Below are 64,875 nucleotides of genomic sequence, written 5' to 3' on the forward strand. Positions count from 1 at the left end.
CGAAATCCATCTTCGTGAACCTAATAAAGCAGAAAAAGCAGGAAAAGCTAGTGTTGACTGGGCAGCGACTACGCAGTGACTTTTTGCTTTCAAAACTGACACGTGGTTGGTTGTTGAAGAGTTAAGTTTTTTGCCACACCTGCTCCACATTCCCATCTTCAAATTTCAACAAGTGGCTTCCTGCCAACATACGTGCAAATGTACAGGCAAGGTCTGTGCAGCAGCTACGCAACGAATGCATAGCGCCTATATAGCAGGCCATATCTCCCAAAAAGTAATACCTGTGTAAAAAATTAAGGATGTTATTGTAGATGATATATTTTTGAAGATAAACCTTTCTTAGTTTCTCTAAATTCTTCTCCAGCTTCCCATAAATTCTCTGCAAAATAATGACTTAAAACACGAAATTTACGAATTGTGAAAAATGATCTTTGAATATGCATTTTAAACTCTCGATATGTTACACCTATGCAGAAACTAGAAGATGCTATTGTGCCTTGTTCTATTTTGGATAAAAACCTCTTTTAGTTTCCCAAAATTCTCCTCTGTGTGGTCGGAAACCATTCTACAAAATGGTGACTAAAATAGAGCTTGCGCAGCAGATTCCCACAATGAGTGTGACCTCAATTTCTCATCAACTGCCAGTTGGGAATCGATCTGTGGTATCCTGTAGGGATGTTATGTGCTTGGATTAGGCAGAGTTTTCATGATTGTATAGTGGCATGAGAATAAGGCGGCATAAAAATTTGAATCACCCCTTGTCTTTTGTCTTGTAGTGCAATGATGATTTGAACTAATGAGTTAGAGTGCTCCACTTGATTTGGCATGAGCATAAAGCATGGGAAATCATTAAAATGATGGGAGTATAATGTCTCTTAGGTAATGGGCGATGAGAATTTAAAACATATTTAATGACCACACCTCATGACCATCAGAACTTTAGACTGACACAACTTCATTTCGGATGGTTTTGATTGATGGACGATTGACACATAACCCCTTTTGACTTGACTGTATAAACATGTGTGGCCTCATGAATCCCACCGCCTTAACACTCTTTCGTGCTTTGGATGAACTCTCTATGGAATAAATTCAAGGATGTCAGGCAGTGATCTAGAGAATATGACAGCAGCAATAGTCATAGGCTCAACTGCTTCAAAAACTAAAAATCAATGGACAAGGAAAATACATTTGATGTCAAAAACGTAAGACCCTAACATTGGATCCAATGGGGATGGCAGCCTCCTAGCGAGGTGCCAAGAACAAAAACTGTAGACTAGTAGCCTATTAAGACCATTGGGCAATGGAGTCAAACATAAAACGACTAAAACTCAACTGACTAACTGATTACAAAGCTGAAAACTTTAAAATAAATCAGAAATTTGACAACACATCACCAAAGTCTTAGGGCCTTCTCCTCGGGCTTCAAACATTGATGATTGTTGTCCATGCCTGTTGAAAACTGAAATAAAAACACACCCAACACACTGCTTCCTACTCTTAACTTGTTGAAGTTATATACACTAGGTGATCTCTTCTCTCCAATGCAGCCAATCAAGCAAATGGATACTTGACTGAGTTATGCTCATACTTCTCATGAGCCGGCAGAAGAAAAAAGAGAGTGGCAACTCAAAATTCCACCAATCCTTTATTTGATGATCAACAAGAAGAAGGAAGTGGTCTTTCAAAAATTCAGGATTATCTTCAAAAGAAATGGCAACAATATGTTCATCAATTTTTCCATATACATTAGGGTCAAATTCTACACATCCTTGTGACATTTCCAATACAACTTCCACCTTATTTAACATTGGAGTTTCCAAAAACAACCCTTCACATAATTCAGTGAGAATATCATTTTGATTTTTAAGAAGAGAAATAACTCCTTGCTTATTATCTTCTTGTAACTGTGACTCTATGATGCAGCTGTCATTAATTGGCTCATTACTTTGATGAATAATACCTTCATCTTCTTGAGAATTTAATACCATAATTTGATTTTCAAAGTTTTTCCCAAACTCAATCTCATAATTGTCACGTGTAAGCATTGACTCTTCATTATAAATAAGCTGATTATTTTTTGCTTCCTATTCTTCTGAAATGACTAAAGGTTGTTGGACTTTGTCATCAAACTCAGGAGAAAAAACATTAATTTCATTTTCAGCTTGCTGAGAAACTAGTGTTTGCTGAGAATTATCCTAAATATCTTGATCAGTATCCTCTAACCTTTCTTCTTGATAATAGAAAGGTTTCTCATTTAGGGCCTCTATAATTTCATAGTCCATGAACTGATCATCTTCATAACAGCTCTCCAAATATTCAATGAAACTCACAAAATGTTCACAACAGTTTTGAATCAGCAATAAAGATGGATAAGATTCTTTAAAATTTTCAAAGAATACTGCATGAAAATATTTTAAACAGTATAAACTAGCAGCTGGAAATTTTTCATACCATAACCTTGTTTTTCCTTCCAAAGTGGCCATGAACATCTTCATGAGACAATCTTCAGGAAATTGAACCCTCAGCTTGCGTACATGCATGTGAAATTTAACCATATGTAGAGCAGCATCATCTCCATCTTCATCTTTGAATCTTGGCAAATAAGTTTGCCAATCTACACAAGGCATGCGTTTGGAAAGCCTGGAATATAAGAATGATTCATAGGCGCATACCTCACAGCTGAATTCATCTTGAAACTACTGAAACTATTGACCTTTTAATACTAGAGTCGTTAGGTGAATGGTTCAGCCTTCCTGTGTTTGATTGTTGTTCACCATCAACAGCCAAATCTGAAACTTTGAAAAAAAAAATCTCGGGGAAGATGAAACCATTTGGTCCCCGGCAACTGTGCCACTATATTAGCACTCCATGATTTCTATTAGGATGAAGGAAATGGACCACAAAGGTAACCACAAAACTCTTTGGGTTGAGACATTGGTCTTCTCCAATCGGAGGGGGCTCTCCCTCAACTTATAAAACTAAGGGTTTCAACTATATGGCATACAGAGACCAAATGTGAAAGAAAATTTGAAAAGTTTGGTTGAAGTACAAATGGTAGAAAGGGTGATAACATGTGATCAATTGACCTTTTATTCAATTTAAACATAGTTACCGATCAAACGAGAAAATTACCTAATACCCGTTTTTTTGAGGTAACAAAAAATCACTCGATTTTGAAAAATGGTGATTCAGAATACAACTATTTTTTTAGCATATTTTTGGCACTTCAAATTTTTTTATGTAATAAGTATGAACAATTTTTTTTAAATGTTAGTGATTTTCATGCTTTGAGAAGTGTTGATGCAACATCAACACATTTTTTAGAGAGCTTATTTTTTACACTTTAAATTTTTTTTAAGTATCAAGTGTGAACATTTTTTTTGTTAGTGATTTTCATCTTAATTTTGAAAAGTGTTGATGAGCATTAACCATTTTTGTTTAGAGGGTTTATTTTTTACACTTTAAATTTTCTAATTAATTAAGTGTGGATAATTTTTTTTAAATGTTGGTGATTTCCATGTTGGTAATAAAACATAAAAATAAAAATAAAAATAAAAATAAAAATAAAATAAAAAAACATGACAAAAAAAAATCAAATACAAAAAATATATTTTAAAAAAAAACCCCAAAATTAACTTATAAAGATAAAAAAGTTGAATAAAAAATTAACTGAAAAAAAAAATAAATAAATAAATAAATAAATTTTTTCAATATATATATATATATAGAATTTAAAGGAAAACAAATTAAACCCAAAAAAAAAAAAAAAAAAAAAAAAAAAAAATATCTAAAACCAAATTTTTAAGTTAACAAAAAAAAAGATGGGGTGGGGCAAAGGGAGGAAGGCGGGGGAGGGAGCAAAGCGGGGCGTGATTTTTTTTTTTTTGTATAATTTAGTTTTTTTATTTTTTTTATTCAAATATTTTTAATTTGTTTTTTTTTTTATTTTTTTTTATAGTTTAAATTTTATAATATTAATTTTTTTTAAAATTTTTTTATTTATTTATTTGTATAATTATTCAGCCCTTTTTTTAAATGATGTTTTTATTTTTTATTTTTAACTTTTAAAAAAATGGCTTCTTCTTTTTTTAATATATATGATGATGATGATGCTGATGATGGTTAACATCCACTAAGACCAAACTTTGGTTTATCAGACTTTAAAAAACAAATTATTTAGTTTGATTTAAGATTGTATTCCTATGCTCAAAAAGCTTGGAGAGAAGCCTCCCGAGCTCACTATAATTTTGACATCGTAAAAGGCTAGGAAGGTCAGTATTGCGACAAAGATTATAAAAATGAGATCTAATGTGGTTGTACGCGGGGCACTCTAAGAGGAAGTGGTTTTCATCCTCGATGTTCCTATTCTCACAGAGATGGCAGATCCTTTCCATCCATGGTGTTTTAGGAACTGCCCAACAACCTGTTTCACTATGGAGCTCATGAGAGTTCGTTCTAATCTTTGCTATATTAATTTTCTTCTTTGAGCTAGTTAAAACAGAGAGATACTTTTGATCTTCTAGGGTGGGGTTGATAGCCTTCTTATAATAACTTAATTTTCTTTTAGCTGCTAAATCTTTCTCACGCCACATTTTTTCTTTGAACTTAGAAGTAACAATATTTTTAATGTTATTAATGTTTTGCAATGCATCATTCTCGTTGATCTCCCAATGGTTTAACCAAGCCCTCGTGTCTTTATACCACCCCCGCTTGAGCCTTAGCTGGTTTTGGCTGGAATTTAAAGCTAGCTTAGGAAGTCTATGATCTCCTATGTCATTGAGTTTGTGCTTGTACAACAGAAGCCTAGTCATAGCTAGGCTATCGATGGGAAAAAGACCTACTTCTATAAGGAGAATAGGATAGGGTGTATTGCTTTTAATTTTCAAGTTATACATTATAAAACACTTTTGGATTTGCTCAATCTTTCCCCAGGATTCTTTAGAGATGCTGCAACCCCAGACCTCAAATCCATATAAGATAACAAGAGTGACTAAAGTTTCAAAGAGGAACTTCTTTTTATCCCACATTACGAGGTTTGTCGTTTTACAATTATTTTCAAGACCAAAATAAGCTTTCCACCCCCCATTAATCCTTTTCTCAATGCTATAGTTCTAGTTGAGCTTGTGATGAATGTCAATTCCTAGGTACTTGTAAGAACTTCCTCCAAGTTATTATTGTCATACATAAAATTAGCATAAGTGTCCTTCTTGGATTTGATAATCATAACTTTTGTTTTGTCAGTGTTAACAGTCATACCCATGGTAGAGTAGAAATCCTTAAGAAGCCTAAGTTGCTTATCAAGATCAGATGGGCACCTTGCGAGAAGAACAATATTGTCAGCATAGAGAAGAAGGATGATGACTATCCCAGCTAAGATCGTGCCAGCACATCCTGCTTCCTCTAAATAACCTTAAAACTTGTTGATGTAAATGCCAAATAGGGTAGGGGAGAGGGGGCAACCTTGTTTAACTCCGATATTAAATTAATATCTTTTGACCACCGCTCATTGCTTTTTAGCTTGGCAATTACATTCTTGTATAACCTTATAGCGGCAGCTCTCAACTCGAAAGGAACCTTTAGCTCTTCTAATCTATTTCAAAGGTTGTTTCTAGGAACCGTATCGAAAGCCTTTCTAAAGTCCACAAAGCAACAAAAGAGATTGGATTTATCATTACAACATTCCTCCACAATGATCCTAAGCGTGACGAGGTGGTCTATTGTTGAGTGATGCCTTCTAAAACCCACTTGGCCTTTAGCCCGCTTACCTTCACTTTCAAGCCATATGCTCAACTTCTTTTCCAAAATAATACCATATAACTTGGCTAAGAGAGCGCTGATCATAATTGTCCGATAATTAGAGGGGTTATTTGTATCCCCACTTTTAAAAATAGGGATAATGAGGCTCTCAGTCCAAGGTTTAGGGAACCCTTGCTTGGCTGCTTGATTGAAAAGCTTGTGGATGTGGGGGATGAGGACATGACCTTCAATTTTTAAAAATTATGCCTGGTAACCTTCAATGTCCTTAACTTTCCCATTTTCTAAGCATTTAACCCCAAAATCAATGTCTTCTAATGAAAAAACTTCTTTCGTTGTGAGCAGGGTTTCAAAGTTATCCATGACATTTGGAGATTCATAAAGCTTTTTAAGATAGGAATTCCAATCGTGTAAAGCAATTTTATTATTATCTTTAGTTTTCCTAGTCGGAATCTGCCTCCAAAATTTCTTAGGAGCTACTTTAGAGAGGTGTAAGAGATTCTCTTGTCTTTTACAAGTTAATTTTGATTTTATTTTTACATTTTTATGGGTTTTTTTGCTTTTTTAATTTTTTTATATATATATTTTTATATATGATTTATTTTTTGTAATGAATTGTCCCCTTGTCACCCCTCGCCGGTTGGGCCTCGGAGTGGCAGGGGAAATTTAATTTTTTTTCAAGCTTTTAATTTTTTTCAATGTTGTATTTTATTTTTGTAACTTTTTTTATTTTTTATTTGGCTTTTATTTTATTTTACTCTTTTTTTCTTTTCTTTCTTTTTATTTTACATGGTATAGTTAAAAAAAATTTACATTTTATAGTTTTTTTTATGTCATTTCTATATATTTTTTATATTTGATTTTTTTATCATATTTTTTTAATGTCATTTCTATATATTTTTTATATTTGAATTTTTTTGTCATGTTTTTTTTATGTCTTATTACTTGTTATTATTTTTTATTTTATATTTTTTGAATATTTGAATTTTTGTTTTGTTTTGTTTTGTATTTTTGTGTTTTTTAATTTATTTTTTTCAATATTTGAATTTTTGCATTTCTATATATTTTTTATATTTGATTTTTTTGGTCATGGTTTTTTATGTTTTATTACTTGTTATTATTTCTTAATTATTTTTTTTCAATATTTGAATTTTTGTTTTCTTTTGTATTTTTGTGTTTTTATTTATTTATTTTTTTCAATATTTGAATTTTTGTTTTCTTATGTATCTTTTATTTATATAAATTAATTTTTTTGTAGGGTCTGTGTCGATGCTTGTCTAGCAGCCCAGTCCCATTATGTGTAATTTGATAATTGATTTTAAATTTTTCGTTATTAATGAATCGAGTTTGCCCCACAATGTGTTAATTTCATGGTTGACCTTTAAGTTTTCATTACAATGGGTTGAACTCACCTACACTGCATGTTAATTTGATAGTTGATTAAAAAAAAAATGCAATATATCTAGTTGTCTTAGGCTAAGATTTTAAAATCGCTATGCATCTATCGTTTAAAAAAAATTACTCTTGGTATAATAACTCTTTCATTCACGTGTTCATTTTTAAAGCTTTTTTAGTCATAAAACTTTTCCATAATGTCATGTTTGAAATATTTTGAAAACTTAAAACTGTTTTGTAGTCATAATCTTTGGTTTTAATTCCATGGTTGAAAAATTGTCAAGATTTTAATGTTTTTATGAGTCGTGATAATTTATCTTTAATGTTATGGTTGAAAACAATGATAATTATTTTTTCTTAACACCATGCTTGAAAATTGTTGGAATTTTAAGGTTTTTCAAATAAGTGATATTTTAAATTTAATGTCATGCTTAAAAATCATTGGAATTTTAATGTTTTTCAAAGACTTGATATTTTATCTTTAATGTCATGCTTGAAAATCGTTGGAAATTTAAATTTTTTCAGAATCATGATATTTTATTTTTAACGTCAATATTAAAAAATGTTGAAAATATACCCTAAAAAAAACGTTATTCTGGCATCAACACTTTTCGATTTCAAGGTGTTTTTTGCAATAAACAAAATGGGTTTATTATCTTTTACTGTTATTTTTAAAATATATTGAAAATTTACTCTGAAAACAAAAATGGTGATGCAGAATCAACACTTTTTTTATTTTTGGGTTGTTGTTTCATGTTTTTTTGGAATTTTTGGGTCCGAGTACCCGTTTTGAGGTAATAGTTCTCGTTTGATCAGTAACTATGTTTTTACTTATGAAAGTAAAATCAACATCCTCCACGAGGGCTTGTTAAGCATGACTTTGGACAATAGTAATAGGTTGTAGTATAGAGGAGAAAAATAGAAGAAACAAATCCTTCCTATGCATATAAAAATGTTCTTCATTCATAAGAAAGAAAACTAGATAGAAGAAATAACATTCATGAGTATAGAACATTCAATTCGCAACTGAAATATGAAAAAAGTTGTCTAGAGCAGCTTATTTGAATTCCAAATCAACCGAGATCATTATACTCATAAAACAAGAAGAGACAATAGAATAACTAAGAAATAAATAAACATAACTCCAAATATCATACCATAAGAATCCTTGCAGACAATAATCGATAACTCTCAAGTCATAAGCATTCTATCCATGAATTGATCACAATTACTCACATAAATTCTGAAAACTAATGCAAACAATGTTGAACCATCAACAACCCTTTCATATGTATTTTTGAGTTTAAATAGACATAGACAAAACATAATAAGAGTCTAAATTTGCTGCACCATTGATCCAACAGAGGATCGAATCAAAAATAAAAAGAGGAAATCTTTTTCACTGTTATGAGTATTTTTCCTCTTACAATGAAAAACAAACAAAAGCCATAAAAGCTTCATAGATTTATCTAAGAAAAACTAAATATCTTAATAAAACAAGCATATCTTCGAAATCCATCTTCGTGAACCCAATAAAGCAGAAAAAATAAGAAAATCTAGTGTTGACTGGGCAGCGACTTTTTGCTTTCAAAACTGACATGTGGTTGGTTGTTGAAGAGGTGAGTTGGATGCCACACCTTCTCCATGTTCCTATCTTCAAATTCCGACAAGTGGCTTCCTATCAACATGCGTGCAAATGTACAGGCAAGGTCTGCACAGCGACTACGTGCCTGTACAACAAGCCATATCTCCCAAACAATAATACCTGTGTAAAAACTGAAGGAGGTTATTGTAGATGATAGTTTTTTGAAGATAAGCCTCTCTCAGTTTCTCTAAATTATCCTCTGTTTGGTCAGAAACCATTTCGCAATATGGTGACTAAAACAGAGCTTGCGCAGCAGATTCTCACAGTGAGTGTGACCTCAATTTCTCATCAACTACCAGCTGGGAATCAACCTGTGGTATCATGTAGGGATGATCTTTGCTCAGATTAGGCAGGATTTTCGTGACTATACGGTGGCATGAGAATAAGGTGGCATAAAATTTGAATCACCCCTTGTCTTTTGCCTTGTAATGCAATGATGATTTGAACTGATGAGTTAGAGTGCTCCACTTGATTTGGCATGAGCATAAAGCATGGGAAATCATTAAAATGTTGGGAGTATAATGTCTCTTAGGTAATGGGGGGGTTGCATGTTATACATGAGGATTGTACATGTGATGAGTATAGGGAAGTGGTAGTGGTGTCATGGGGAAATAGGGTAGGAAATAGGGAAACATGGGGTAGATAGGAATAGGGGATAAGAATTTAAAACATATTTAATGACCAAACCTCATGACCATCAGAACTTTAGACTGACACAACTTCATTTCGGATGGTTCTGATCGATGAACGACTGACACATAACCCCTTTTGACTTGACTGTATAAACATGTGTGACCTCATGAATCCCACCGACTTGACACTCTTTCGTGCTTTGGATGAACTCTCTATGGAATAAATTCAAGGATGTCGGACAATGATCTAGAGACTATGACAACAACAGTAGTCATAGGCTCAACTGCTTCAAAAACTGAAAATCAATGGACAAGGAAAATACATTTGACGTCAAAAACCTAAGACCCTAATAGATACCTTTGAGAACAGTCATGTATATATTCAAAGGTGAATTTGATCAACGTTTGTAATGATAGTAGATTGGTTCTGTGTTATTTGTTGATGACTGTCAAGTATGTCTGATATCTGACAGTGTGGTTATTAGTTTGATTAATCAATGATTGGTTGGTTTGATCAGTGATTGGTTGATTTCCATGTTGGTAATAAATCATAAAAATAAAAATAAAAATAAACATGACAAAAAAATTCAAATATAAAAAAATATATTAACAAAAAAAAAAAACCAAAATTAACTTGTAAAAATATAAAAGTTGAATAAAAAATTAAAAAAATAAATAAATAAATGATTTTTTTCTTTAAAACAAATATATATATATATATATATATATATATATATATATATATATAATTTAAAGAAAAACAAATTAAACCAAAAAAAAAAATCTAAAACGAATTTTTTAAGTTAAAAAAAAAAAAAAAAAAAAAAACAAAACAAAAAACAAATAAAAAATAATAATAATTACCCAAAATAAAGAAGAAGATGGGGTGGGACGAAGGGAGGAAGGCAAGGAAAGGCAGTGGGAATTTTTTTTTTTGTATAATTTAAATTTTTTAATTTTTTTAATTTAAGTATTTTTTAATTTGTTTTTTTTTTAATTTTTATTTTTTATAATTTAAATTTTATAATATAATTTTTTATTTATTTATTTTTATAATTATTCAACTTTTTTTTTAAATGATGTTTTTATTTTTTATTTTTAACTCTAAAAAAAATGGTTTTTTTTTATTTTTTTATTTTATCTTAAATAATATATATATATATATATATATATATTTCATTTTTACAAGTTAATTTTGATTTTTTTTGCTTTTTTAATTTTTTTTATATATTGATTTATTTTTGTAATGAATTGTCCCTTGCCAACCCTCACTGGTTGGGCCTCGAAGTGGCAGGAGAAATTTAAATTTATTTTTTTTTTTTTTTAAATTTATTTTAATGTTGTATTTTATTTTTGTAACTTTTTTTTTATTTTTCTTATTTTTTATTTTTTGTGTTTTTATTGGTTTTTATTTTATTTTACTCCTTTTTTTTTCTTTTCTTGTCTTTATTTTAGATGGTATGGTTAATTTTTTTTACATTTTATAGTGCTTTTTATGTCATTTCTATATATTTTTTATATTCGAATTTTTGTTTTGTTTTGTTTTGTATTTTTGTGTTTTTTTATCGTTTTTTTTTCAATATTTGAATTTTTGCATTTCTATATATTTTTTATATTTGATTTTTTTTTGTCATGTTTTTTATTTTTTATTACTTATTATTATTTTTAATTATTTTTTTCAATATTTGAATTTTTTTTTTCAGTATTTGAATATGTGTTTTCTTATGCATCTTTTATTTATACATATATTATTTTTTTTGTAGGGTTTGTGTCGATACTTGTTTAGCAACCCAATCCCATTATGTGTGATTTGATAGTTGATTTTAAATTTTTCGTTACAATGAATCGAGTCTGCCCCACAATGTGTTAATTTCATGGTTGGCCTTTAAGTTTTCATTACAATGGGTTGAACTCACTTATACTGCATGTCAATTTGATAGTTAATTTTAAAAAAAAAATGCAATATATCAAATTATCTTAGGCTAAAATTTTAAAATCGCTATACTGTTAGGATATTCCGACACATAGGAAATAGTTAAGTACAACTTGGTCTAGTATAGAGTTAGGTAAAGTGTGTTTCTTTACCGTTGTACATTTTGTAACTTACAATCCGACAGTCACGATATGTAGTGATCCGACGGTTCATTCTCTCCTCGGTATTACCGACACTTGATCTGTGGCTTGACACCCGATTGGTCCATGAATTATATTTAAAGCGCATGGAGGGTCATTTGTAGTGTAATCCGTGCATGAGAGAAACATTCTTTTATTAATAAATTGCCTGAAGTGGCCGCGTTGGCTCAGGCCGTGGACTGTTTCCCTCTTTGAGGGTTTTAACCACGTCAAAAATACTGGTGTATTGATCTGCGATCTGGTTGTGAGCGGTGTCCTTTGGTGTTCTGTCTGAGGAACTTACCCTGTAAATTCCTACATGGTATCAGAGCTATTTGAGGGCCGCGTCCGTTGGTGATCCAAATCTGAAGCCGGTAGAACTGCATCCGACTACCGTTTCCTAGATCTGTTGTTTCTGACTACTTTCGGGCCGAGAAGACTGCTCTGTTGTGTTGGGAGCATCTGTTCCAGTGAGGAACCCCTTTCTTTTCACGCGAAAAGGTTTCCGGTAGCCCTAGCTGCGTCATTTTTAAGATCTGGAGGTATACAGTGTTTATTTGCAGTTTACTGTTATTTTCTCTCTGTTCATTTCGGTTTCGGTTTATTTAGCTTTTTTTTATTACCGGATCTATACCTTTCATTTCTGCATATGCTCTTTGCCCTGCGACTCTGTGCGATCTGGGCAAATCAGAAACAGAAAGGAAGGATTTTTCTCATGCGTATGCTCTTTTCCCTGCGCCTTAGGGTGATCTTGGAAAATCAGAAACATTGAGGAAAATATTTAGTTTCCGGCTAAAGCTAACTTTGAGCCGCAAGGTTCATTTTTGAAAATATCTAGTTTTTCGGCTAAAGCTAACTTCGAGCCATAAGGTTCGTTTTCTTTGCATGTCCGTGTTGGGTTTTGTGTTTTTTTGTTTTGTAGGGAAAAAGAGCTTTCTCAAAGCAAGCACGCAACCCAAAGCACCTTCCCCCCCCCCCCCCCCCCCCCCCTCTCTCTCTCTCTCTCAAATTTTTTGTATAGATCAATTGGTTCAAAGCTATTTTAAGAGAGTAGAGGTCTTGGGTTCAAGTCTCCATTTTGTGGGGGCGGACTTTTTCATTTCCGCACATTCCCGCACTTCGTCGGCAACTTCAACAAGGTTTTTTCAAAAAGCCATAACTTCTTCATCCGGAAGCCGTTTTCAGAGCCGTTTTTTTTAAACCAACCTAATTTTTCGAGATCTATCCATTGGAACACTTATTTTCAGCATCTTTAGCTTCAGTTTCCATTGAAATGGAAAGTCAATACCAAGTTACCCTTGACAGCACCAACTACTTCCAATGGTTGGCTTACATTGAGGATTTACTTAGAAGTAAAGGTCTCTACATAATAGCCTCAGGCCAAGAAAAGAAACCGAAGGATGAAGATAAGGCTGCTAAATGGGAAAATAGGCAAGATCAAGCACGTGGATTGATAGGGATGTCTATTTCTCCCGATCTTAGATTCCATATTGCAGAAATTGATTCTCCTGATGAAGCAATGAAACAAATCAATAAAGTTTTTGGGATTAAAAATGAAATTAGAGCCCATCAACTTGAAAATGAATTGCTTACATTGGACCCTAATAATTTTTCTTGCATTGAAGATTTCTTGTCCAAGTTCAAGACCCTTAGATATCTTTTGGAAGGTGTTAAAGTTAAGAAAGAAGATAGTAACCTTATCTATTCCATTCTTACAAAGTTGGGACCAGCCTACTCTGTGTTTGTTTCCACCTTCCATTCTACAAGAGATGTTGAAAAGTGTGCAACAAGAAATGCTTGTTGAGAATACAACAAGATGATGGAGCTTAGTGAAAAGAGTCGCCTTCACTAAGTGGGCCCGCAGGCTATTTTTGGCGCAAGTCTATTTTTAGACTATGTCTATTTTTAGACATATGGATCATGTCTATGGATTGCAGGTTGCTGTTTATGGATGATTGGTCAAGTTGGGAAAAATAGATGGACTTCTATTTTTGATCAAAATGTGAATGATCACAGTGTGAGTGATCAAAGTCTATTTTTAGACTGGCTGTCAAAAATAGAAAAGTCAAATATTATTGTCTCATAATAATATTTGGACTATAAACTTGATCTTATTCTCTTGGAGCACTTCAGAATGAGCTACGGATGTGGTACATGCAGATCCCACAAGGAAATACGTGGTTACCTATGAGATGATTAATATTTGCATGCAGGACTTCAGTGAGAACTCAAGTGAGTTGAGTTTAGTGGACTGGAGGTACAGTTGATGGAGTTGTGTTCAGTTTGACTTAGTTAAACTAGTTGTAGTTAGTCTAACTGCAGATAGACTAATGATGAGTTGTTAAACTAATTATTAACTCCTAATACAACTAAAGAATACATCAGTTAACTCAGTTGCATGTCATTGCATGTTCAGTTCAACAGGGACAAGTGGTAGAGAATCAGATTGCTATCAGTTGTGACTATAGTTGTGCATCAGATCTTGCACAATCAAGGGATTGAGTATGCCAATGAGTTTGCTCACGTATTTGGCCCACATTTTAGCCTTTGCTCACGTCCACAAAGAGTGAGTGACTAATTTGCAGGTGAAAAACGAGTTTGGGAAGCTATTCTCATCAGTTCTTGAGCAGGTATTGAGCAGTGGAGGCAGGCAAGCAGCGGGGGAGATTTGGAGATCAAATCTGAGCTGTATTGTGTGTAACAGGTGGAGATACTTGTGAGAAGTATTATGCTTTGTATTGTTACATGATTCAATCAATATAATATACAGATAGTGTGGGGTTTTTAGCGAGATGCTTTCCCCGGGATACATACTGTGTTAATGAGTTTGATTGATGCTTCTATGTGTGCCTGTGAATGTTTCTGCTTCTGTAAATTGATGATCAACGTAGAGGAGATTATGTATTATACATGTTCCGCTTATAATTGTATGATCAGGATAATCTCTGTGAATATGTGTTAAATTATTCAAAATTTCTACAAGAGAAGCCTTCATTTCTCAAGGAACAGACTACAAGTCCCCTTCCTTTGACTCTTTTTGTGATTCTTTAATAAGAGAACAAGAAAAACTCTTACACCTTGGTCTTCTTAATCTTGGAAACTCTTCCAAGAAAACGTTAGCCGCCCAGCAGCAACCAAATTCAAAGAATCCTAAGAAGTCATATCCTAAAAAGAATGGTCCTAAACCAAACAAGGGTCCTAAGCAATTTCAGCCCCAAAATGAAAAATCATTTCAACAAAATGATAAGACAAATAAAAACAAAGGGAAGAAGACTGATAGACATTGCAATTTTTGTAATCGAGATGGCCACTTAGAATCAAAATGCTTTAAGAAGATGGAAGCCTTGGAAGCAGCAATGAAGAAGCATAACATCCATTTGGGGCAATCTTCAACTTCAACTTCATCTTCAGGAATGGCACTTTCTGCATGTGGTTGTCAAGCATCTCGGTCTGGCTATGCATTAAATGTATCTTCTTCTTCTCATTCTCATGAGTGGCTCATTGATTCTGGAGCTTCTTATCACATGGCCAAAAACAAAGCCATGTTTTCTTCTTTAAATGATTGTAACACCAAAAATATATATGTTGGTGATGATAGATCTCTTAATGTTGTAGGGATTGGAACTATTCATCTAGACAATGGTCAGTTTAATGATGTATTATGTGTTCCAACCTTATCCTGCAACCTTCTATCTGTATATCAGATAACTCATTCAGGTGAAGGTAAAATCGTTGAATTTTCACCTCATGATGTTGTAATCAAGGACTTAAGAGATCCTAAACAAATTTTGGCTACTGGCATTGCTGATGATTCTACAAGGTTGTATAAGTTTCACAACTTTGGGTCATCAAATCTTCCCTCAGTATTTGTTGCTCATAACGATGAAGTGAGCAAACTTTGGCATGAGCGATTTGGTCACTTAAACTATCGCTCCCTTCAGCATCTATGTAAAGAAAATATGGTGACAGGTCTTCCTATGGTATCTTGCAGAGATGGTGTTTGTTCCGGATGTGTACTCGGAAAACATCATCGGGACAGTTTTGAAAAACGTGCCTCTTGGCACGCCTCAGCCCCTTTACAGCTTGTGCATAGTGATTTATGTGGTCCACTTCCAGTTGTGTCATTCTCTGGCTGCAAGTATTTCTTAACTTTCATTGATGATTTCTCCAGACGCACTTGGGTATACTTCTTAAAACTCAAGAGTGAAGTATTTAACACTTTTTTGGCCTTCAAGGCCTTTGTTGAAAAACAATCTGGACATCAAATTCTTAAGTTAAGATCTGATAATGGCGGAGAATATGTTAAAAACACATTCATCAACTATTGCACTGAGAATGGAATTCAAATGCAACACACTGTTCCATATACTCCACAACAAAATGGTGTAGCTGAAAGGAAGAATCGCACCTTAAAGGAAATGGCTAATTGTATGCTACAATCTAAAGGACTTGGTCTTAGTTTTTGGGCAGAAGCAATTAACTGTGCAAATTACATAATAAATCGCACTCCTACTAAGGCTTTAAAGAATATCACTCCAGAAGAAGCATGGAGCTCAATCAAACCAGATGTAAGTCACTTTCGTGTTTTTGGAAGTGAAGCGTGGGCCCATATTCCAGATGAAAAGCATAAAGCTTTAGAACCTAAGAGTGAAAAATGTACTTTTGTTGGATATTCTGAAGATGTTAAAGGCTATAGACTTATTCCATTTAAGTCCAAAAATGTTATCATTAGAAGAGATGTAAAATTTGATGAAAATATATCGGCCTGCGAGCCTAGTCCGGCGGATGTGCCACCTCTCCCTATCTCTTCTACCTTTGAAAACATTTCTTCTTCAGATGATGAAAGTGAGGATGACAATCCTCCCCCACCATCTCAGGATCCTCCTTCAGCTCCTGAGCTTCCAAAATGGGTTCGTGCTACTCGAGATGCAGCAGGTGATCTTGCCGGTGATCCTACAGATCAGCGACGAACACGTTCTCAGTTCGAGAGAGCCTCTTCTTTACTGGCTCAAGCTCCAGTAAATTATGATCCTGACACATTTGCAGAAGCTTCAGGCCATCCAGATTGGGAAGCAACTATGAATGAAGAATATCATTCATTATTGGCAAATGATACATGGGATCTTGTTCCTCTACCAAAGGGACGAAAACTTGTTAGATGCAAATGGGTTTACAGAACCAAGTATGGACCAGATGGGAAAGTTGATAAACATAAAGCTCGTCTTGTTGCTAAAGGTTTTTCACAGGTTGAAGGCATTGACTACACTGAAACCTTCTCCCCTGTTGCCAAAATGAACTCTATCCGCCTTGTTCTTTCCCTTGCTGCCTCTTTCAAATGGGAAGTCCATCAGATGGATGTTAAATCTGCCTTCTTGCATGGAGACTTGCATGAAAAAATCTATATGGAACAACCCATTGGCTTCATACAAACAGACTCCAGCCTTGTATGTCGACTTAAGAAATCCCTTTATGGTCTCAAGCAAGCTCCTCGGGCTTGGTATGCCAAAATGGATAGCTTTCTTTTAGAATCTGGCTTTTCTAGGTGTCATTCTGACAATACTGTCTACACCAAGAAAGTGGGCAACTCTCTTATCATCCTTGTTCTTTATGTTGATGATCTTATCCTTACTGGTAGTGATCCCAACCTTATAAACCATGTGAAGTCTAGCCTTAAAAGGAAATTTGAAATGACAGACTTAGGACACTTACACTATTTTCTCGGTCTTCAAGTCTTGCAATCCAAGGAGGGTATTTCCCTTTCCCAATCCAAGTATGCTTGTGATATTCTACGTCATTTTCACATGGAAGACTGTAAGCCAGCCCCTTCTCCCTTTCAGTCTGGAGTCAAACTCTCAGTCACTTGTACTTCTCCTGAAGTTGATGCTACCTTATACCGTCAACTTGTAGGAAAACTTTTGTATCTAACCCATACTCGTCCTGACCTTTCCTTTGTTGTTGGCCTTGTTGCTCGGTTCATGCAAAACCCCCATGAAAGTCATTGGAAAGCAGCTAAAAGAATACTTCGTTATGTTCGAGGTACAGTTCAGTTTGGGATTCATTACAGTGCCGAAGCATCTCCTCTATTGGTTGGTTTCACTGATTCCGATTGGGCTGGTGACCCTGACGATCGGAAGTCTACTGCCGGTTATGTGTTCACTCTTGGTTCAGGACCTATTACATGGGCTTGTAAGAAACAAGCTGCCATTTCTCTTTCATCAGCAGAAGCAGAGTATCGTGGTGCCGTAGAAGCTAGTAAGGAAGCCTTGTGGCTTCGTCAGATCCTGTCAGAGTTTGGCTTTCAGCAGCAGCATCCGACTACACTTTGGTGTGATAATCAAAGTGCCATTCAGCTATGCAAAGATCCAGTCCAACATCAGCGCAGCAAACACATTGAACTGCACATGCACTTCATCAGAAAGCGCATTCACGACCATGTTCTTGAAGTGCAATATTGTTCAACAGATGATCAAGTTGCAGACATCTTCACAAAGGCTCTCACAGAGGCGAAGTTCACTAAACTTCGATTTATGGTTGGAGTTCAGGAAGTTGTCACTAAGGGGGGATAGGCTCTAGTGCCTCCTTCCTTCTCCTATTGTGTCATATTTGTAAATCCTTCAATCCTATCCCAAGTTGTTCTTAAGGGGGGATGTTAGGATATTCCGACACATAGGAAATAGTTAAGTACAACTTGGTCTAGTATAGAGTTAGGTATAGAGTTAGGTAAAAGTGTGTTACATCTAGCGTTTAAAAAAAAAAATTACTCTTGGTATAATAACTCTTTCATTCACGTGCTCATTTTTAAAACCTTTTTAGTCATAAAACTTTTCCATAATGTCATGTTTGAAATATTTTGAAAACTTAAGATTGTTTTGTAGTCATAATCTTTGATTTTAATTCCATGGTCGAAAAATTGTCAAGATTTTAATGTTTTTCTAAGTCGTGGTAATTTATCTTTAATGCTATGGTTGAAAACAGTGATAATTATTTTTTCTTAACACCATGCTTGAAAACTGTTGGAATTTTAATGTTTTTCAAATAAGTGATATTTTAAATTTAATGTCATGCTTCAAAATCATTGGAATTTTAGGGCTTTTCAAAGACGTGATATTTTATCATTAATATCATGCTTGAAAATCGTTGAAAATTTAAAAATTTTCAAAGTCGTGATATTTTATTTTTAACGTCATTATTAAAAAATGTTGAAATTGTACCTTAAAAAAAAGGGTTATTCCGGCGTCAACACTGTTTGATTTCAAGGTGTTTTTTGGATCAAACAAAATGGGTTTTATTATTTTTTACTGTTATTTTTAATTGAAAATTTGCTCTGAAAACAAAAATGTTGATGCATAATCAACACTTTTTTATTTTGGGGTTGTTGTTTCATGTTTTTTTTAGATTTTTAGGCTCAAGTACTCGTTTTGAGGTAATATTTCCCGTTTGATCGGCAACTATGTTTTTACTTATGCAAGTAAAATCGACATCCTCCACGAGGGCTTGTTAAGCATGACTTTGAACAATAGTAATAGGTTGTAGTATAGAGGAGAAAAATAGAATAAACAAATCCTTTCTATGCATATAACAATGTTGTTCATACATAAGAAAGAAAACTAGACAAAAGAAATAACATTCATGAGTATAGAACATTCAATTCGCAACTGAAATATGATAACAGTTGTCTAGAGCAGCTTAATTGAATTCTAAATCAACCGAGATCATTATACTCATAAAACAAGAAGAGACAATAGAATAACTGAGAAATAGACAAACATAACTCCAAATATCATACCATAAGAATCCTTGCAGACAATAATCGATAACTCTCGAGTCATAAGCATTCTATCCATGAATTGATCACAACTACTCACATAAATTCAGAAAAATTGATGCAAACAATGTTGAACCATCAACCACCCTTTCATATGTATTTCTGAGTTTAAATAGAGATTGACAAAACACAATAAGAGTCTAAATGCGATGCACCATTGATCTAAGAGAGGATCGAATCAAAAATAAAAAAGAGGAAATCTTTTTCACTGTTATGAGTATTTTTCCTCTTACAATGAAAAGCAAACAAAAGCCATAAAAGCCTCATAGCTTTCTTTAAGAATAATTAAATATCTTAATAAAACCAGCATATCTTTGAAATCCATCTTCGTGAACCCAATAAAGCAGAAAAAACAAGAAAAGCTAGTGTTGACTGGGCAGTGACTTTTTGCTTTCAAAACTGACACGTGGTTGGTTGTTGAAGAGGTGAGTTGGATGCCACACCTTCTCCACGTTCCTATCTTCAAATTCCGACAAGTGGCTTCCTATCAACATGCGTGCAAATGTATAGGCAAGGTCTGCACAACGACTGTGTAGCGCCTGTACAACGGGCCATATCTCCCAAACAGTAATACTTGTATAAAAACTGAAAGAGGTTATTGTAGATGATAGTTTTTTGAAGATAAGCCTCTCTCAATTTCTCTAAATTATTCCCCAGCTTCCCAAATAATTCTCTACAAAACAATGACTTAAAACAAGAAATTTACAAATCACGAAAAATGAGCTTTGAATATGCATTTGAAACTCTCAATCTGTTACATTTGTGCAGAAACTGGAAGAGGTTATTGTGCCTTGGTCTGTGTTAGATAAAAACCTCTTTCAGTTTCCCAAAATTATCCTCTATGTGGTCGGAAACCGTTTTTCAATATGGTGGCTAAAACAGAGCTTGTGCAGTAGATTCCCACAGTGAGTGTGACCTCAATTTCTCATCAACTACCAGCTGAGAATCAATCTGTGGTATCATGTAGGGATGCTCTGTGCTCATATTAGACAGGGTCTTCATGACTGTACAGTGGCATGAGAATAAGGCGGCATAAAATTTGAATCACCCCTTGTCTTTTGTCTTGTAGTGCAATGATGATTTGAACTAATGAGTTACAGCACTCCACTTGATTTGGCATGAGTATAAAGCATGGTAAATCATTAAAATGTTGGGAGTATAATGTCTCTTAGGTAATGGGGGGTGGGTTGCATGTTATACATGAGGATTGTACATGTGATGAGTATAGGGAAGTGGTAGTGGTGTCATGGGAAAATAGGGTAGGAAATAAGGAAACATGGGGTAGATAGAAATAGGGAATAAGAATTTAAAACATATTTAATGAACAAACCTCATGACCATCAGAAATTTAGACTAACACAACTTCCTTTCGGATGGCTCTGATTGATGAACAACCGACACATAACCCCTTTTGACTTGACAGTATAAACATGTGTGACCTCATGAATCCCACCGACTTGACACCCTTTCGTGCTTTGGATGAACCCTCTATGGAATAAATTCAAGGATGTCGGACAATGATCTAGAGACTATGATAGCAGCAATAGTCATAGGCTCAACTGCTTCAAAAACTGAAAATCAATAGACAAGGAAAACACATTTGACGTAAAAAACCTAAGGCCCTAATAGATACCTTTGAGAACAGTCATGTATATATTCAAAGGTGAATTTGATCAAAATTTGTAATGACAGTGGATTGGTTATGTGTTATTTGTTGATGACTGTCAAGTATGTTTGATATCTGACAGTGTGGTTATTAGTTTGATTAATCAATGATTGGTTGGTTTGATCAGTGATTGATTACAGAGAGTTAATTAGTGTTCAGTTTTAAAGTGGTTATTGGTATTGAGTATAATGTTGGATGTAGGTCCAATTTGAAAATATGATGAAAGTTGGTCTGCATGTTTTGATGAAACATTATGAAACCTATTCCAAGTTGGTGCTAAGGGTTGGAGCCTTCAATGAGGGAGTCAGAGCTTCCTTCTGGTAAGAGCCGGTAAACTTGATTAAGAGATTGTACCTCCCTTCCAGTGTGTGGTAAAAAATGAATAGAGGTTGTAGCCTCCTACAAGTAGGAACCTGCGTGTTAGCAAGATTTTGTGCCAGTACAATATTGTAAGAAGCATTTCTTTATAATAATAGAAAGAAAACGGAGATGACAGCGATGGTGGTTTTCTCCCACATTAGGTTTCCACCTAAAAGTCCTCGTGTCTTTATGTGTTGATGTGTTGTTTACGTGCCATGATCTATCTAGTATTTATTGCATATTGAATGGCTAATGAATTAATGATGCAGTGGTTAAACATCTAATGGAAATTATGAAAAATTACTAATCTGCATACACACAATTTTAATTCATTGAAGGCGTATACAAACACGAGTTCTCTAAATAAGAGTAGCATTCAGTATTTTTCTTAAGAAGATTGATATATTAATTTTGGGAGACTTCATGTTTTGTGTATGATAATTGAGTTAATTTTAGTGTTTGAAGTGCGAAGGAAGCACAATTAAATCTTTCTTTGTATTGCACAGAATCAGGGTTCATTGTGTGGAATGTGGAAATACAACGTTCTCAAATAACAACACACTCTGCATAATCAAAGTTTAGTTTTCATTGTGTGAAATGTAGAGGTGCGGAGAAAGCTTTCATTGTGCGCACTACATAAATTATGCAAAGTGCATACATGCAAACGAAGCTATGTGAAGATGGTTTCCATTGTGCGGAGTACGAAGGTGCAAAAGAAATCTATGCGAAGGTGGCTTTCATTGTGTGGGGTATAAAGATGTGGTGACAAAAATAACAACAAATTGTAGAAATGTGAGATAATCGAATAACCACAAAATGTGAGGCCCACACAAAGATATTCCCCAACAAATATTTGTTTAGGATGGACTCCTATATGTAAAAATAAAAAGGAATGGACTGTTATATACAAAAATAGAAATGTTTTTCCATGTTATCATCAATGTTTCAAATACATGTAAAATATTCATTCATACGGTATGATTTGAAAGGAACATAGTTAGGAAATTTATATGTATATTAAATTTCAAACAGTAAATAGTTTGATTTTTATTTTTATCTTTAAATATATAAATGTTGTGAAAGTGAAAACTATTATCTCCATATTTATAATAAATAAATAAATAATCCTAACTGTTATTTTCATTTAATAATTTCATTTACTAAATTCTGATATGATTTAAGTGTTGAATTATAATAGATTTTAAATTAATTACCCCAAATCTGGTGCATGGAATGGATTTGTCATTATCACCCCACTCAATGGAGGGGAAGGCATGGGCATTCCACCCTCCGCTTGATTATCTCTTCAATCTCATGATCTGCCATGCCATGACATACATAACATTGCATTCATTGTTGCGAGTTGGCAAGTGGGAGAAGTTTCTCAAAGGAAATATGTAGATGTACAAGGCAAGTGCGAACAAGGTCATTCCAATTGTGATTATTTTCATCCTCCTATTTTGCACTCGTTTCAGTCCTGTAACTAATTTCAAATGTCAAATTGTTGTTTATGTAATCCACAGGACGGTCGGACTAGGTCCTCCTGACCTAGCCTCCCTTGATGAGCCCATCCTTTGGTTCTTTGCCATTATCCTGGTCAAATACTAGGCCTGCATGCACAGGGTGACAAAGATGATCTCTAAGAGTTTTCAAGTTGAGTGGTGGCCTATGCATGAAGGGAGTTGCATGTGCACCGACTAGAGTAGGGGAGACGAGTGGAGTCCATGCTCCATAGAGGTCTATCCCTCCAAAGCATTTTTAAGTAGGTATTATAGTTACTCATCCTCAATTGTACTACTTTATACAATCATTTTAAATGTTGATTTGTTGTTAAGGTTTGGTGGCCACAGTGTGGTCTTATACGTATAGTCTTCTCTCTATGGTCTTGCCTGCGTAACTCACACTCTATATGTTGATTCCCTATTTCTACTAAAGTGAGTTTATTTCTCTTGCCACTTCCCTCCCCCCCCGTGACTCACTCCCCTCTACGCCGCAACCCGCCCCTTTGCATCCTTGTTGATGTTTCCCTTCACCTTCACCTAAGCTATTAACTCTCCCTATCTCCATTGCTACTTGTGGCCTGCTCTTTATTTCCCCCTTGAAGCTCTACCCAATCCACTCAATAGCTCCTAGGACTCTTCATGCCTCGCTCACCACACCAGCATACCTCGACATCAACCTCAAAGTTGGCAAGGCTCCTCCAATAGGGTAGAAGAGAGCGCTTGAGCTCACCATCACACCCACAATGTAACTAAGCACTATCACCCAAGCTCCTATTGAATATAACATGAAATTGAAAAAGCAGCTACAAAAGTCCATGCACGCATAGATGAATTCTTGGATGTGTATGTACAAGCTTCAGTGGCAGAAGGGATCCCAAATCAAAGGCACACTTGGGGACACCAAAACCAATACCTTTGCACTATTGAACTATTCTGGAATATTAAGTCCCTACTTGGCAAAGTGCTCTTAGAGTGTAATGGATCCAAAAGAGAGATTTTAATGCAGTTGGACAAGCTATAGTTGGAGCATCAAGGCCTAGGACTCGAGCATCGAAATATGGCCTTAATACTTGCTCGGATAGAGCTTATGTTGAAACGTTTCAAGGGTCCCATCTCACCAAACACCCTTGCAGAGCCCATTGAAGTGTCTACCTCGTCCTAAGTTGCTTTCATGGCTTGTAGTCTCACTAGTTTGATCTCCCATTCTCGACATAATATGCTTTCTATGTTTAGTTTTTTTTTTTATCTTTACTTTACTATTTATATACAACAAACATATGTTTATGTCATCAATTTTAAAGATGCTAGCATACTCAGAGATAGCTTTTATAGCCAATGTTATTTTTTAATCAAAATTTGGTCCAAATATTTACACGTTTGCGTTGATCTAGGTTCCCCAGTAGACATATTATTAAACCAAAAAAAACAATAAATCGATAATACCTAGTCTAAAAAGAGGAGAAAATTATTGTTTAAAAGTTCAAAAAATACATTTTACTAATATAGAGGAAATCAAAAACAAAATAATAAAGATTCTTTAAATGAAAAAAATATATAATTTTTCTACAAAGCAACATCAATCAACCAAACTGAATCAATGATTTCTCTTAGGCAATGAGACACAAATTGTGAATATAAAAACCTTAATGATTTCAAAATCAATGGTCTACAAAAGGGATACAAGGTCATGATGAAGATACAAAGTTTTAACTAAATCAAGAAAAACTAAACTTCAAATTAGCGAGAAACTCAACAATGAGTTATTAAAGAAAGATGAAAATAGTTATCACCTACGGAATCAAAAATTGCTTGTACAAAACAAAGATAAAAGGGTGAGAAGAAAACACTACAAAAATATGTGTTAACAAATCAACATTAATTAATAGATAAACAATAATTGTTCCAGTGGACTCACAAAAGTCAACAAAGGTAACATCCAAACCATAGATATTAGAATCGATACAAATCTAATTAACAACCAAAATCAAAACAACTTTTATATTGGACTATTATTAACCATTAAACTACTAGAAGTGACAGACAATGAATGTTTTAAAACCAATAGGAAAAATGCAATGATGCATTATTGTCATCATAATCATAAGAATCATTGCACTATTGAATGAATGAATGTTTTAAAACCAATAGGCAAAATGCAATGATGCATTATTGTCATCATAATCATAAGACTCATTGCACTATTGAATGAACCAATGACAAAAAACAAAATGAATATAATGACAACCTTCATACATCCAAAAGAATACAATTTTGAGGCAAAGTGGAGAAGAAATCAACCATTAACAAGAAAAGATGACCAAAAGTTTCTTTTAAAAAACCATCAACAAAAATCTCATTAAAAATTGATGTAAGATTTATTAATCCATATGTGATGCAAAAATATTGTTTAAACTTATAAAGATATTATTCTTGGTTGTCTTCATGAACATAGCATCAAGTGAAAGCAATACAAGGAAAAAAAAAAGTTGTAAACTTCTCTAAAGTATTCTTTAAAGATATAAGCATTTTTTAAAAGTGAGACTATGTAACAAACATAAAGTGCATATGAAATTGCACAATAATAATAACAAATCATTAACGAACTAATAAAAACGTAAAGTATCTTTAAAAGTGACAACAACAAAATTAATATATAAAACAAATAATAATAATAAATCACAAACAATCCATCAATGTGTAATATACACCAACATAGATGGTTGTGAATTTTATATATTACACATTGATGGACCATGCAATGAAAGGTTATGACTTTTTGTGATTTATTATTATTATTAAGCATGTGTGTGTGTGTGTTATCTTCGTCATTTTTATGTTGGATATCTTCCAGTGAATGAAAAAGTTTATTATATCAAATGACTCAAACATCAAGGAGATATATGACAAACTTGCAAATTTGAAAGCCATTCTCCATCAACATTGAGACCACTCCCAAAATTCATCTCACGTGCAACTTTTTCTTTACATTATTAGGAACTTCAATAGAAAACCTAAATCAATCTTCTCGAAGGAGTGAGTTGCCTGCATCCACCTAAGCTAGCAATCCAAGCTATCAAAGATCTATTTATCTTCTAGACTTGACCTTGTCATTTGCTTAATGATCTTGCATTCAAATATCATATGCCAATGATCTATTTGTCTTCTAGGTTTGATCTTTTCATTTATTTAATGATCTTGCATTCAAATACAATATGTCAATGATTTGTTTCTCTTCTGGACTTAATCTTCTATTTGTCTAATGATTTTGCATTCAAATATCATATGCCAACCAAGAGGTTAGTTCATCTCGTTGTTGCCATTGTTAATGGACATTTGGCTAGTTCTATGCCAACGAGTCGTAGTTCCAACCTCCATGAGCAAGGCATATATCGATAAGTTCAACCAAAATTACCAGGCAGCATCCCTTGGATTTCCTTGTAAACAAAAGCATGTCCATTTGTAACACTAGTAATAAATTTTAAATTTATACACTCATGAACAAGTTGACATCCATGTCATGTAGTTTAATTGATAATTTAGTTTAATTGATAATTGGTAATAAGCTTTAGTTTAATTGATAATTTAGTTTAATTGATAATTGGTAATAAGCTTTGGTAGCGAATTGAGAGTAAGCTGAGGTTTGACATCCTCGATTTGTGTTAATGTGTTATTCATCACTGCCATTATTTTATTTATAGTGGAGTGTCAAGTTACTCACATCCAATAGAAGATAGATTTTATAGCTCAAAAGCACATGAGATAGTTTAAATGAGGCATGAAGCACATCAAAATACTCGCAATAAATAGATCAATTATATATACCACTACCAATGCTTATCAAAATAAGCACAATAAATAGGTCAATTACATATACCAATACCAATGCTTCATGTGAGTATTTTAATATGCAAAAAGATTAAACATCATATTTTTAAAGTGGTGATTAAAAATAAAGCATGATATGAATAAGATGTACTTTGATTCTTTAGAGCTTGTGATGGGATATCGTTATACAAAAAGCAGAGTCTTAGGTTTCATTGTTTACTGTTTCATATTTTCTTTGAAATACGAGTTTTTGGCTCTTTTTTTTAGAACATTCCCAAGTCTCTTGTCTTGGATATTCATTCTTTCTCACAAACAAGCGAAGTATCACTTTGTATTTTCTTGTTACGATAATGATATTCATTCTTTCTCACAAACAAGCGAAGTATCACTTTGTATTTTCTTGTTACGATAATGTATTAACAAGGCATTAACATTTGGGAAATAAAACTAGGCAAATTTTTTATTACACTCGTTCAGAAGCAAAACATTAACATCATGAACCAGCAATTTTAATAACCTCTAACTCAATTGTAGCAAATGCATTTTACATGGACAAGAATGAGATAACGATGATGTGACTGTCAACTTTTAAAATTGATTGGGGTTACGGATGACATTGTCTATATAACATAGACCCCTTATTAAGAATCATTGGAAATATTTACCTACTGTACATCTTAATCTGCAAGCTGATTAAAACACACAAAACAAACCTGCAAGAGTGAGGTAATAATGACTGATGTGAGTGTCAACTTTTAAACTTGATTGGCGTTACGGACAAACCTGCAAGAGTGATGTAATAATGACTGATGTGAGTGTCAACTTTTAAACTTGATTGGCGTTACGGACGACATTGTCTAACACAGATCATCGGAAATATAAGCTTTATTGTACATCTTAATCTGCAAACTGGTAACAACACACAAAAAACAAACCACTAAGAGTTTACAAAAGTAGAATCCAGTGTATCGTGTTTTTCTATTATCAAATGTTTATTAGTGAAAATATATATATACTAAGTTTGACAGGGGGGTGATTCTGTCGCGGAACATCAGAGTCCATAACTGTTAACAGTTCAAGACCCAGTGATGGATCCAAGGTATGTTGGTGTATCAACATCTGAATGAAAGTATTAATGAACGGGAATGGATCATATCAGATTGTATCGAAAATGAGACAGTTGACAGTGTCAATCATAAAAGATGGCACTAATCATAACAGAGGATGGTTCTTCTATTGACCAGTATTTTAACTCGACAAGAATGTGATGACGTTAGAACAAACATGCCTGCACGGAGTACAAATGCATTTTTACTTAATGTGTAAGATAGAACATCAGAATTTAGGCCAAACATGGCTCCACAAATAATTTGATCCTCACGGTAAATCTTCTAACAAAGCTGTTTACTAGCAATCAAAGCTTTATTTGCTGAGATTTTTTCCATCCAGGATAGGTAAATGTTTACAAAGGAAACATCCACTTGAAGCAGTTTCAAATGGGATGTGAAAGAATCGTTGCTTCTTCAAACACTAAATGTCTTGTTATCCAAAGATGGTGAACCCTTAAAATTTGATCCAAGCTGCAGAAGTTCCTTCAAATAACATAGATCATATCTCACTAGTGAAGTACAATGAAAAATGACAAACATGACAAACAATGTTACTGCAATAACCTTTTGAGCACACTTTGGCAGATTTATTTTGTAGTTCTGCTTCGTGATGTGCGAGGGCTGCAACTAAAGCTTGAAATTATGAGATGAACCAGCAGAAGTATAATCCTTGTTCGCTATAAGTATCAACAATTAAAGATACTTCAAATTTGCAATCACATAACTGTAGATATCAACAGTAAAGTTAAAACTGTGGTAGCATGCTAGAGAAATAGAAAACATAATATTTATTTGAACTGCACTACCCATGAAGCGAATGAACTTGGTGACAAAATTCTGACTGTACTGATTCCTTAGTTGACTAAAAGATACTCGAATCAAATCAAATTATTGTAATATGCAAGGTAAACTACTTTTACATAGAAAATCCTTTCACACAGGAACAAAAACAATTCTTAAATTATTTGAAATTCGTACACTTTTTAAAACATTCAATCTTGGCAACTCTACAGCAGCCATTAGTTTTACTAACATTTGATGTAACAACAGTTGCCGCACCTCACAGACAGGAACGACTTCAGAGAAGATGCACTAATACAACGCTTTCACTGTACAGAGATACAATGTTTGCATATTAGATAGAAATTTTTTAGTTCTTCAGAAAGGGTGCAATTTAAGAGCCCACTTTATTTCAATATACATTGGAAAACTAAACAAAAAATATGCAATCTTTCATATATATCTGTGTCATAGCTAGACAAAGTGAACATTTTCTAGGAAACCGAACTACAACGTACTTTCATAAACAACTCTACCTCAACAATCTTTGGTGGTACAAGGCTCAAGCAATTGAAAAACTATATATTAATAAATAAGAAAAAACTTACAGCTTTGGCAATTAAATACACGATCAAAATTCTCTGCTAGTAGATATACATATATGACCAATGTTAAAAAGGTAGCGCATTGTTAAAGCTAGGATGCAAACCTATAGAAAAAACTGCAGCCATAGTGACGTCCGGAGTTGAATCTAACGAATGGTTTGATTTTCCCTGTCAACAACCATCGAGAAACATGTACTTTTAACATAAACAACATCAAAATCATTTCAGAACCTTCTAAAGAAAATCTTTTTCTCTCTTCAACATCTGCCATGCCTCTTTTAGAAGAGGAGAAAGATTTTCCCATGCTTCAAAGCCTGCTCATTACCATCATCGATAAAGTCAAAATCCATTATACAATTTGTGTCAACATCCTTCACAAGCTTGTCGACTAGATCTTTCAGCAAACCCATCAAGAGACCTGTACTGCTTACATACACAACATCAAAATCATTTCAGAGCCTTCTCAATAAAAGATTTCTCTCTTCATATCTGGAATGTCTCTTTTAGGAGCTTACAAATCTCTTTCTCCGCTTCGATGTCTGCTCATTACCATCATTGATCAAGTCAAAATCCATCATACAATTGTCATTAACATCCTTTACAAGCTTGTCAACAAGATTTTTCAGCAATAATGACTTTGACAAATTTTGTGGAGGTTTAGACATTATCATTTGCAATTTTCTGTTGCATTCCTCAAAAATTTTGACACACTTCCTACGATCGCAATCATCATCTTCAATTTCAGCACTGTTTTGCTTTGTATTTTTATCATTGGCATTTACAACACTATCTTCTTCAACGCCATTGTTATATACCACGAGATTAGACACATTGCTTAGCCAATCAAAGTTAATATCTTGTCTAGTTAAATTAATCATTTCCTTTGGGTCCTGCATATCCCCCCACAACGTGCTAACTTTGATAACATGCTTACAAAAGTTGCCTCTCAATGCCCATGGGCAATTACATGAACTGAAAGTCTGCCCTAAAAACAACACAAGATATCTATTTGACGATGACTGACTCTGAACCCAGTATGCATTTTCAATGTGCTCATCCCGAACACAATGATCTTCAGGAATTCTTTTTGCTTTGTCTACAGACGTTTCATACATGTGCTCCAACCTATAGTTATTTACAAGACTAGAATTTTTCAGACAACCCATGTTCCAGTAACATAATTCCACCCTTTTTAGTAATGTGAAGATCAACCAATCCATTCTCTGTAGAGACTTCTTTCTACGATCACAAAGATATTTTCTTTTCAGAAAACAATGATAGGATTCAATGGAACAGTTTGTTTCTTGGTTGACATGACAAAAATTTATGTAACACTTTGCCCACATATCTGCAACAATTACCAAATTTATCAAAATTTACCTCAGACAACAAATGATTGATAAAGCAATGCACTACAAATCCCAGCTGGATGCTTACGGAATTTTTCGCCCACCATCCAATTTGTTGAAAAGTACTCCAAGAAACGCTCCTCTGCTGCAAAGTCAATGTAGAATGCATTCATAGCTCGGGATATCGCATCTGGGTCAGGACAAGAATTCATGATTTCACCTAACATTATAAACATCTTTCGGGCATTCTTCCCACAAGTGGCCAACTTGTACACATTCTTCAACCATGCTCTCCGAAAGTGCCATACGCAGAGCAAAACTCGAGATCCAGTTATAGCACTGCAACAAACAAGACAAGTTTTATGAAGTATAAACAACAATGAATTAGGACATCAATTATAATGAATACCTTAATGCCTCAATGTCAACCAGTGCATCATCTGTCATGAAGGCATTTATTGTCCATGTAGGTTGAACTTGTCGACCTCTCTCCATGAGTGCTGGCAAACACCGTGAGATGTCCGACAATCTATTCTGTGATGAGATAACCCATGCAACAGGAAGAGCATTCTGTTGTGTGTCAAACACGAGCAAGGTGTACAATTGATACTGCATTAACAAGATTTCCATGTGAATAGTTAAGACAAAAATAAAATTTGCTAACACCACTGATTATACATATGCACCTTATTCAATTTCCTAGTACGTTGCCATGAATACTCACCCCGTATTTGTTTGTCCTGAATGTTGAGTCCATGGCAATATAACCATTGTGTGAGAATTCAACCATCTTGAGCAACATGCACTCTGTCTGAATGCCAATAATAAATGGCATGTCTTCGGCATCTGGCCTTTGGAAGAAAAAGAATGACTTGTGCTCATGTTGGTACCATAAGTTAACACTCATTGAGTCATTTTTGTGTAGTTGAAACTTAGCTTTGGCCAAACGATTACAAATGTTGATGATGTCCATCTGCAACAAATGACCATCCTGATTAAATTTTAGCTCAACATCATATCTGCCCTCTGCCACCTCCAAAATATGTTGCTCATAAATCACGTTGATTGGCAATCCCAAATTATACATCGCCTCCACTGATAACACCATTTCTCTTGGAAGTCGAGGTTCATTCCTAGCCCTCAGATCACCAGAGTTATCCAATTTCCCATGACATGGCCAGCCATTCTTATCCTCATGGACATACGCGTTGTATGTAATTATGGCAACCCCTGGTCTGGCAACCATTTCTTTCACAATGAAATGGCACCCACATCCTCTCTTCTGAATATTTTGCCGCCGCTTTCTTATAGGAGGATCTGGTTTAGTCCTGTTATCTTCCGGTCCATAAGAACAATGATATCTGAACAGTTCCAATTGTCTACACATCAGATTTTCATTTCACCAATTCATATAAATCAACACGGTTTCAACAAATCTTATACAATGTTACTTACTCAGAATAAACATTTGCTCTTGAACACCTCACACTGGAATAATCAGGGACCTCAATTGATCTTGCCTGATGCCGAATAAACTTACAAGGTGCATCAGGGTTCATTTCTTCTCCCTTGATGAAGTCTGGTAATCTGGAATATGGAATAAGCGCAACACGGTCAAGAGAATTATCCGTTCTAAGAATTTCACTCCACATCAAATCAGCCTGAGAAAACACTTTCTTCCCACAGTTTTGTACTTGTTGATCCAAAATAAAACACCACTTTGACCTCCGCCCCATAGTGCTTGGTATTCTACATAAGAAGCCAACGAACACTTAATCACCTAAGTAACAATCAGATATGGACATACGTAAATGAATATGTGCCATACAAATATAACAAAATCGATATTTGTCTAAGACATCTCGGTAACGAACCTAGAAATATTATAAACAAACTATCGTTACAATAATAATATAATTGTGATAATTAAACATATAAAAATAAAAAATAATTTTAAAAAATGGCACAATTAGTTATAACCATTGTGCTTTTGGACTTAGAACAGCATTGTTTATTTTGTTTTTCCAACGTTTCGAACAGTATCTCCCAAGGAAAGAAAGAATCGTACATTGGTAAACCCAACATATTTTTCTTACAATAAACCAACAGAAAACATGGATAAAGCTTATGGTGGTTTTTGCGAGACACGATATTGATTAATACATTGAATACAGGGATAAGGAGAGAAATATTAGCATAAAAATAAAATCAATGATGTACAGTTGAAAGCATAGTTTTAAAATTCGGCCGATTCGAAATGGAAACGGCCGAGTTGATCCGTTTCATTGCCCAGAAATGTGACTCGGTGGAGGAAACGGTTCAGTAGGCCGAGTCATGGCTGACTCGGCCAACTCGGCCGTTTCCGTATTGACTCGGCCGAGTCATAACCAGTGGCCTGTAACCCCATCAAAACAACGATTTGACATTTTTTTAATGAAATTTTGAAGTGTTTGCTGATTGGTTTGGACTCCAATGTGTTTTATGAATTAGTTAAATGTTATTTGGGGTCCATTTCCCCCTCCCAAACCCTATTTAACACACTCAAATGCTCTCTACTATTGATATGCTATTCAAATTTCATGGTAATGTTAAATTCTTAAAGTAAAAGTGACATTCTCCTTAATCTTCATTTTCATCCTTTTACTTAAATTTTTAACATTACCATGAAATGACTCAGGATGTTTGAGAGTGGTTTCGGCCTCATTGGATTTCATACGGAGAAAGTAGAATTTTAGATTTCATTCAAAATCCAGCAGACTTATCAGTTTTTCAGAATTTCAGGATTGGAGGATTGCAATGTTTCCATTGAATTTTGTCATGTATTAGGGTATGGAACTCGTATTTAATCAAGAGCACCAATCCCTCTATGTACCTTGATGTTAGTGACATTGGTTGTCGAACTCCTCTGGGATTCGTTCCCAAACCAGGAGCTTCTAAAAATGTCGTTCCCGCTCCCGTTTTCGCTCTCGCTCCCCACTTTCGCTCCTGCTCCCAACTTCCAAGTAACACTGAGCCAGATGATGTTGGCAACTCTAACAGTAGCCAGTAGTACTGGTCACAGACTTTTGTTGTAGAGGCCATTTATAGCCTCCTTGGTTATGTGTTTTTGTTTTGATCTCTATATCATCATCGTGTATGTATTGGACAATGCCTTGGGTGCCATTTTGATATAATGGATATATTCATGAGCCTACTTTGATCATATGTTGTCTTCTATCTATATTCTAATGCTGTGTGTTTGGAAACATGAATGAAAATCTTTAAAATTATCTGTTTTTATAAAAAATAAATATTTAATGTATTTTTTACAATGACCGAGTCATTGAAATCGAGCTGGCCGAGTCGATACCGAGTCGGAGTCGGAGTCGGAGTTGACCCTCGGCCGAGTCGGAGTCGGAGTCGGAGTTTTAAAACATTGGTTGAAAGACAGCAGAAATTGATAATGACAGTGATGTAATATAAATGGCAACAACTAACAATCAATTCTAATTTTTGTGCAGTAATCTCATATACCAGTCCTCAATGAACTCTCTCGTACTCTTATTCTTAAACAACAACAGGACTTTGCCCTCTGCCTCTATTGCATCATTTGACTTGAACAGCATAATAGAATACATAATCAACATATAGTAAGTCGCAGAAGTCATGCCTGATTAACCAACTGAGCAGCAGATGATACTAGAGGGAAAAGATGTTATGAATTAAACTAGTAACAATCTCGTAAGGATGGACCCAAATTAAAAAGCATAGTGTCTCTAAAGCTCTTGGCAGCATCAACAAGTTCATTGATTCTTCAAGGCAAACAGCATGCTTCTCTATTGCCCCTGACCCATCATAGTTCACACAGGATAAGAACAACAAAAAGGGTTTGGTTAGAGCTGGCCTTGAGTTTTCTTTAACAAAGCTGCTCAGTATTACCCACTTTTCAAAATATAGTGTTATCCCTTCCAATAACCCTTTGAAATTAGATAAGGAACCGTTCTGTAGTGTATAAAGAATGACAGTCAAATCAACAAATTAAATCTCACCTCATGGAAAGAGGAATTACTCCTGTCCACAACTAGAAAGAGTGATTGATTAGTTGGAAGAAGTTTTCTGATGTACAAAGACATACATGCAAAAATAAAGATATTAGCTTCAAAGAATTTCCTGTTTGCTTAATTCGTCGGCCACCAGCGACTATGATATCCTTCCCTGATGTCAACTTCAGTTGGCTACTACATATTATCCTTCTCTACATTTAGTGTTCTAACTCTAAGTGTTTCTTAGAATTTCCATGTTCATATCCTTATACATAAGTTTTGAGATCAAACAAAAAATGGCAAATTATTTTGCTTCAGAATGAATAAATTAAAGATGTATTGCACAGGAGCTCATCCTTTTCTTTCCTAAGATGAATGGGTTTTCCTTATCACAATCTGCATCTGCACATCCCTTTTATCTTAAAATTAAATATCTGAAGAATAGAGAGACTGCTACATCTGCAGGTACCTTGACAGATTTCCCAAACAGAAGTATGAGCTCAGCTCATCTGCAATGAATCCTGGAAATTGTAGTGTACATTTCGTACTAGCTTCTCACCATACACCCATCCCTTGTTTGCTACCAGCATGTGTAACGTTTCAAAGGCACTTCCATATACCTAACACACGTGGATGAGAATGAGACCTCCCACTTTCTGTGACAGATTACATGTGCTGGTTAGCCTTCCTTGTGTTGACCGTTGCCTAGGTCTAGAGATATGAGTGTGGTTTTCCTTTTTTGTTGTCTAGCACCTGAAGGAGGTCCTTGACCCCTTGGTCTAGATCATCATTTGTCTTTGGTAGGTTTTCTTGGGTTTTGCCCTTTGACATTTTCTTCCTAGCTGGATCAACCTTCGAATGCATGCTTAGATGTGAATCATTGATCCGTTAGTTAGTTAGAGATGCCTTCAAGAGGTCTCCAAAGCTCTGAAATCTGTTTGAAGGCAGGCACAATGGCTTGTTCAAATCTGATCTCCCACTTACTTGGCAGAGATGACTTGCTCCCACATATCAGCCTAGCCCATGGAAGCAAACCCTTAAACTGGTGAAAAACCTATGGTTTCCCTAATCAAATGCATTTCTCCAATCAAACCTGCAAAATAGTTCCCATGATGCAAGGATTTTTCCCAATGGTCAGCTTGTCGTTTCCTTGACAACCCTATGTCATTCCCTTTTCTATAAGCACCCTTCATTTGCGTTGTTGTTGTTGACAACTTCTCAATCTCTCTCAAGTGTTGAATCTAGGTTGAGATTTGTGCCATAATCTCCCTAATCTCCTTCTCAAGCTCTTGGGTTGCTTAGGCCCACTGTCCCTTCCATGTTCCAACCCTCTACCATCTAGAAGTTTCCCTCACCAGCCTGCTCTCTCTAGAGTCTACGTGTTTGGTTTCTATGTTTTGTTGAATTAATTGCTTTGTATCTAGGATTTCCTGGCTCCATACCTAGTGTTCCCTTGGGTTTTATTCAATCACACGTAAAGGGAGGTTACCAACACAATCTCATGACTCAGAGCACACTTGATCTTCCATTCTTGGTATTACCACTTTTGGCTAATTGCATGGTTGAACTTATAGTGTATAAAATTTTTCATTTCATAATGCAATTTCCAAGAGTTACCTAAGAAGAGCTACATTTTGGAGCATTGTGGGAGGCTCAACTTTTATGGCTCCTCATACAAGTGATTTGAATCTTCTTAGCATATGTGGCATCTTTCATTTCTTTCTCCTTCTCTTTTCATTTTCTTAACTTAAACACATAGTCTAATTATGAGTTAAACCCAATTTACCATTTACTTTATAGTTCTATTTCTCATTCTAGTTCTTACAAAACCTTCGGAAACCTAAATGAAATAACTTTATAATCAACCACATCCCCAAGTTAACATTAACTTAGATTTAATCAAATAATCATGGCTTCTTATCAACAAATAGTTCCACAAGGAATCCACCTAGGATGGATTAATCCTTTTACAATGCAGCAATATTGTTCAAGGATTCAAAAATCATATTGCTTTATGTCCTCAACCTTACCAAACAGGCAAGCAAGAAGATGGTTCATTCTATCTAAAGAGATGTTTTTCCCCATGTTTTGAGGATAAAGCTTTTAAAGGGTGGGGGGTGACTTGTAGCATAACTAGAGTATATTATAATTATTGTCATAGTGTTATAAACAGCTATTATGCAATAATAGCCATAAGTTAAAATGTACATTTATGTTGCAATGAATGATAAATTATCTCTTTTTCCAGTTAGTATGACTTATCAACCCGACATGTATTTAAATGCATGCCATTGAATCTCAATTCATCAATCCGCAATAAGGGATTCCTATTAATCAATATCTATATATTTTAACATCGATAGTATGGGTTCTATCTTCATGGACAATGATTGATGAAGTAAACCATCGAATTTCCCTCATTGAAACCTTCCCCCCACCTGCATTGAGCTTATTCAATGCAACAATATGGCAATAAAACATTTTACCAAGTCCCTCCATTAGAGATTCCCTCCATTAGTTTCATCAATTTCCTAAGGGCTCCATTTACAACATTCAACTCCGTGTTCAATTTGTCACACATGTAAACATTGCTGAAGTTGATGAACATGGCCTAGTAACCATTTTAAACACAAAACAACATAACAAAGAGATCAATTCAACTTTCATTCGCAGAGCATGCATTGCACTCGATAACACAGTGACCACCCTTCTTGATGATGGGCTTACATGCTTTTTTCCAATGCTGCACATCATGATAAAATAGTATGTCTATACATTCAATAACACCACCACACTCCACGCTCAAACTTCGAAGCAAACATTAACTAGCTCATTATATTAGAAACTGCTCATGCTAAGACTTTTGTGGGGGGCGGAAAGCAAGCCTAAAGCTTATAGACTTCATGTTTCAAACAAGAATGCGATCAGCAATGAGGCTATCAGCATACCCCCACCAAATACTAAAAACTAAAAAACCATTCGCCTTACTGAAGGTAAACCTAATACTTTAACCTAGAAGATTTCGTTATGGTACTACGACCACCAAAAGACACTCATAACCAGGAACAATATCATGTCCTCTAAGATAAAAGAGAAAAAAAAAAGGCCAAACCAACCCAGAAATTGAGAAAACAGAGAAACCAAAGACCATCATCATAAAAGTGTAAGCCATGCTCAAAATTCATCAAGATTCCTTTTTTAATCGGACTCTTCTTGGATTAAATGTCTTCTAAGAAAAAGAAGAAGCAGTGCAACATGCATTGGGCAAATGGTTCAATCTGTTGAACTAACACTTATGACATTGGTATATTTTTTCCTTCCTTTAGAAAAGTACGTGTGTGCACGCACACGAATACGATAACATATGTTTATTTGGTTAAAGCGGACATTCAAGAGAAAGAAAAAAATCGTTACTCTACAATATATTGTATTCAATTCCAGCCATAGAGAGAATTGCTCTGCAATTTCTGAGTAAATTCAACCTGTTACATGTGTGCATTATATATATATATATATATATATATATATTGGTTAAAGCGGATATTCAAGAGTGAAAAATAAAAATCGTTTCTCTACCATATATTTTATTCAATTTTGGCTATAGAGAAAATTCCTCTGCAATTTCTGAGTAAATTCAGTCGTGACATGCATGCATTAACGCCAATTAAAACACACTCACGATGTACACCTCAAGAAGGCAATGTAACGAAAATCTATAGCAGCAAAAATTAAAATTAAGAAAAAAAATTGCAAACTTTAAACTCGAATTTCTATATTGGGGTTAAACATCCACTGTCCCCTACCCTGTTTGAGATCTATATTGATGAGTTGGGGGCATTTCTACACAAGCATATCCAAGACACCAATGGTTGCCTTCTTCACCAAGTTCTGATATCTATTCTCCTCTTTGTTGACGACGTGGTCCTCCTCTCCTCATCCCCACAAGGATTAGAGACACAATTGAATGCCTTAGCTCTATTTTGTGATCTTCGACAGTTGATGGTCAACCCGGGTAAAACCAAGGTTATGATCTTCAATGGGGTGAAGAAAACTTCAGACCTTCACTTCCTATTCAAAGGGGAGGAGGTTGAGATCACCAACACGTATCCTTACTTGGGGATGCAATTCTCAGGTCCCTACTTCAGTTTGCGACCAACGCCTCAGCCTCGGATCAACAAAGGATATGGATCCTTAGCCCTTCTCAAGAGACAGTGCTTTCAACATCACTTCCAAGACATCTCGTCCAAAATGAGCCTCATGGACACCTTGATCCGTCCCATTGTTCTATATGGCTCAGAGATTTTGGAACTGTCTTTACTTGAGTCAGATTGGGCTTCAGCTGAGAGAGTCCAGATTCTTCTTCTCCGCCACATCATTAGATGCAAACAGACAATACCTCAGCACATCATCCTTGTAGAGTTTGGAGCTCAGCCCTTTTGGCTTGAGACGGTCTTCAAATTGGTTTCATTCTTGCATCATGCCTGGGGCTTTGCAAACTCGATAAAGAGTAGGGACCGATATCCTTATTTAGAAGAGACTATTGCCCGTTCTACTCCCTCTGGACGGGCCAAATGTTGGTTTACAAGAGTTTCAAATCTCTTAGAGTCAGTAGGCATTCAATTCGATTGTCTCCCCCTTTTCCAATATTCTTTAAATGCTCCTGGTCACCTTTTACCTACTAGACAGGAGTTGAACAAGATCATCAGGGAAGACATCTACAGGCAGTTCGTCCAAGTCACCTGGGTCAATCCTTCGAGGGGTTGTGCCCAAAGATGGCTTTCTACACTAAGCACTTCTTGGAGTTGAGAGACGGGCTCATTGTTCGAGCCTAGTATATGTTTCGCCACTGGATGCATGCTCTTCGCATTCCTCTAGGCCAGTTTAGAGTAGGTTCTCATAGACTTCAGGTAGAGACAGACAACCAGATTGATAGACCAGACAAAATCTGCCAGGTATGTCATTTACAAGAAGTGGAGACCGAGGTGCACTTCATTTTTGGATGCCCTGTCTATTACAAGATTAGAGGAAAGTTCCATTGCTTGTTCAAAGATTCTCAGACCCTCGCCGACTTTTTCAGGTATCTCAATCAGAGATGTTTGGCCCTATATATGCAGGAGGTTATCAGGTTCCGAGCGCATATTCTTCAACCTCCCATCAGACCAGACCCCACACAAAGGATCACAGCGTTTTTCAGGGTACTACCTTCAGACAGGAGCACCAAGAGACCGGTTTGATACTGGTACATATCCAAACACTAGATTAGTGAGGATCTGTGGGACCTCAACCCGCCACACAAAATCTCAGCAACAAATCCGTCTCAGATCTGTTCTTGGGAGATAGACTAGGTCCTCCAGACCTCAGCAGTGAGCGAACTCCCCTAGGCAATGATTTAATGGACAGTCTGCACTTTTCACCATCTCTTCATCAGGCCAACAGACTTTGTTGAGTTTCATTTAGTGTTCTTCATTCAGGCTCGGATGTTAGGAGGAGAGATGGGTTTGATCCTCAAACCCATTAGCTCTTGGCAGCATTAGCTCTTGGATCTTCTCTGCCCGGGCATTTCATGCATTGTATCTTTTATGTTCATGCATTGTATCTTTTATACTTCATGCATTGTATCTTCTATAGGATACCGTTTGGTTCGCACGCATAGTATGGACATCATTGTACTCAACAGTCTCTTTGACCTACTTTGACCTACTTTGTTGTCAATAGTTAGACATAAATAAAATTATCTTATCTTATATTTCCTAAGACGTCTAACAACTAAGGCAAGAGCTAACCAGCCTGCTATCGGGCCTTTAATGCACCCGATAGCGGCCTCACCATACATACATGCCCATGCCATCCATCGTTTCTCCGAGAGCTCGACGGCAACTTTTTCCGGGAACGGGTGACCCACCACCTCCGAGCTGGCACCCGCTGTGCTGGCGCATTTTCAAACCAACGCTCACGCATTTTCAAACGATCCCTCGCGCCAAACATTCATTTGCTCCATTCGCGCTCCCGGAACAGGTCCTCTGCAACCCTCTCAAGCATTCGTTTCTCCTGCTCACGGCGTTGGCTCACCTCGCAAGTCCACTCACGGTGTTGAATCCTTCTCTTTTCTCTACAATCCCAAGTTTCAATCTCTGAGATAAAATTGTTTAAAGAAAATGTGAATACCAAAGCCACGTTAGGCGCTTGCGCAGAGCATGCCAGCTCTGGCACCGGAATCAGTGAAAAAACATCACCCATGATATAAAAGCAGAGGCAATTTTCAATAAGATCAGGAAGAAATCCACGAGAGGCAATTCTCGATAAGATTGGGAAGAAATCCAAGAATATCCATGAACAGCAGCATCGAATTTCTCAAAACAGAACACTGATATCAAATTCCTAATGTTTTTTGCTGCTTCGAGGTGATAATTCTTGAATGTTTTTGTTACACAAACTTTGTGCACTGCCTGTAAAATAAACTTAAATGGTTATTAAAATTTTACAGAATGAGCCCCAAGAGTTAGCTCAATCGGTCAAATCAAGTGCCTCGCCAATGGGAGGTCACAGGGTCGAATCCCGAAAGCTCTTGGGGTTAGGTCAGTAAATAGGCCGAGGGGTGTTGATGCCTTCGGGTGCGTCCACTCAGTGTTGAACAACCCTGGATGTAGCGGCTACCCATTGACCCGGTTATCCGTGAACCAGAAGTGAAAAAAAAAAAAAAAATTACAGAATGCTAGAGTCTAATTAGACTGTTTTTTTGCTTTGAAAGTCTGGAAATTCTGGTCGGGATTTTTGTGAATCTAATTTATAAGTGCCTGTTAGGTGTCCAGATGTTTTTGATGGTATCTGTTAGGTGGTGAGGCCGCCTTGAAATTTTTTTATATCAACTGTTATGATTTTCCTATATCAAGCTCTTATCATGTCTTGCCCAAAGGACTGCTTGCTGTTTATGTATGTTTTCTTTTTCAGCGAGGATGATATGACATGAAAGGTTCTGACTAAGAAACCAAAAAACATATAGATACTATATATTCCGTGCAATCTTTGTTGATATTTTCATAAAATAAAAATATTTTTTTTGTATTTGTTAAAAACCTCATTGATGGAAACTACAAGAAAATGAAACCAACATGCAGAACAATAATTAACTGATATAATGTGACAAAAGGTAATGTTTCTCACGCCTTCCCATATTTGTTTCTAAATAGAATCTTATGTTCTCATTTCTAAGGTAATTGTGGCCTTTCCTATGTAAGATTCCCTTTGAAAACACCTTAATTTTTCCCTTAAATCTCTGAGATTTTATTGAAGTTCTCGGTGAGAGTTTTCGTCAAACAATTTAATGTCTTATGGCTGTAGGTGGTTGTTTCTTCTTTTTTATTTCTGATTAGAAAACATAATGTTGTATTCATGCCCAAACAATTTTCAAATAGCGGGACAACCTTAATATTAGACTTCAGCCAAAGATACAATTCTGATATACACCATACAATTGCAAGAAGCACCTTTCACCAATGCAAATTACCCAGAACTAAATAAAATTGCATTTCTAATTTATGAGCTGATATGCCAACCAGTCTTCAACCAGCAACTAATATACCATGCAATACTCTGAAATAACACCATTCACTGACTTAACAATCTTAACAAATTTCAATGACTTGTATGCAAGCATCTCACACAATTTTGAGGGAGATAATATGGAACATCTCACCCCTTACACAATAACTTCAAAATATTCACAAAAGGAACTCTAAATATGAGCATCTCATCCTTCCTTTTCTCATGCACATTCCTTCCACACATATTCAATCTCAGACCAATATAAAGGTAGCTAGAACAAGCATGGCACCCTCAAACCACAGTCAAACATCCTTCTTAACAGTCCCACAAATTAGAGGGAACTATCAGGGATTTTCTTAACCCTCTGATGCAACAGCATTTCAACTTCAAAATATCAACATACACAGAATCTCTACTTGATTATTTACAACAATCAACATAATTGTCCTCGGGCTGTATGCCTGGACAGTTCTGTTAGCAATTTCGGCCCACAAGCTTCCATAAAATGAACATCATTTTGATAACAATTGACACGGTGCTATGCCGTAGGCCCAAAATTATCAATTTCCCATAGCATTTATCATACCAGCAACAGTCAGAATATAAAGTCTAACAATTACTCTAATTAAAATCAACTTTGTAATAAACCAAATAAAAGTAGAGGAGTTATTCCCTTACAACCAACAACTCTGGCACATCCAAATCTCCCAAGTTAATTCCTACTAGAAATCAGCTACTTGTCACTACTGGTAAGACTTTCCCCAACTTCGAATCTTCTAAGTTTATACTCTAGTTGTTCTCTTTACAACATTCAATTCTAACCTACTTGAGGGTCATTTTCATCCTGATCTCTGTTTCACTACAAATATAATGATAGCCATCTCTGTTTCATCATGCAACCAGTTATCTACAGTTTATTAAGCGTGCTCATGCAAACTTGAAAAGTGTGCGCTTGCAGTTTATTTTGACTACTAAATTTGCCCCTGCATCAGACATTGAATCATTTGTAGCCAATAAAAATATTTCAGTCTCTCTAAGTATCTAATTTAAGAACTGCTTTTTGTCTCACACACAAGCTCTGTTCCATCCCTTTTTCCTGGTCCCTAGTTCTTCCTGCATGATCATTTAAAATATGAGGAAGGCGTGATAAATATGATAAAACACGCAGAACAACAATTAACTGATATAATGTGACAGAAGGTAATGTTTCTCACGCCTTCCCATATTTGTTTCTAAATAGATTCTTATGTTCTCATTTCTAAGGTAATTATGGCCTTTCCTATGTATGATTCCCTTTGGAAACACCTTAATTTTTCCCTTATATCTCTGAGTTTTTATTGAAGTTCTCGGTTGGAGTTTTCGTCAAACAATTTAATGTCTTATGGCTGTAGGTGGTTGTTTCTTATTTTTTATTTCAGATTAGAAAACATAATGCTGTATTCATGCCCAAACATTTTTCAAATAGCGGGACAACCTTAATATTAGACTTCAGCCAAAGATACAATTCTCATATACACCATACGATAACAAGAAGCACCTTTATCAAAGAGATTTAGAACAGTCGGTGAAGGAGCGCGCTGTTAAGGCACTCTGTAAGCAAAGGTCACCGGTTCTAGTCTCGCCGATACCAAAAAATCCAGCATGGTTTCCGCTGCTGCGGCTCAGGCCAGGTGCAATCCCGGGTGAATTTGACAGCTTAGACACCCCTGAGTCGTGGCCTCTCAGCCACAAGGTAAGAGTGATTTTCAGGATTCACCCACTTATCAACCAAAAAAAGACAAGAAGCACCTTTCACCAATGCAAATTACCCAGAACTAAATAATATTGCATTTCTAATTTATGAGCTGATATGCCAACCAGTCTTCAACCAGCAACTAATATACCATGCAATACTCTGAAATAACACCATTCACTGATAAATATGAGCATCATTAACAAGCTGGAAATTGTAGGGCCATTATACAAACTCAATAAAGAAAATACATGGCATTAAGTATAACAGAGGAACCTGATATCATACACAGCAATGAACCTTCATTTCAATATTCAGCCCCTTGAGGAATATCAGCAGGGATGACTACAGAAATTCGAGCTCTTCATTCCTCAATCTTTAGCCTCTGCCACAGTCCTGAATACGCTACAGGAGTTTACTTGGTGACTGATATACACGCACAGCAACTAGATGTATCTCGGCCTCTTTTTAATCTTAAGCTTCAGCCACTGAGGATAGTTAATGCAGCCAGCATATAAAGAGATAATTCGGCCCAGTAATGAAGGTGATACGACCCTCTCAAGCAGCAGAGGAACACGGCCAACAAGGTAAGGAACTCAGCTACTGGAAAATGGAGAAACTCGGCCCAGGTGTCCCCAGAATATGTTCCCCTGAGATGCCAAACTCGATCCAACTAGGAGCAGCCAACTCGTCTCTCTAGATTGATGTGCACAACATCTTTCTCCCAAGAACTTCAACCCAATGAGAGAGAAACTCAGCCAGCAAGTAAAGTGAAGGAATCTTGTCCCTCTCAACAAAGGAAATCGACCCACAAAGAGTTCAGATTTGAAGGTCACGAACAGCCATGAAATGGATACCTTGACCCTCGGAAATATAGCTCATCTAATGGGTAATGTGCATCTTTCTTAGGTTAAATGAGACAGAGCAATGGGGCTAACGCTTTAAAAAAACTCCAAGAAAAATATCCTATGAAACTAAAATGAGTCCTCACTATTCCTGAATATGCAGAGCTAGGATAACTGTTGCTTCTCCATGGATCAAAAAGCAATGTTTGTAAGTAAGAGAAACAATCCACGCACAAACAGAGAAAAAATATAGGTTACATCATCTGTAAGAAATGGTGAAGACAATGTGGTAAAACAGGGGTGTTACTTGGTACTTTTTACTGCAAACTGCAGACTGGGGGAGCTTTGTCAAACAAACACCTTAAGGATATGGATAGTCTCTCTTGAGATGGGCTACAATTTCAAATCTCTTCTTACTCATTTGACATGAGCCCTAATGTCAAAAGGGCAGTGAAACATTCAAACTTTTAGGAACATAAGATTGCATTAATTCTCACAGGCTGTGGAGAATACAAACACCGTACCTGGCATTCTGGCTGTCCAACTCTTTCAGGAAATTTGCCTTTGCTTGAGGGTTCTGTTGAAAATTGAGTTACATAGACAGAGGTTTCAGTAATAGGGTTGGGTCTTCGGAATATAAACCCATGTCATGATCCATATTTGTCAAGGAGTTGTTGGATTTTCTTTGCAGCAGATTTTGCATGTTGTTATGTTTCTTTCAGCAATGTATTGATTATACCAAGATGAAGCATTTGAAAGTCTATAATACTGTTTTGTGTATGGGTAGAAAAAGATGAAGGGGAGATAGTGAATTATGCTCTAAATGTGGTTATATCTAGTGGGGTGTTGAGTGTAAATTGTACACACTACAGAAAATTGCACTTCAAGTGGTGTTCAATATTTATAACATGAACTATCGCTCATACGTTTAGTCAATATTCGTGTTCGCTCATTTGTACAAGGATTTGAAGAATGAAAAAGTGGGACTTCATCAATGAGTTGGAGGTTGAGGACCCAGAAGAAATGACAGAGTTTTCAGCGGAAGATTTGACATGGACAGAAGTAATAAGAGACCAAGTCGCGATTATTCCATATTGTCGACTTCAGGATTTTATAAATGGAGAGCAATTGAGGGAAAGTTCATCTACTCAATTTGTTGCTAAAACTCGACGAATTAAAGATGTGAAGGAAATGCTTCAACATATCTAGAATATGATGTGTGAGTCTCTCTCTCTCTCTCTCTCTGTGTGTGTATATATATATATATATATATTATTTTGATTTTAAGTTCACTATGTCAAACATGCATAAATATTTTATTTAATTTTTTGTAAATTCTTGATCACCAGATATTGGTGTGCCTATGGTCCAAATCATGTACAAGCCAGCAATGTAGTTGAACCTGGATCTACAACTAAAAAACGTCTTCCACGTCACAACATTAAAGTTGGTTGTCAGTGTCACTTTATTATGCGACGACTTGCTCTTAGACCAAATGATGTTGTTCTAATATATACAGCATGCAGACATATTGATGAGAAAAATGTGGTTTGTCATGGAAATGAGGCAAATGACATGCCCAAGAAATTCAATTTTGTGCCGCATTTAACAGAGAATATATGAACCATTGTTGAAGATTTGATTCGTGATGGTTTTAATGCTACGATGATTTGGGACAAATTTATCTTTGATGTAAGGTATGGATCTGGTGAGTTCTTCACAGGGGCACCTCGAGATTCTTTTATGACAAGAAAGGATGTGTCAAACATGTACAATAATATCAAAAGGCTAGAGTATGTGAGGCATGAAAGTGATCCAATGAGTGTGGATTGTTGGGTTAGTGAGTGCCCAGAGAGCTTTTTCTTCTACCAACAACAAGATGTTGTTAAAAACATCCCTTTCATTATAGGCATACAAACTAAGTGGATGCTTTCAATGATGGTGAAACACTCACACAACAACATATTATCAATGGACTCCACTTTCAGCACTAATAAATATGGGGTAAACATATTTACCAAAACTTCATTTATTCAACTTCATTTCAATGTCGTCCTCTTATATGCTTATAATCTTGTTTTCTTATTGTAATGCAGTATCAACTGTACACCATAATGGTTTTTGATGATCATCACAATGGGATTCCAGTGGCATGGGTAATATTATCACAGAATGGTACTCCTAATATCTGTAAATGGATGTTACAATTATTTGGAAATGGGAAAAAGGAAAACCCAGATTGGCATGTCCGAGCTGTCATCACAGATGATGCAGCAACAGAAATCGAGGCATTAAAGTGAACCAGTTTCTTCTTTTTAAAAGAGATAAAAAGCAATAATGTTCAAGGATATTCTCTTATAATGTTATATAATTTCAGGAATTGCACAAACTCTATGCTATTATTGTGTATATGGCATGTCCGTAGAGCGTGGTTGAAAAATGTTGGAACTAAAGTCAGGAGAAAGGAAAATAAAGTTCGTATCTTCCATGCTTGAGGAGAAATCATGTATTCGTGTAAAGATGATGAATCTGTGCAACATAAAATTCAAAGTTTCTTTGATGAATTCAAAGAAGAGACTGTGTTTTTGGATTATTTTGTGACCAACTGGTTAGGCAACAACAAATTATGTAAGTTTCTTAAAGTTGCATTTTATCAGTTTATTTTGTAATGGACCATTTTCTATTGTTTCTTCGCATCTAATATATGTTTTTTTTTCCATAAATGTGAGCAAAAGCATATAGGGACTTCTCACATTCCAACCAGGATATTAATAATGTTATCGAATCTTATCATCGGTATCTAAAGCAAAGGTACCTTTTTGAGAAGAACAATGCGTCCCATAGAAGGGTGGATTGGTTGTTGCATCTATTATTGAAAAAGGTTGAGTTGTTTTACATTCACATGCAATGTCTAAAAAACGCTAGTTTTGTCCGAGCGTCAAAAACCGAGCAACAAATAAATTTAAGTGCGTGCAAAGCAAAAAATATCCCAAATGAAGATTGTGTGGCTGATGGAAACAATGAATGTGAGTATTTGGTTCGTAGCCAAACTATGGAGACTCGTGATAAATGGTATCATGTCATCTATAAAGCGTTGAACCTAACCTTTTGTAATTGTAAATGGGCCCTAAATGGCAATATTTGTAAGCATATTTTGAAAGTTGAGATGCTAGTGACTAACAATGTTTCGGGGGGCAATGAATTGCTGAATGTCTCTAGGTCTATTACAGAGAGACTTAGACATTTACATGATTTAAATGAATCATTTGTAATGACCCCAGAAATTGAAATGAACCTTCCACCTTCTCCTTCCACTGATTCAACCATTGTAAGGCCGGATAACGCCATAACTAGCGATGAAGAAATTAAACTTGTGATTTCATCAACTCATAAAAAATTGAGGGGTTTATTACAAATAACACCCACAACTTTGGAGCAAACATATGCACTAAATCAATTGGTAGAAAATGTAAGCCAAGAGTACAATAATAAGAAATTCGATGTTGTAACTCCATCCAAAGTCACTACCAAGAGGCGACATAGTTTCTTGAGTCCAATAAAAAAAAATGGGGCAATGTATTCGTGTGTTGAAATCAAGAAAAGATAAACCACAATTTCTAAAGGTTGGACGGTGTCGTGGAAGGAAAAGAAGCATGAATGAACAATTGGAGATCTCTTCTACAAAAGAAATCAATCCGGACCACACATCTAGAAGGGTTCAACATTCTATTTTACGAAATACTGGTATGGAAATATCAATTGATGTATCATTTTATGTGAAATTCAAAATATCATTATCTTCATCGCCTTCAATGCAATTGCATAACAATGTGTTTTTTTTGTTACAGCTAAAGATTCCACATCTCATAATACTTCAAGTTGTCAAGTTCAATTATTTGATGAGAATAATATGGATCCAAATATAGGGAGTTCATTGATTCCTTTTCCATTTGATTCACCACGCCCACCTCTCCCGTTTGATCATCGAACCCCCTGGTTGTTTCCACCATTTGCACCAAATTCATTCATTAGGCACCTTACCTCAACCCATAACATTTCGGTTCCACACCCTAGAGTGATGCCCCCTATTGTACAACCAGTCGGATTGTATCGCCGCTCGCACTCTATACCTTGTTCATTTATGACATCCAACATGCCTCAATCCATTGCCCCGGAACAACACAACTATTACACACTTCCAATCAACAATTTACTTACAGTTGCTCCATCTACAGAGGAGAGGCAATCTAGTCACATGCCTTCAAACTTTGTGGTAAGAAAAGTTGATTGATGAAAATGTTATAACTTTCATGAATGAAATTTTGTATGAATAAAAATCTCTATTTATATTTAAGTGAACCTATATTGTTAATTTGTTTTGTAATGGATTAATCAAAAGCATTTGGTAACATTCTTCTCGATTTGTTTTACAGGAAATAGCGAGTGAAAAGAGCAATCAAAGTGCCAGTAATCTATGGCAAAATGACAAATATTCGAGCTGATAAGTATTCATGGATAAAATATGGGCATAACTCTATAAAGGGCTCTCCTAATCGAAGAACATCTTGTGTGCATGATAGGTTGAACATGTCTCTGGATATGTACAACATTTTGTAAATTCAATTTTAATACGGTTATCGTATTGAGACATTGAAATCTTATTGTTGAACTCAAAGCATATAAAATCTCAGTGTAAATGTTGGCTAAACTCTGACAAACTCCAGAAAATGGTTATTTGCCTTTTTGCTACTATAAGCTTGATACATCCTTTTTGGATAACAGTATAGTGTATTGTATATAAAGGCAGAATTGGAACTCTTATATATCAGGCTGTCTCATTATTGTAGATGTGATTTTGGCATGCTGCTTTAATACAAAATGAATTTCAGTGAAAAATGGTGAAAATTTGGTCTTTTGTGAAAATTGGTGAAAATTGGTCTTTTGTGAAAATTGGTGAAAATTATTGACATGCTCAAAGTCAGTCCTTTGGTGTCTGGAAATGATTGAAAATTGTGGAGTTGGAACCCATCTATGCATACTCAATGCTATTTCCTTCAAGTCCAATGTGTCATGACTCATGAAGGAAGGATGGACCTGTATATAGCAAATCCCATAGGGCTGAAGGAGGGGACAACCCATGCACTCTAAGGCTAAATTCCTGGTACCAATGAAGATGTTCCTCATTTAACTTGGCTTGTAACATTCCTTAAACCTCGGCAAGCAAGGGAAGCAATTCAGATTTTCCAAATCAGTTGAACCCAATAAGCAAGGATGTGTTGCTATCTTTGTGCTTTCTCTTTAAACAATGCCTATTGTGTTCTCATCCATTCTTTCAAAGTTTTGATGTTAGAGATTATGGATTGGTACAGAGTTGGAATCCACAACCTATTTCTGCAAATGTATCTTTTCTTGGTTTTCATTCCAGAAACTAGTTTTTTGAGATATACTACCTATGGGGTGAGCCTGTTGTTTCCAGTTTTGAGAAATTTCATCTTTCACACCAGATTTTTAATCTGGCATAATTTAGTATGAAAAGTCCAATTTTGTGGCCATATCAAGGGGGCTGTAAATTGGACCCTGATTGCTGTTACAATTTGTGAGCTTCATACTATGCACTATGCAGCTTAATGTTAAGACAAAACTAGCAGCTAATTAACATCTCTTAACCTTGCAGATTCATATAACATGTTACTTTATTACATTATGCCTAAAGTTACTTTATTATTTAATACTGCCATGTAATAAAAACATGATACATACAGCCTGAGTGGTCCTAACAGTTAAGAACATGTGATTCTCTCCACAAAGGTCATATGTTCAATTCCAAACAGGGGTAAAATATGTACATGTGGCCAAGCCGTTGTTTGTGTGGCAGTGGCAAGGTATAAGCATTCCCATTCTCGCTTACAGGGTAGCGAATGGACAAATTATATTTATCAGGCAGACCCCAATGCCCAACAATTTTCTAAAAAAAAATAAAAACATGATATGACCATTAAACTAACATTCAAGAATCTCATGAGGCCACAAAAAAACACCCCTTACAATGTGTAGAACTACAACACCCACAGATCAGTAGAGCTCCTCATCAAATATCCAAGATTATTGCCATGCACATTCCAGACCCATGTAAATACACAAAAACAAATTCTCCATGCCTTTCTCAAACAGTAAATCGAACTTTCTTATTAAAAGAGTTTTATATTCTAATTCCCTCAATACTGACGCAGGCTAGGCCTGCAAATAACCAGGATCTTTACTATTTGCTGTGCGTACATTGCAATCATTTTCAAACTAAGATTCCAATCTGGACCATTTCAAGCTCTTTTCATTTTCGGAAGCTATTTTACCCATTTATGATTTTATGGTTGTAAAACCATGACTATGAAACCATCTTCTCAAAAAAACCCATTGATTAAATTCCAACCAAAGCTTGGCTTTACATGTATCTTTTAAGATAACATTCAAATCCTCACCTATATCAGATTTAGAAAATCTGATCTCTTCATTTACATCCTGATATTAACATGGAATTTTTTTAATACAATCAAATCAACAACAAATGCGCCCTTGGGTTTTTTCAACAACTTAACATTATTGAACCAAATCTTATACATGCGCCCATTCATATCGATTCATTCATATATGGCCAGATTCAATGAAACAAAGTACCCATATTGTAATACTCAATTTGAAATTAATTGACTAAGTCTGATACACAAGCATCACCATTTTAATGATGTTTGGGCCTGCACAAGACTATGTAACTTCAACCTTTCAGTATAGTCAACCAAATATCAATTATATATATAGCAGTGCACCCTTCCAACTCCGCTTACCAAACTTATGGCAGTTTGTATAAACATTTTGCTCAATAACAAAAATCTGCTCTTCAATTACATACCTTCCACAGCGCTTCCACTGCAATGAACTGATTTCAACGCAGTCTCCCACATCTTCAATTTATTCATTTGAATTAGAAATGATGCTGGCTCATACGGTTTTTAATATCAGCGCTTTCAATCCAAAGTCTGTACTAAACCAACAATCTGATCATTTAACTTACCTCCACAATGAATAATCTGGTCTACGCAACCTTCACTACTTATGCATCCGGTTTTTAACGTTCCGCTCCACGATTTCTGTCCTGCAATTCCTGAATGAATTCTTAATGATTATTACAACGTCACCATTTCCTCAAGGCTGGATTTCAACGAGTTTTTCCAGACTTATGTTCAGCGCTGATTGTTCCTCAATTCAATACGGTCGCTTCTGCAAACAATTCTCCAGCGCTGACGGTCTCTCCTGCAAACATACTCTTTCACAAATCAATGTCAATTTTAACAAACAAATCATTCCCACTCGGTCTCTGCGTTCCATTTTGTTCCCACAACAGTACCAGCAGATCCATAAAAGTCGATTTCCATACTCTCAATTGGATTCCACGCTATATATAACCCAATTCCACTTGTTTTCAATCAATCCAACATTATGAAGTAAATGAATTCAAACCCTGCGCTTTCAACATAGATTAACCCACCACCAATTCCATTAATTTTAATATCAGGCATAAATCAGATCCATTTAATTTAAAACAGGCCGAAGCCCAGTTCTATCAATGTTGACTCATATAACGATGCCACTCCATATCACTGCGCAGACAACCATTCTGTATTGTAAATTCATACAATTTCAAATACATTGAATTCAGTTTCACCTGCATACAACTTCAATAACTTGGTTCACATAATATGTCGACTTTTATCATTGGACCGCAGACCAACACATTAACAATAATAATTCACCATTTATTCATAACCAATCCAGTGCAATGGACAGTGACTATGCAGATCGAACTATCAATCCATACAAAATATAATTCATCCCATTGTCTCTGAATTCATAACACCACCAATTTAAATGTGCATAATTCACTCCCAATTTCAGAATTTAACAGCCAATATGTATAATCTGAACTAAACAAATTTACTTACAAACTTCCTCTCGCCTTGGCCAGGTCTATCATTTCTGTGGCCCTTTACAATTGCTGAAGGCTTACAGCCTTGCTGTTCAAGCCTACTCTCAGTCTCACAATTCTCTCACAATCTCTCTAATGTCCTTTTCTCACAAAAAGCCCTCCTATTTATACAATTTAAAAAAATCATTTAATTAAATGCTCAATCTCTTAAAATCCTCAACAAACCCCTAAATTTCTCAACATCCCTAAAGGATAGGTTTTTATCCCTAAAATCCTTCAATTTATTAAATTTCCTCATATCCTTTTATTAATAAAAAGATATTTACATAAATCCTCACCTTCTCCTATCTAATTCAAATTAATTAATAAAATATTAAAAATCATCACACCCCATATTTACAAATTAATATTATCACGCCCCATATTTACAAATGGAGAAAAAGGTCTTGATGCTCCTGCATCAAATACAAATACTATGAATGGAAATAATATTACTTAGTCAATATATATTTTTTATTTTTCTTTATAAATAAGATTATGATTAGTTCCTATAAAAGAGTTTAATGATTATGATTTGCTACTATGCAAATTATAAAAATCAAAAATCCAAATAAAAGTAATTTTAAAAATCAAATTTATTATTCTTTAATTGCTTTTGCTTTTGTTTAAGGTTAATGGTTGTAACTATTTATACCAGCAGGACTGCAGATCCAAAAATAATTGAAATAACCATCTTAAGTATTGTGCCTTCCTCTGCTGTCATAAATGAATGTGGACAGGCCCAAAAGTAGCATCAAATCAGGGCAAAATCAGCACCTTTCCTCTGCTGTTAAGTTATCCCTGCTGTTGGTTATAACTCCCATCACAAGCACGCCCAATTTCTTGTTGTAGATACTGTGTTTGGGCTTCAAAGGAGTGCCCCATATCCTGATATATCTCCTCAAAAGAACACTCGAACTTCTGAACATAACCCACAGCCACATACTTTTACTGCAGTGCCCTATCTTATGCAAATCTGCCCTGTAAACAATGGGAAACATGCAGGAACGTGGCACAAATGTCCATGATTGAAGTGGCCACAAATCGGCTTTGATTTTCCTTGAAAGATATTATCATGAAAGGTACTTCGAGCTTTCGCATCCTTGGTAGAAGTAATGAAGGAACTTCCTTACATTTATTTTTACTATGCCCTTAATCAATACAGGTGTGGAAAGAAGTTGAACATCAGACCTCACTTCAGCGTTTGTGGGATAAATTGATCCTGGAAGATTGCTTTCAAGAGCACTTTAATAGAAGAGAGCTGAAGGAAATTATAACACTTCCATACTTGATTACTTGGGGAATCTGGTCAGTGAGGAATGCCAGGTTTTTTGCGGATGTCTAAGTGCCCACTTTCAAAGTTTCATTACAAGTGATTTCATTGTTTTCTTCTTATAAGCCTAGTATACAGCCAAAACCCAGTCATATGATTTTGAACAAGGATTATGCATGGAGCTTATTTGATGGGGCCTGCCAGGGTCCAGAACACGTTTGTAGTCTGGGTATTGTGTTATTTACTGCTAAGGATCAGAAATTCACTAGTAAGGCATATATGGTTATTGGTATTAAAAATCAAGCTGAATTTAGAACATTATTTTTCCTATTACAATGAGCTACAAAGAAAAATATACTGCAACTACAGGTTTTTGGGGACTCTGATATGGCTATCAAAAGGATGAACAATCACATCCAGGTCCACAGTTTGAGCCTTTCAGAGTTGGGAATACATTTGGAGGATACCTCTGGTCATTATCAGATGATTAGTTTTACTTATATTTAAAGAACTGAACAGTTTTGCCAATTCACTAAGGAAGCTTTGCATTTGGCTCAAAGTTTTCTTGTTTTAGATGAATTTACTGAGGGGCATCTAGTTTCCTCAAGGTCTTGTTACATTTTAGACTTCTGATCTTATTTGGATGGTGATCTGTAACATGTCAACTGATGATGACATATTTTGATATAGAACTCAATTAGATATTCAAATTTTTGGAACAGCTTATGTAAAGGAAACTGATTCGTCTCTAGTCTTCACAACAAATCTGAGCTCTTCAATAGGAAACTGATCACATGAATTGAGGTTAACATCTGAGCTTATATACTTTCCACTGTGTGAGATATGTCACATTTCTACAATTCCACAGTCCAAGCTTGATTAGGACTATCCGAGGGTATCACAGTGGCTTATCAGAGCTTCTATTTCTCTTGCCAATCCAGGCTTCTCATGGATTTTGATCTTGAGATTCGGGCCTATAAAACTGATTTCTCTCAAGGTTTTGAGCCTCACATATATTATTGCAATTCTATATCCGAGCTTCTAACAACAAGTCCTAGTTTGAAAGGAGCATAATAGTATTTTCCCAAAAAAGTATTCGCTTTTATCTCCTCGGCTTATGTCATGCTTGTATCCCTCTTATCTGTCTTCTTGTGATGTTCTTCACTGAGGTTGATGGGAGGAATGACCAGTTCCAGCTTATATTTATACTATATTTATACTAGTTTTTTACCTTTAATGAAATGACACGTCACTTGGCCAAGGAACATGAGCCTACATAATTCATTTTACCAATACTAATTTTTCTAATTTATAAATTCAATTTCTCTCAATCTAAGAGGAGTTAGAAAGCGAGTAATAGCTCATTCGAAAGGGGAAAGTGTCCTCTACAAGATGGTGTCATTTTCATCCTTAACTAATATCAGTATTCCATCAGTAAAATTATATTTTATGAACTGTAATCATTATTTTATCTGTGGCAGACTTTAGGATTTTATCATTATGTTTTCGACAATGTTTAGGGCTTCCATATTTTTAATCTTTTTGGCAATATCCAAAGATGAGTGTTTCTTCACTTGTTTTCTTTATTTATTAGGATTAGGGCATCTTCAAAGGCATCATGGGCATCTAGGGCTTCATTGATATATGCATACATCTTGGATGAGTTTATGATATATGTGACTGCTGTTGCATATATCTCTAGGTTGTTAGTTTTTATCAACCATGGTTTTCTTTTAAAAAAATATAGAAAATATTACTATGGGTATGAAAAAAAGTTTTACATGCTTTTATGAAGTTTGAAGCTTATGATTCTATGAAATTAATGTTAGATATTCTCATGCTAGAACAGTAGACTAACCCTTCTCAGTACAAGGCCCAATTATTGATTATCCTAACAGATTATTTCTTCTTCCCATGGTGCAGTTAGGCTGTCAATTAGCACTATTGGGCTAGTTTGTATTTCATGCCAATCCCATAACAACTTTCAGATTATCTGTATAAACAACATATAACTGATCTGAGCATTCCCACTTTTGGAATGGCGGATGTCATTAATGATGAAGAGCAGTTTAGTACATTATAAATAAGTGAATGAGCTAGCACAGTAGGTTAAGACGTGGTTGGTGAAAGCCATTAGGCATCTGCATCAGCTAACCTTTCATAAGAGCAGAGTGGAGAGGAGCAGAATTAGGCATTCCACTTTTCACTAATCTAATATGGTTATTGGAGTCTGCAATAACTAAGCTTTCATAAGATTGGAGTGAAGAGGAGAAGAGCTGGGCATTCCACTTTTCAATAAAAACAGAGTGGAGAGGAGAAGAGTTAATGTTGTCTATACATAGTTTAAGGTTTAAGTTCTTAATGTTGCTGCAACAACAAACACTCTCCCAAATGTGTGCCCCCCAGATGTCTGTAAACAACACAAAAATTAACCATATAACCTACAAGCCAATGGCCCTTCTTGTGGAGCTTATCACTGGCAATAATTGATGGATATGCATTGCTTGTAAAGCCCAGTCTACGAAATTCTCTTGTTGTCAGTCTTTTTGTTGTAGCTGATGGGGTAAGGAGAAATTTACTGAACCAGGCAGTGGATCCATTATGCCTGCAGGATTTACTAATTCTCTCATTAAAAACTCATCTGAAAATTCACTATTGCAGGTTACTGCAACATTGACTTTTGCTGCTGCCTGTGCATAAGCGGGTACTACTATTCTCATTGGAAATGATTTAATAGAATGTGCCCAGAACCACTGTGCAAAATATGAAACTGCTACAGCTATCGAATTCTTGAGTTGGTTCATGGTTTCACCATCATTTTTTTTTTACATTTTGGATGTTGGCAAAGAGGTAATATTTGGTGTGCCTTGTTGAAGAAGTCCATTCACACTTAACACCAGAAGTGTATGCAGCTTGATTTTTCCATGAGAATAAAGCTTTCTGCATCAAGCCAATTACCTTTTCGGGGTAATAATGTCCACTGGAAGTTTTGATATGGAAGACATATTAGAGCTAAGCTAAAGGTTACCTAGATTGTCTAGAGTCCATTTCTATATTAGCATGTTTTTTTTAGGGATCTTGGACATATGTTGATATGCAATATTAAGGGCAGCCCCTTCAGGAACAACAAAAACATCCATATCATTGATTTAGATGCACCATACTTCCAATTGGAAATACCCAATCATATTTTTGTCTATACATAGTTTAAGGTTTAAGTTCTTAATGTTGCTGCAACAACAAACACTCTCCCAAATGTGTGCCCCCCAGATGTCTGTAAACAACACAAAAACTAACCATATAACCTACAAGCCAATGGCCCTTCTTGTGGAGCTTATCACTGGCAATAATTGATGGATATGCATTGCTTGTAACCCCCAGTCTACGAAATTCTCTTGTTGTCAGTCTTTTTGTTGTAGCTGATGGGGTAAGGAGAAATTTACTGAACCAGGCAGTGGATCCATTATGCCTGCAGGATTTACTAATTCTCTCATAAAAAACTCATCTGAAAATTCACTATTGCAGGTTACTGCAACATTGACTTTTGCTGCTGCCTGTGCATAAGCGGGTACTACTATAAGATACAGCCAAGTTAAATCAATTTGAGAGCAAGGTTGTTTTAAGAACACAATCTGTCAGAATGATATCGTTACAGTTATGAGGTCTGATGCCTATTCCTAGTGAAACTTACTTATTATCCATGGATAACGGGGATTAGGTTTACCTCAGAAAATTCTATTTTGGCATACTGATAGCAAGAATAGACTATTTAACAAGGAGCAAGATTTCTGTATAGATAGTGTGCCAATTCAGTCAATTTTATGTTTAAGTTCATTACTCATGAAGTCTGGCTCCAATCTCTCACAAAGATTAAGTTTGCAGTGACTGGTATCAGTAATTTCTTTTTGTCTAAAACCCGATTCAATGTTTGATATCAGAATTTTCAACTATTTTATGGCCAGAAGGTTATGGCAAGGAAGTTAATGGATGACCTATTTTATGGCCAGAGCAGGTTATGGCAAGGAAGTTAATGGATGACCTCAACAAGGACCAACCTCTCTAGCTCTTGCAATTTTTTCAAGGGCTAATGCATGTTGGTCCCTCCTCTGCCCCTTTAAATATTTTCAAGGTTCACAGTCGTGGAGCTATATGCATGTTCTGGCTCTAATGCATGTTGGTCCCTCCTCTAGACCTCACAAATTTTTCAAGCTTAGTTCATAGTCGTGGAGCTACATGCATGTTCTGCCTCTGAATAAATTGTTTCCTGGGGAAGCTCTTTCTCGAAGTGGATGTCTTTAGGTTCCTTATGCCGTAGAAGATTTCTCCTGAGTGACATTTTTCTTCTCCAATTTAAGGTTGTTGCTATTGAAATACGCATTATGAGATGCTGCCTCCAGTACTCGGAAGCTTTCTGTCTTGCAATTGCAGAAGGTAAGGTTGTTGCTATTGAAATACGCATTATGAGATGCTGCCTCCAGTTCTCGGAAGCTTTCTGTCTTGCATTTGCAGAAGGTAAGGTTGTTGCTATTGAAATACGCATTATGAGATGCTGCCTCCAGTACTTGGAAGCTTTCTGTCTTGCATTTGCAGAAGGGACTATTGAGACAACATCACCATTTGCAGAAGGGACTACTGAGACAACATACACTGGCAGAAAGGATTATTGAGATAAAATAACCATTTGCAGAAGGGATTACTGAGACAGCATAGTTTTGCACAACTTGTTATCTTCAATCCCAGAAGAAAAATAGCGAAAAAGAAAAAAACATCTATTTTCAAATATTTTATGGCAAATTTCACTCCAAAAAATTCTTATTTTCATGACCACTAGGATTCGCCCTTTCCCTGCCCAAACTCATGCTTAACATTATTTTCCCTTAAATTGTAAGCATCACATATATGTAAATAATGTGTAGTCTACCATGTATAATAGTGCATCAGATCCATATATGCACCAATGAAATTATATAAACAGAAAATATTCTGGACATAAAAACTTTACATCAACGCAGGTTAGAATCTGGATTCTGAAATAAAGGGATATAATTTTGAACTGTGTACCAAATTACCAATTGCAGATGATAAAACATTGCATACTTTGTGCTATTACCGTGGCATCTAGGTTATCAGAGCATGCATCCATGTTACTATCAATAAAACATGCATGTTTTGTGCTATTACTGCAGCATCTAGGTTATAAGAGCAGGCATCCAAGTTATAATTGAAGGAAATATATGGTTCTGCAATCAAAATCTGCTCGCAAGAATGCAAGCATGTTACTGCTATTGGTCTAGTATATCTCAGTTTTTGTTGTTGCTGTATCTGACTTGTGTGTGAACGTCAGTCCAAGCTTGTCACTTTCATTAACAAAGGAAACAGAGGGTTCCGAGTTGGACATTTGTTTGTGGGCCACAGTCTAAGCAACAGAAGCCACAAGGACTTCAACACCGTGAGAGCAAGGATTCAACACCGTGAACGGACCTGCGAGGTGAGCCAGCACCGTGAGCAGGAGAAACGAATGCTCGAGAGCGTTGCAGAGGACCTGTTCGGGTGCGCGAATGGAGCACATGAATGTTTGGCGCGAGGGATCGTTTGAAAATGCGCCAGCACAACCGGTGCCAGCTCGGAAGTGGTGGGTCACCCGTTCCCGGCAAAAGTTGCCGTCGAGCTCCCGAAGAAGAAACGATGGATGGCATGGGATGGATGGCATGGGCATGTATGCATGGTGAGGCCGCTATCGGGTGCATTAAAGGCCCGATAGCAGGCTGGTTAGCTCTGGCCAACAGCTAAAACCATTTCTCTGTTCAGACTTCAAATGCGAGAAATATTCACAAGATTTCAAAATATACCATTAGAAATCAAACTTCAAATACTTCTCTTCTCTGCTCTGAACTCAAAATGCAGTAAAAATGTCAAACATCAAGTTCTGCCCTATAAAGCAATCGCAAAGTAATATCTGATCATCATTTCTATGCTATCACATCGAATGCAAGCAAAATCTGAACAAATTTCTCAAATAATACCTCAAAAGGAAATAAGCATTTAACTAAAATTACTTATATGATAAATGCACACAAATTCAAGGAACAAAGTATGTGATAAGACTCTAATTCTATGCGCACAAATTCAAGGAACAAAGTATGTGATAAGACTCTAATTCTAAGCAACAACTGCACTCCTGGCTCCCGAGCATATATATAATTTAAACTGGATTATTTAGCCCTAAAAAAATAAGAAAAAACAGCCATCAAACATCTTACTTTAGCAAAACGAAAAATTTCAAAAACCCATTCAAAATCCTACTTGACATAACAGTACAAAAAAGCTCAAACCAGAATTAGCTTGAATTTTTTTTCAAATTCCTCATACCCAACACAGGGTGCAGGCGCCTCCTTGCTTCTCCCACCTTCCCAGCCACCAAATCCCAAACTTAACCCTAGTTCTCTTCCCAACCCTACAAAGTTCACGTCACCGCCCCCTCCCTGAGGCCGAAGCCACGGTCGAGGTAAAACAGGCTGAACATAGAAAATGTGCTCACGGTCCAATACAACTGTCCCGCCAAAGCATGGAATACGTTATGATGTGTATGCGACGGTCCAGCTGTGGTAAGTATTCCAGATGTATGATCGATTTCCCGAGAAAAAAAAAAAAAAAATCAGTATGTATTTGCCGAGAAAAAAAAAAAAAATCAGTATGTATTTCCCGAGAAAAATTACAAAACAAATGAAAATAAATTAAGATAAAGAACAAAGAAAAAATTAAAACAAAGGAGAAGCGACTGACGATGAAATCACGCAATGAGATTTGAACTCCAGCTCTTTTAATTTGAGAATATGGAAGTTATTAAAATGGGATCAAATAAAGAAAAAATTGAGGTTAAAATAGTTTATGGAATAAATTGTTTTTTTATTTGGTTAATGTAATTAGCGATTTTTCTATTAAGTCTTACAATAAACGTTTTTAGCTTCTCAATAAATTTCTCACTAAATAAATTATCTCAAGGGTTAGTTGTCAGAGTATCTACATAACTTTCCCTATTGTCTTTGAAGGTCTGGCATTCTAAACGAAATAGTTTTATGTTTTCACTTTTCCGAAAGAACAAAAAATACATACCCTTTCCTCCCACACTTCTTTTGGCATTTTCTTTCACAAAGAAGTTGAAGAGAATTAGTCCTTAATTGAGCAATAAGAATTTTGGCTTCCAAGAAATATTGGCCTCTTTGTACGCTTTTTGTTGATGGTTATGAGTGGGATTAAACACTTCAATATCGTATTTTTTCTTTTTCTCTAACTCTTTGTCCCAGGTACGCTTGTGGAACTTGTCCATAACAAAAAAATATATCTCTTCACTATTATGGGACACATGTTCAAGCAAATACCTCATTTACTAAATCATTTGTTATTTTGTTGCATCCAAGTATTTTTTCTTGCACAATATGTCATTAAAGGCAACCTTAGGCCATCTACCCCCTTCCATTTGCTCAAATTTTTTTAAATACCTTATGACTTGCACCATAACAATTGTTTCAATATGAGCAGCGCATGTTTCACTTAACGAGATAGCATAAGGAACTGCACTTTTAATTATGAATTTGTTTGTAATCAAATGCTTCTGAATTTTCTCAATTTGTTTCCACTGCATGTCAGATATACTGTTGGCCCACAGTTCACAGCCATAGAGAATCATCAGAATCACTACAAGCCCAAAAAGAGCTTAAGTGGTTTGTCAGTCCCATAACTCTGCCTCTCTACACCTATTTTGAAAATCATAAAATGTTTTCCAACCCCCCAAAAATATTTTCTCTCTACAGTCACCCCAGCGTAGATTTTTGTTGAACTCAATTCCAAGGTATTTGTAATCTGCAATTTCTTCGAGAATGTTGCCTTCAAAGTAAAACTTATGCTAGTTATGTTTTCTTTTTTAGAGAAAACCACTACTTTCGTTTTGTTAATATTGACTTGCATCTCCACCCTTCTACAAAAATGTTTATAGTAAGTGCTCTCGCAAACCAAGAACATATTTAGCAATCAGAATAAGGTCATTTGCATACAAAAGAAGCCTTATAACAAAATTGTCCAAATAGATACCATCACCCCCTTACGAATTTAACCACTACTTAAGTTTGTTGATATATAAACCAAAAAGGGTAGGAGACAGTGGGCGACCTTGCTTGACCCCGATATCACTTCTAAAAATTTCAGAAATGTCTGCCGAAGTTCTAATTTTAATTGTCACTTCTTCATACAGTGTATGCACAACTGCTCTCATATGTTTAGGAAACCTAAGTTCCTCCATTCTGTGCCAAAGCTTATCCCTAGGAATCGTGTCAAATGCTTTTCTGAAATCAACAAAACAATAAAAGACTTCTTCCTTTTTCTCCCAAACTTTTTCAATGATGTGTCTTAAAGTTATACAATGATCAATTGTGGAATGTTTAATGTGAAGTGTCTAAAACCTGCTTGCCCTTTAGCACACTTATATCTTTCTTATGCCGACTTGTTGATTTATTTTCTAACATGCTTCCAAATAACTTTGCAAACAAAGGGTTTATCATTATGGTCCTATAATTGGAGGGATTATTGATATCACCACTCTTGAAAAGAGATATTGCCATACTAGTTGTCCAATCTATGGGGAACCCCTATTGTATGATGTTGTTGAATTTTTTTATAATGTGAGGTGCAAGAATCTTTTAGCCCCACTTTAGATACTCTGCTTGGAGTTTAGCTAAGACTTTTGTTTTTCCAACGCCCAACTTCTTGATACCCATCTCTCCCTCTTGCACCATGAAGAGTTCAGTATCAGTATTGACCAAGAGGGGAGGGTCAACCTTAGGATCCTACTCATAGAGTTGTCTTGCATAGTCAAACCATTTAGAAGTTGTAATACTATTTTCAGTTTGCATTTTTCTCGATTGGAACTCCTTCCAAAATAATTTGGGATTATTTTTCCCAAGGAAGATTAGTTCTTCCCTCCTTGAAACCATGAAATCGGTCTTTTTCTTTCTTAATATATACTTGTAAACTTTGAGCTTTATGTTATCCTTGTTTGACTTTTTCCACATTCTCCTTGCCTTTTTGCATTCCTCGTCAAACCAAGAATTAATTGGAAAGCAATTTGTTTCAGACTTTTTAATTTTTGCGCTTTTTCTCTCCGCAAGTGCATTTTGAATTAAATGTGTTAATTCGTGACTATGAAAGTCGTGAATTGGGATTTTCTCCTTCTCAAAGAGCCTCTCTAACGTCATTTTGAAGGTATTATAATTTTCAAGAGTCAAAAGAATTCTGCCCTTTGGGAGATTTTGTTGAACACACTAAGTTTTTTACTCTAATTGCTTCATTCTAGTCCAAGAGAAACTTAAATAAATTGGCTCGTGATCTGATTTTAAGTCCCAAAGTTGATCTCCAATCAAAACTTCCTCCATTTTCTCGCACAAACCATGTGAGCAAATTACATAATCTACTACACTTGCTCCATTGTAAGTATTGCAAGTGAAATTACCGAACTTTTCCCATCTAGTCAACGCATTACAAATGACTATCAAAGGCCCCACATGGAGTAAATAATTGTTCACCAAAGAGATTCCAACCCTTGTCCTATGAAATTTTTTCCCATTAATGATTACTTTCTTCTATAAGCCAAATAGGGTCACAGTCTTCTTTACAACAAAGAATGTTAGCTTGCTCACTTGCAGTCCTAGCATTGAAATCAACCACTATAAGGACTTCACCTAGCTGAGAATATGCTGCAATGTATGCTTTTAAGGTTGCAAGGGGATCTTTGTGGCCAAGCCCTCTACTTTTGCAGATTTTTGAAACTTGCGGTGCAAAATAGAATGCTACAATTATGATGTGATTCCCATTTTTTGATAGTTTAAACCAAATGAATTGTTTATTTGAGTCTTCTTTTTCTAATTGAATGAGACGACCTTCTTTTTCCCTCCCTAATACCATGATACCCCTATGTCCTTTTCCATTCCTTGTTGCCTTGTTCCACACTGCCATCTTCCAGGTTCCTTCAAACAAAGGTGTCTTGCACCCTTCATGTTCATGTGTTTCTATGAGGCAAATTATGTATCTATCTTCCGCAATAAGCCCTAACCCAGGTCCTCGTCTTCACGGGTAACCTCTATTGGTACCTGTTCCCATAAATTATTTAAAAGTATGATTATTATAAATTATTTATTTTTTAAATATATAAATTTCATAATTTTGAGAAAGAGATTGGTAAATGTTTTTAAAATCTAGAAAAATAATTTTATCTAATTTTTATAAAAGATAAAGTGGACAAATATTTTTGGTTCTATTGAGAAGCCTCTCCAATCAAGTATGGAAGAGATGTTGTAATGTCATGTCATGTTTTCTTATTCAGGTTTTGACAACTCACGATATTTCCCATGACATTCTTCTCTAATGGAGTGAGGGTGCTCGGGTATTATTACAATAAAATTATTGCATTTACAAAATGGTTAGTTTTTTTTTTAAGGGTTAACTATGTAAATGGTCAAATTTTCCATGTTTTCGGGGGTTACATCTTATAAATGTATTAAAATTATATTTTTTGGGGGTTAAATTTTGTAAATGATTAATTTTTCATATTTTCAGGGTTTTAATTTTGTAAATAAATTAATTTTTCATATTTCTTATTAATTTTTTTTGTTAATTTTCATTTGTTAACCACATTTTGTAGGATAAGATTATTTTATTTTAAACATAGTCAAAATTTTATAAATATTATATAAAACCAGCCTACATCCATCCTAATTTTGGATCTACCAAGTGTCAAGAGGGATCAAATCTCTTGAGGTGCAAACCTCTTCGAAAGAGAAAAAAACATTTGATCCTTCTCGGCGCTTGGTAGATCCGAAGTTGAGATGGATCT

At 35.5% G+C, this 64,875-nt stretch overlaps 1 protein-coding gene across 2 annotated transcripts; it reads right to left on the bottom strand.

Moving 5' to 3' along the window:
* Positions 1 to 28,948: 28,948 nt before the first annotated feature.
* Positions 28,949 to 60,629, bottom strand: LOC149194695 (uncharacterized). 2 transcript variants are annotated; one of them, XM_089405142.1, is made up of 7 exons: positions 60,363 to 60,629; positions 59,292 to 59,802; positions 32,018 to 32,310; positions 31,287 to 31,923; positions 30,972 to 31,171; positions 30,651 to 30,901; positions 28,949 to 30,561 (listed from the first exon to the last, which is right to left on the bottom strand). In XM_089405142.1, exons 3-7 carry the CDS (start codon positions 32,296 to 32,298, stop codon positions 29,717 to 29,719), a joined length of 2,214 nt encoding a protein of 737 aa, XP_089261268.1. In that variant the 5' UTR covers positions 32,299 to 32,310; positions 59,292 to 59,802; positions 60,363 to 60,629; the 3' UTR covers positions 28,949 to 29,716. The 2 variants fall into 2 exon arrangements, with proteins under 2 accessions (XP_089261268.1, XP_089261267.1); XM_089405141.1 differs by lacking the exon at positions 59,292 to 59,802 and having other exon boundaries at positions 32,018 to 32,311.
* Between the last annotated feature and the right edge of the window lie 4,246 nt (positions 60,630 to 64,875).

This window comes from Pinus tabuliformis, chromosome 2_2, assembly GCF_031772625.1.
Source record: "Pinus tabuliformis cultivar Carrire ecotype Pingquan chromosome 2_2, CPIR1, whole genome shotgun sequence".
NCBI lineage: Eukaryota > Viridiplantae > Streptophyta > Pinopsida > Pinales > Pinaceae > Pinus > Pinus tabuliformis.

Excerpts from the sequence above, each read along its gene's own strand:
- LOC149194695 (XM_089405141.1), bottom strand. The coding sequence starts at position 32,298 with ATGGGGCGGAGGTCAAAGTGGTGTTTTATTTTGGATCAACAAGTACAA. Across the intron at positions 31,172-31,286 it reads TCAGGACAAACAAATACGGG|TATCAATTGTACACCTTGCT; the intron begins GTGAGTATTCAT and ends TTGTTAATGCAG. Across the intron at positions 30,562-30,650 it reads GATGGTGGGCGAAAAATTCC|ATATGTGGGCAAAGTGTTAC; the intron begins GTAAGCATCCAG and ends TAATTGTTGCAG.